Source organism: Oenanthe melanoleuca, chromosome 4 (assembly GCF_029582105.1).
Source record: "Oenanthe melanoleuca isolate GR-GAL-2019-014 chromosome 4, OMel1.0, whole genome shotgun sequence".
Classification (NCBI taxonomy): Eukaryota; Metazoa; Chordata; class Aves; order Passeriformes; family Muscicapidae; genus Oenanthe; species Oenanthe melanoleuca.
The window spans coordinates 38914508-38979873 of NC_079337.1; the positions used below are offsets into that span (position 1 = coordinate 38914508).

General features: G+C 43.2%; 1 protein-coding gene across 3 annotated transcripts; it reads right to left on the reverse strand.

The window, feature by feature from the left end:
- Positions 1-20015: 20015 nt before the first annotated feature.
- IRF2 (interferon regulatory factor 2) lies at positions 20016-60168 on the reverse strand. Of its 3 annotated transcripts, none has more exons than XM_056489712.1 (10): positions 59944-60168; positions 42475-42607; positions 41452-41559; positions 36520-36619; positions 35733-35909; positions 33714-33760; positions 30161-30272; positions 27188-27352; positions 22706-22752; positions 20016-21360 (listed from the first exon to the last, which is right to left on the reverse strand). In XM_056489712.1, exons 2-10 carry the CDS (start codon positions 42478-42480, stop codon positions 21049-21051), a joined length of 1074 nt encoding a protein of 357 aa, XP_056345687.1. In that variant the 5' UTR covers positions 42481-42607; positions 59944-60168; the 3' UTR covers positions 20016-21048. The 3 variants fall into 3 exon arrangements, with proteins under 3 accessions (XP_056345687.1, XP_056345689.1, XP_056345688.1); XM_056489714.1 differs by having other exon boundaries at positions 42479-42607; positions 59944-60151; XM_056489713.1 differs by lacking the exon at positions 59944-60168 and adding an exon at positions 58990-59248.
- Positions 60169-65366: the final 5198 nt, after the last annotated feature.

The window sequence follows — 65366 nt, forward strand, 5'->3', positions numbered from 1 at the left end:
GGGAAAGCAGCTGTGGCTGCTGCCTTGGAGGAGCTGAGGGCTCTCCTGAGCTCACAGTGAGATGGGGCACCTGGGGTTTTACAGTGGCAGGGAAACAGCACTCACCAGGGCACTTTTGCAAGTAGTTTAAAGCTCCATTGGCTTTTTTTTTCTCCTCACAGCATTGCTGTCTCAGAGTGTTTAGCTCACAGACACCAGTTACCAAGGCTAGTGTTGATTGAAAACCCTGAGAGAAAAGCAGAAATTGCCCAGTGCAAACATAGCATTTCCTCAAATTTCCACTCTGTCTGGGGACAGAGGCAATTTCCCCTTCCCTTGTTTAGAAAACAGCTTTCCTTCTTCATTTCCCTCTCGTTCTCCCAAACACACTCTGGCAGGCCAGCCTGGCAAGGGCTACAGGCTGCAGAGGTGAGATGCCCTTGTGGAATCCAGGGATTAAAGGCTGGCAGTCAATACCTGCTCCTTCATCTCTGTTCCTGCTTTTCTACCCTTTGTTTTTAAAAAAAAATGTGTGAGAGTTTCCCTGTCCAGTGCCTGTCTTTCCTTGTGTCCTGTTATGCAATGGGAGGCAGTCAGAAATCACCCAAAACCCAGCAGCTCTGTAGGGTGCAGTGTATTTCCCATATGCTTGTTTGGGACACCCTGGCCTGACAAGGGCTCACCATAGCAGAGATGAGGCTCCTGCATCTGAACTGGCTGGCACAGAAAGGGCTCAGGCCCCCCTGCATCCAGGCCTCCTTCTTCTTTAGTGAATTTGCCCCTCATGGAGACAAACCTAGAGAGACCTTCAAGCTCTGGCACTTTTAAAAACACTCCTTCTTGCAATGAAGGCATTTTCAGCAAAAAAACTCTGGGTCAAAAGAACAAATATTTAAGCTGCTCCATCCAGCCTGGTATGCTGAAGTAGGTACCCTATTCTGTTGACTTAGGTGCTTGGTAAGATGTGTTTCATTGTCTGAACCACTTCCTAGAAGACTAGATGAGTGGTGGGTACAATTTGTTCTTGATTATCACTGGGAGAAGGAAAGAGCACAGTAGCAGAAACAACCACATGCAGTGGTTTGAGCAGTGTAGTTCTTGGGTCAGCCATGGCAAGGCTGGGTTGCAGGCAGCCAGTGTGGAAAAGTGTGTGTGACGCCAGCCAGAGGGGCTGCTTGGATTTCATTGGCTTGACATCATGCTTTTCCATGCTTTGATTTTCTTTTTTTATTTTTCATTTCCTTTACAGAGCTCTGCTCCTGGCCTGGATGCTGGCAACACTTCATTACACAACAGCAGTTGCCATGGCCACTGAAGTGGAGGCAGCAAACAGTGCTGCTGCAGGGCTGGCAGGAGCTGCTGCAGCTTCCCAGGCACAGGGACTCATGGTGCATGGGAAGGTGGGTGCATGGCTGTGCAGCAGCATCAGTGCATGGGGCTGGAGTGCATGGGTGCATCCCACTGGGGGCACAGCACCCCTCTGGTCACTTGCAGGCACAAGCATCCCACAAAGGGCCACCAGCTGGGAGCAAGCCATGCCTCACAGAAAAGCATCTGATGATGATGAATGGGTTGAAATGTTTTGCCTGGGCTCAGTGTGGGCATCTGTAGCTTCATGACTGCTTTGGAAATAGGGATGAGTGCAGGAAAGGGAGGGGGTGGGTCTGCGAGGATGCTCGACACACTGCCGACTCTCTGTGCTCATGTAAATCATGGAGGTGAACAAACAAAAGCTGGTGCTCAGCAGTTCAAGGAGTGGGCTTCTCTGAAGAGGCAGCTCACCCCTCCTGTTGGTCCTCTCTCCTTGTGAAGGAGTGGGAGAGGCCATCTGATATTGTTGGGACTCACTGGTCTGTTGATGCACTGCAGGTAGTGCAGCCAAAGAGGAAAGCAGTGCCCAGCAGCTGCTGGCCTGGCAGCTGGGAGGAGCAAGTGAATTTGTGTACAGTGCACACTGGAGCTGGCAGTACTCAAAAGAGGGGTTCTGGTGTGGGGCACCAGACAAAGGTGTTTGCTTTTATTACCTCACCTCCATACAGATTTACTGAAGACCCTCACAGACAAGCTGCTGCTGGGGGTTACTCACAGCAACACGAAGCTCTTGCTGGGGTAGTTGGGGAAATTGCCAACCACTGTTTCCTCTTCATCTCTGCACTTCTGGAGATATTGCGGCAGGAACAATGGCAGCAGACCTGCACTGGCTACCCAAGCTCACCCAAGTTTGGCATGCAGTTGTAGCCTGGAAGAAGTGAGGATTTAAATCCATTATGCTGTCAGTGGAGGGGAGGCTGCACTGCCTGTGTGCTGCCCTGGTTGTAGCTGAGATGCAAGAAAAAGGACTGGTAACTTAAATCAGTGTATGAGACCAGCTAGTGTTAATTTTGCAGAGCTCTTTGTTACTCATGGTGCATTCATTTTGTTTATATTCTGTTCTGTAAAACTAAATAGCTCCTTTCCCAGTGGTTTTATACTCTCTAGCACATTTCTCATCCCATTTTACATTTGTTTGCTTGTTTCTCAAACCAGTTCTTCCAGTGTCTCCTAAATCATGTCTGCTGTTTTTTGAATCCCCTCCAGTTCTGGCCATCTGCTCAGTGCCAAAAAGAACAAAATATTAATGGTTCATAGCAATATCCACTATGACATAGAAATAGGAGTCTTGTGCATCTGAATCCCTGGACATCCCCAGTCAAGTTACATAAGGATTAATGCCTTTGTTCCTATAATGACTGTATATTTTTATGCTTTTAACTTACAGGTACATAGGATTTCCTTGGATTAGATTTTAAATCCTCCCCTCCCCTTCCCCTCCTCCTTCCCCTCTCCCTTCCCCTCCCCTTCCTTCCCACCCATTCTTTTCCCAGAATCCATGACTTGCACTTGTTTTGAGTTAAGAACCCACAAAGGCAAAACTTTAGACCTTAGCTCATTGTCTGTTCTGCCATTCCTGATCTCTGCAGGATGATCCCTTACTTGGGCAGTGGTATTGTGCTCTGAGTCTCTTAAATGTAACACTTTTTTCATGGCTTCAGCCGTAAAGTGCCCTGAAATCTATATCTGACCTCTGTGGCTCAAAATTCCATGTGGACCTTTGAGTTGTTTTGGAGTCAGATGGGGTCCTGGTTTGTTACATTTCATACTTACTTTGTTGTCAGAGTCCCAAGAGAAGCTGTGCCCCTTAGAAAATCCTGAGCAAGCCACTCTTTTTGACGCAATCACATTTTGCTCTTCTCAGATGTTCTTAACATAATGTTCATGAAAATCAACCTAGCTGATCTTACCATTCACCATTAATTTCTGGAAACTGGGAAATCACTTTTTCCTTTAACCCAAGAGTCAGAATTCTCCCCAGGATTTCTGCCTAATCACATGTCCCATTGTGTCATGAGAAACCTGCTTCAGTGCAAGACATCCTGTTGGCAGGCTCCTGATCACCAAAGCACCTTTTCTGGAAGGGTGAAACACAAGCCTTCAGATGTCACTGCTCTTACTTCAGCCAGCTAGGTCATATTCTCAGCTGCAGATGAAGCTCTTTAGCCACACCAACCTTCACAATGCAGTGTCAGCTTTTGGCACATCTTGTGGCAGGAGAGGCTGATCCATCAGAGACAGCAGCTTGGAGCAGTCCCTTCAACACACACTAAGCAAAAACCTCCAGATTTTGCTTTTCTGGTAGTTGTTGCAGGACCAGGCAGAATTCTCTGTAAATGCTACTTTTTGCTGTGTCTAATTTATTTCACAGCAAATTAAAGTGCACATGAGAGTTATCCCTTCCCTCAGAGAGTAATGTCGATTTTTAAACCTTTCCCTCACTTAGCCAAGACATTTCCCCTCCGCTGCTTTAAATGTGACATTTTTCTCTGAGGCAGGTGACTTTACAGTTCTGTTGGCTAATCTTGGTAAATACCTTTTCCCAGAAGTTTGATGATGATTTGCTGGCATTATCCAGAACACAGATTCTCCTGTTTAAGCAACTCACACAATTTCTGTCAGCAGTGTGTCTGAACACCAAAAATTGCCAAGTGATGACAAGCTGGAGAAGGGGTGGTGTTGGCAGAGCAAAGTTTTTTCCTGTCATGTTGAGGTTACAGATACTTTAGTGTGTCTGTTCTAGATGCACAGCTGTAGATCTCCTCAGGAAGCACCTTTTCTCCCCAGTAAGATCATATCAGGAAGAAGTATCAATCAGAACAACAGTGAAAATATGAAAGCTGTATTGCAGGGTGTTGAAAGAAGCCTCAAGTTGAATGCCTGTGATTATATTCAGGTCCTGCAGTCTTCTGTTCGTTTCCTCGTGTCTTCAGCTCTGCAAGTGGAAGTGAGGTTCAGTGCAAACATTAGACACTGTTCCACATATAGCTTCACATGTAGGTGGGGAAGGTGCCAAGGCTGAATTTGTTCTCTTCTGTCTCTATAAACAACTTGAACATCTTGCAGCTGTGAGAGCACAGACCATATCATCTCATAAACCATCTGCAAATCTTTATGTGATATGGAAGATAGAAAGAACAGGCAGTGTATGTGAGTTGTTCTCATTAAAACATCTAATTCGAGTCAGTCTGATGCAATATTCAGTTTTTCCAAAGTGCTTCTTGGTTTTGGTGTATGCCAGTGGGCCATGGGGTAGTCTCACACTCACATGGCAAAACAAGTACTGGCTGATAACCTTCCCACGGGGACTTGCATTGCAAGAATTCTCTTAACACTCTCAGCCTGGGAACAGTAAGACAACCTTGGGCCATGGGGCAGTAACTTGGTTTCTGCAAAAGTTTGAGCAGCACAGCCTGAAGACAGAAATGGTAAAAATGCTTCGGTGGAAAGGGGTATGGAAATAACTCAGGGCAACCATACCTGATTCTTCCTTACACCTCATCTGAGGACTCTTGGACAGTCCTCTCAGATGAGGGGACTCATCTGAGGACTCTTGCTGCTGGGGCTGTCTCTGCTCATCAGTGTCATATCCATTTCTGTGTACTCTGGTCCAGGCCATGGCACACCTACTTTGCATCCAAATCCACTTTGTCAAAGAGCTTGCAGTAGTGCAGGTCCCAGTGTTTCCTCTTCCCTCTACCCTTTAGTTAGAAATAAACTTCAGCTGCAGAACACAGGTGAAACAAATAAACAGCAATGGCTTCACTGGCACCCTTCAAAGTATCTGGAGAAACCAGCTAGGAAAATTGCTCAGTTCATGTTCTACTGAGCAAAAATTTTGCTTCCATGACCATCACAGCCAGACTCAGATACACGTGAAGGGATGGGAAGCTTGGGCTGCCACCAAGAAACCTATTTTTAAATGTCTCTGCTGCATGACATAATATGAGATTAAACTGCATGATGGTTACTCACCAATTGCTTATGGTGAGGCCCCAGGAGGCAGAGGGGTGGGACTGGGGCCTCCCCAAGGAGCTCCATCCCCTCCGAGATTTCAGAGCGTGCTGCTAGCACTCAGACTTTCAGACCCTGCCCAAGAGCAGGTTTTTCACTTTCTGAGGCATGCAGTGACTCTTCAGCAAGGTTTTCTGCATGGCTTGTACTTTCTAAGAAAGGAGCTGAAGCGAAGCCCCAGTCAAGAAGCAGCTCTGCTTACCTGCCCCAGGGACAGCAGGCGCTTTGTACGTGCCTGGAAAAAATCCCTGCAGATCAGACAGAGATGTAAAACCCCATCAAACCACTTGAGAGAGGGAGTGAGAGGTTTTTTTCATGAACACCATGGATGAGATCTCTTTTAAACTTATCTGAAATGAAAGGAGGGTGGGGAGTTTTTTTATTGCTTCTAGAAGCATTTTTCAGTCTGACCTGAAAATGATGTGAAACTCCAACCTCAATGTAGTTTATTTACAAGCTTGGGTTTAAAGAAATCTGTGTGTGAGTGGGAAAGGCTATTCCTCAGCCAGCAGGCAGAACTGGAGCTGGGGGGATGGCTGGTGGATCTGGCTCCTTAGGTATGAATTAGGTGGAATTGCTCTTGGTAAGTACAGCCAAGAGTAAATATTTGGGTGAGGGAGCCATAACTAGGCATGCCATCTAATAAATCTGTAAGCTGGGTCTGGACATCAGAAAATAGATTTGGTATCTATCTTCCCGTGAATACCTGGGGGATATAAAATGGTTTTTAAAATTAAGAGATGGTTTAACTGCTTTAAAAAATTATAAAAAGTCAATATGGCAGTGTGTTTGGTTGATGTGGCCAGAAATGTGTATTCTATCACCAGCTGTTGAAGCTGGGTGGGGCAGTGATTCCTTATCTCCGTGGCACTATTGTCTGCTAATGGTCCATCTTTAAGACAAGATGGGGCAATCACCTTTATCTTTTCCACAACCCATCCTCCCTCCAGGATGATATCATCTGCTGCTGAGCCAAGCCTTTCCTACCTAGATAAAAACTGAGATTTTGGACAGCAAGATACCTTCTTTCCACTGGATTCCAGAGGGGAAGCCAGACCTTTCTACATCATCCCTGGACTTCTGGAGGAAGGCTGCTCCTTCTACAGGAGCACTGCTCCAGCTGAACCACATCTGCCACTGCAGGGGGATGCAGCCACCATTTAATGGCACTTCTAACAACACCCTGACTGACAGGGTGTCAGGTTGTATTCTGACTCTGTCAGTGTTTTGGGATTGTTCTTTGTAATACTGTATTTCTATTTTAATTCTCCCAGTAAAGAACTGTTATTCCTAATTCCCTTATCTTTTCCTGAGAGCCCATTAATTTCAAATTTATAATAATTTGGAGGGAGGGGGTTTACATTCTCCATTTTCAAAGACAAGCTTCTGCCTTTATTGGCAGATAACTGTCGTTCAAACCAGGACAGGCAGCATGCTTGGAAATCCAAAGATGGGGTAATGCAGGGTATTATGGTGGTATTATCTTTTACAGAATAATAATAAATTTTGGGTTTTGGACTGACATACTCTAATGTCTATACCAACTAAGGAAAAAGAGTTCCAGGATAATACCTAGACCTGATGAAAACAAATCAGCACCATTTTCCACATATATTTTAATTTAAATGGAGGTAAAATTGTAAGAACAAGGCCCCAGGGCCCTCAGCTGAATGCACAGCAGATGAAGCAGGTTATATCCCATGAAGTGCTGTCCCAAAATTGTGGGGCTGGACTGACACCATGTTGAAAGAGGCACCATCATCCCTGCCATGCTTGGCTGCCTATGTCTCTCTGTGATCATGTGTTTACATTTCCATTTAAATTTACCTGCAAGTCTGATTTTTCTATAGTTTAAACATACTTTGTTTTGCTAGATAATTGCTACGGTCCTGTAATATGTTTTACTTGTAGTTTATTAATCTGCTCCAGCTATAATTCCATCTTAGCCTAGTTTTGTCTAAGAAATATGAAATGCTTTCTTATTCACAGAGCAACAGATGTGAATATTATCTTGAGGATGGGAAGCTTATCAAGTGCCCAGTACAGTACTTTTCATGATATTTCAAGAGACTCTTTATCCTGGGTCTATCTGAGAGGAGGCACAGCTTCCTGAGCTCTGGATCACACTGAAGTTTTACTTTCTGGAAGCTATTGTTTTAATTTATTTTTCCATGGAAATTGTAACTCTGTGCACCTTTCATAGATTAGTCTTATACACTATAATACAATGCTTGTAGTTATCCCATTTTTTTCTCCTTTTGCAATCTGAAAAAAAAAAAAGGTTACCTCTTTTGATCAAAATTGGTTTTGAGTGCATCTGGGACATGCAATGATGAAACAAGAGAAAATATCAGGATCCTGTGATACCTGTGAGGTCACTGGGACCTGCTAACATGTTGTTTTCCTGGAGTTTAATGGGATTTCAAGCTGTATTTGCACTAAAGTTGATGCTAAAATTTTCTTGACTTGCCATTCAACCTTACCACCCACCTACTTTTGAAAGCCCTGCTGGGTGTGAGTTCCCACTGTGCTGTTCTCAGCCATCACAAGTGAAAATTGTATGAACCATTCATCTGAAGATCAGGCCTGCACTGTGCCAGAGATTTTTGAGTGATTGCAGGCACAGAAAAATAGTCAAGGTCCTATTTCTTTTTTGGGCTAAGATAAGTATGTGATATGTCATACTAACCACAGTGGGTGTAGAAAGCTGCACCTACTTCCATCTAGTGCTTCCCTAGTAACTCAGACACCAAGACTTTAATAATTTTTTATTAAATTTCACTCTAGAGGTAGTTTGAGAAGACACTCAAGAGAATGTTTCATATAATGCCAGCTGGTAATTTAATACAAATTAGTGACAGGAAATATAGAGCAGAAACTGTTGCCCTGAGTCAAGCCATGCCTCCACAGACTGTAGATGGGAACTGCTCACTGTGAGGTTAGGAAGTTCAACAGCCTTTGCTAAAAACAGTCCCTTTTATTTAACTTTTGCTTCTTCTCTTAGTTTTGGGATGATGTGATCCCAAAGAGAAGTTCCTGTTTCTTTCCTGCCCTCCCTTCCATTCAGCAGGGCTGTGCAAAGGCTGCTGGGGGGGAAGGAGGGCGAGCACACTGTGCTGTGCCCAGGCAGCCCCTGCCTTGAGCAGCACCAGGCATGGGGTGTTGAGAGGGAGCTGAGCCCTGCTCCCCAGCCCTGGGCTGGCCCTGGATCCTGCCAGGTTTGTGGAGAAGCAGCTGGCATAGCAGTTAATAAATCCTGCTCAAAAGCTTCTCAACCCAGTAGCCACTTTCACTCAAGTAGGAAAGAAAGGGTAGCCAAAGAGAAGGACAGAGAAACAGTCAGTATTGCCTTCCTCTCCTCCCCCTTCCCATCCCTGTCAAGTCTAGGCTTTTGGCCAAAGCTTGCAAGACTTCCCAAGTACAGGGTGCCATGTAGAGCCCTTGACTGACAGTGACACTTGTTTCCAGGACTGTTTTGTCACCGTGGAAATGTCTCTTTCATCTCTGCTTTTTGTCAAGCAGTAAAACATAGAGACAGCCTGGAGCCCTTCAGCCCTTCACACTGCAGGGACAGCCTGTGTGCAGGCACACATGTACACAGGCATGAACAGTGTGCCCCTTGGGCTGCCAGGGGAAGGGGCTGCTGCTGCTGCCACCCTGGAGTGGAGGGACACTCAGCACACACAGGTCTGCTGAGCATGGGGCTTTCTCAACCAGGCAAAGGGGCCAAGCTATGGCCAAGTGTCCTGTAATTTCCCCTCACTGCAAAAACAAACCCTTTCCAAGCACCTGCTTCCTCTCTGAAGGAAAGTAACACTCCTCAGTGAAAACCAGACAGTGGTCTGAAAGAAAAGCTTTTTTAAAAACCTCAAATACATGTTTGTTGATTGCACACAATGGGCTTTTCTTCTTTGCACGCTGGAAATACAGATGTGCAAGACATTTGCACGTGCTGTCTCTGCAGAGTGCCATAGCCTGTGGCTGGGCAGGGAGCACAATGACAGGCAGCTCCAGGCTGCTTCCAGAGGCAGCAGGGATGGGTTCCACAGTGGCTCATGCTCAGCTCTCGAGTTTGGAAGCACTGCCCACACCAGCTCACTCTCCTGACCGCCCTTCTCCTGGGAGCACCACTGAGCAGTGGCAACCACTTGTGTCCATTTGGTAACCCAGTTGTAGGTCTCATTTGGGCTCCTGCAGAGGTGGCACCAGTAATGTGTGCCCAGAGAGCATCACTGAACACTGTCACTTTGCATTTGTCCAGGTAACTGAGATTTAACTTGTGCCCAAACCATGTGAATGCTGGCTCTGGGAAATGTGAACATATAGGGCATCACTTTCCTACCCTGTTTATCTGACACAATCAGAATGCTTGTTTTGTGGTTAAATTGTCAGGCAATGGCTCTGAAGCAGTTGAGGAGCAATACTTTTTTACACAACATATATCAGGATGAAGAAACTCATTGCCAGGGAATATCAGAGCACCCATTTGTGCAAGGTGTGTCCATTGGCATTAAATAATCATTCAGATACAACCTCCAGCTCAGAAAACTCTTCAAAATGCTGATTAGCAAATGGCAGGGGGATTTACCAAGGGCAAAACCACTCTGGCAAGGCAAATTCACTTGCCCTGGTTCCAATAATCTTGTCCAAATACTTATCCAAAATCTTGGAGACAGGATACCGGTCCATTCAGGCCAGCAATCTGACGCACATCCCTGTCCTCCTGTTGTGAAAACTACCTCATGGCTGTAATAATTAATCAGCTGGAAACAGCCCAAGTGCAAAGAACAATGTCATGGCACAGAGTACATATTTACTCAGTCAGGGAAAGCAATGAAAAAAGGAGTTTCCAAGCACAGCAGAAACACCTATCAGAGATACACAAAAGCAGAATGAGAGTGCAGTCTCAGTGGAAGATGTGCTTGGGCTTTTGCAAAACTGGTGCCCAATTGTGACAAAAATGGAGTTGAGCTCAGTGATGTTGCACTCATATTTGTAATAGACAGTTTGGTAGGATTTTAAATAGAAATGGGGTCAGAGAGGAATAATATTTCATTTTTTTAAAGTTTCCAAAGTATTTATACTAGTTGTTTTGTGAGCATGAAGGTAGGCAGCTGGAAACAAAGTGGGCAGGCTCTGGCCTGGATCCTGGAAAGCAGAGATGATAGACAGTGTGGGGTTCCCATTGGAGAAACAACAAGTGTGAGTTTTCAGGGCAGCACTGTGGCAAAGGCAGCCACTGGAATTTTCAGATTGTCAGCTGAAGGACATTACTGCTTGAATGAAGGACTCTCAACTTTGTGAAAGGTGCTGCTGCTACAGTAAGGAGCAGGTAAAAGATTTTCAAACGAAGCTGAAGGCCATGGACACTACTAAGAGTAAAGTCTTCATCAATTTGGCCTCTGCCAAAAATCCAGAACAGGCTTCAACCAACCCATATAAATTTTATTAAGCAGATAAAATTCTCAGCATAAATTTGGCACAAATTTTTGTTCAAGAGCATGATTTACCTTTCCAAAAGAGAGGGTCCCCATTCTTTTCAAACTGACGCATCATTCAGAAAGGTAACCTGAGCTTTGGCCAAACAGACCTGGCTTGCTGCAAGGGCAGGAAAAATGCAATTGGCTTGTGAGTTGCATCAGCTCCCACAGCCTGAGCCCTCTGGACATCAGGATGTGGCCATCCAGGCCCTGCACCCCTGAAGCAGAGGCACCCCAGCATCTGAGCTGATGTGGGGATATCCTGGAGGATATCTTTGCTGTCTCTGTCTTAACAAGGAACTTGAGGATGGTGTGAAGGGATGTACAACATGAGAGCTCTTGTAGCTCCAAGGGACAAACCATGTTCTTGTCTCCAGATGAACAAAAGCCATTGGAAAAAGCAGCAGAGGTGCTGGGCAGGATGTCCTTCCCCAGATCTCATGACAGCACTTCTCTAGAAACCCTCAAGCACACTTTTCCTCCATCCTTGGTCTCCAGCAGAGTTAAGATCCCTCTGGGGGCTTTGGAGCCATACCTGATACCTTCACCTCTTCCCCTGGGGGCAGCTGGCTCATGGCAGGCAACTTGCTCTTCTTCACACTGTTCTTTGGAGCTGAAGCCTGTCTTTGGAACAACTTACTTTGAGTTAGCACAGGAGGAAACATCCAAAGGAGGACCAAAATAACCCAGGCAGCTTCATGCCTGCTGAGACCAGGCTTTCTTTTGTAAGGCAACTGAATGGCTTGGCATTGTTGTCATGTAACACAGGAGAAAAACAAGCACCTCTTGTCCAGAGGGTGCCAGCTGCTGTGGGACAGCACATCTGGCCACAGGCACCGGCTCCTGGCGTGTGCCCAGGGATGTTTGTGCTGCTGCCAAGGGGAGGGAAGCCAGTGCCCATCCTGTTGGCTTCACCTGAAGTGACCCAGCTGGGACATTGTTCCAGCTTGACAGGACTGTGGTGACTCTGTGCACAGGCAGTGAGAGGGGTGACAATTCTGATGAAGTGGCCTCGGACACTGCTGCCCTGCACCTGAATGCTCTGAGTCCCACACAGCAGCTTCTTCACACAAGATGTACTTGGTTAATTAAAGCATCTAAATACAAATTGCATCACCCTTACTGGGATGAATGTTCCTTTAGCTAATCCCCTTTTTTTCCTTCATCAAGGCTATGTTACCTCAAATTAGCATTTGCTGCAGACAGTCAGAGTGGATCAGTGGGATGGGATAAGTTGTTCCTGCAGCTAAGCCTGCAATGAACTTGATTTAGTATCATCTGTCTGCTTTTAAAGACCTTATTCAGATGGAAACTTAAGAGATTTAAGTAAAACTATTTAGAACCCAGTTAACCAGATTTCCATGAATAAATGTGGACTTGCTATAAATGTAATTCTCCACTATTTATCACGGTGCTCTAGTTCTGCTTTTCTTCTATCCCACCTGGAACCTGAAAGTATAAAACCATAAAATGAACAAACTCAGGTGAGGATAACTTCAGCAGAGGTGGCCACTTGTCTGTGTGAAGGAAGCCCTGCTGTCACAGTGCCCTGAGCTCCCCAGCTCACATTAACCAGCTTCTGTGCCAGTTAGGAGCACATTGACTTTCCAGCTATGGCAGCAGCTGGCTGGGACATTTGGGTGCATTCCCCAAGGGAGGGTGTATTCAGCCTGACACAAGGCTTGTGGGTGCCCAGGCAGACTCCCCAGAATAGCTGAGAAGCCAGGCATGGCAGAATAGCTCTAGGTAACTGATTCTAAACTGATTTTTTTTTATTTTTTTTTCTTTCAGAAAGCTTGCACTTATATTTTAGTCATTGATTAATTTACTCCTAGATCATCAAATCCAACTATTAACCAAACACTGCCAAGCCCACACTAAACCATGTCCCCAAGTGCCATGTCTAGCCACAATTAATTTTAGAACTATTCATTCTGCCTAGAAAGGCCTTGAGGAGAAGCCTGTGAGGAGGGGCTGAGGTCACTTGGTCTGTTCAGCCTGGAGAAGAGGAGACTGAGGGGAATCCTTATCATGAATCCTTCCTTGTGAGGGAAAGCAGTCAGGCACTGATCTCTTCTCTGTGTGACAGTGACAGGACCAGTGGGAATGGCCTGCAGCTGTGTCAGGGAAGGTTTAGGTTGGATATCAGGATAAGGTTCCTTACCCAGAGGGTAGTTTGGCACTGTAACAGGCTCCCCAGAGAAGTGATCACAGCACCAAACCTGACAGAGCTCAAGAAGTGTTTGGGCAATGCTCTGAGGTACATGATGTGACTCTTGTCCTGTGCAGGGCCAGGAGTTGGATTTCAATTATTCTGGTGGGTCCCTTCAACCTCAGGAGATTCTACTATTCTATATAATTCATTTTATATAATTCATTTGAGAAGAAACCTCTGAAATGCTCATGAAGAGGTCTTGTATCGGCTTTGCTGGTGTTCATCATTTACATTTTCCCTCTAAGTTTTCCTCTCCAATAAACATCAAATGCTCACAAGGTCTCTCTGTGATACCAAAGAAACTTGTATCTCCAAACAGCAGTCACCAGAGTAGCAATTCTCTCCCAAAATGCTCTGAGCCACAGCACAGTAAAGCCTTCCAGCAAAACAGGAATTACCTCATTTTCTCCAGCAAAGTATGGCAAATGCCAAAGGAAGCTGCAAAAAGTGCCAATACAGGGATGAGTCACACAGTGTGAAATCTCCAGGACAGCAGAAACCTCCAGGGAAATGGCTTTTAGGGAAAGACACCTTGGATGGCACCATCTGCAGGGTGCTCTGCCCTCAGCCCAGCAGGGATGTGGCTGTGCTCAGTGGGGCACACAGCACCCCACGGGAAGATGCAGCACCCCAAAGGCAGCAGGGTGGGTGGGTGGGTGCAAAACCCCAACTCCTGCTCCATGAGCCACATTGGGAGGAGCAAGGCAGTGTTTTGGGGCAGGCAAAGCCCCACTCTGGTCACTCAGGGCTGCCCCATGCCATGTTTTATGTCATCCCTGTGAATTGGTCAGGGCTGGCTGCCCCATGCCATGTTTTATGTCATCCCTGTGAATTGGTCAGGGCTGGCTGCCCCATGCCATGTTTTATGTCATCCCTGTGAATTGCTTTATCATATTCCACCGTGTGGCTGTCCACTGGAGGCAAAAGGGCTTAGGCAACACAGTGGGCAATTCTGGTTCAAAATCCAAAACATAGCCCACTCCTAGTACTATGAAGAAAATCAACTCTACCCCAGCTGAAACCAGCACATTCTCCACTCCTTATCCCACACCATTTATGCCATGCTTAGGTCCTGCACTATCCAATACATCCTACCACCCCCTTTCCATCCTTTGAAAAATACACAGATATCCTTTAGGATATCTGCAAAATGTCCATAAAGTGTCCACATAATGTCCATTAAGTTCATTTAGCCCAAGACATTGGCTCCAGCCTAAACCAGCACACTGCCCCAAGGGTGGTACAGAATCAAAGTATTCCCTACAGATGCCCAGAGCACTGCTGGAGGCTACTTATGAGAGGATGAAAGCACCAAGTCATACAGCTGGGGAAAATTGGATGGTGGCATGAGGGGGCTTGGCAGGACCCTACAGACTGGTGGAGGAAGAGGGCAGAAGGCATCCAGGGAGGAGGGATAAAGGAGGACCAGACTGGAAAGGATATGAGGCAGACTCCAGCTGCAGGAGTCACACAGTGCACATGTGAAACAGCTGAAACCTGGCTAAAGGAACCAAAGATGTGAAGGGAAGCCAAATGGAAAACAAAAATGAAGGCAGGGGGAGCTGGGCTGGGATGCAGCTGCCCCACAAACACCCAGCTGGCTGAATGTGCCTACAAATGCCATGACCACCTGGAAGCTTGATGCAGTCTCCTGGGGCACTGAGACTGACCCCACCCCAGGCACTAAAGCACCCTTTAACAGCCATCAGCTCTCGAGGGCTTGCACCAGAAACCAGAGCCCACACCCCTATTTATATGTCTATATTTTATTTCCTCAAGAGAATTGTATTCAGAAAAGTATCCCAGCTGCTGGGTCTGACAGACCTGTGCTTTGTCATGGAACAAAAAAATGGCCTTTAAAATGTTACAGTGACTTGTGTGGCAGTAATTTTTTATGTTCTTTAAAAAAAATATATAAAAGGAAGGAAAAAAAAAATTGCCTGAGAGTAAAAATATTACCGAAAACTGAAACTTGACAACACTGACTGTGAGAGATAACATCTTTAAACAGGCACAGAGCACCCGCCCAACTTCCTGCTGCTCTCCCACCTCTCAGGGCAGAAGCTGTGAGGGGTTAATAATGTAGCACCTTGGCAAATCCCCATCCTGCTACCTGGGTTTGGAGACCTTAAAAGTTCACCTTCTCCTAAGAAACAGCCTGGAGAAACATATGCAAAGGCATTAAGTTGAAGGTGTATAAAGCAGCTGAGAACCCTCAGAGGAGCAGGGGGATGAAGGCAGTAGCACAGCCCCCAGCCACAGGCACTGTGCAGTGTTCTCCAGAGAGCAGCTACAGCACAGAGGTCTGAGAACTGCTCCTTACAAAATTAAAATAAAATCAGTGGCTCACATTCCTCTCCGCTGTCTCTACACCAATATGAGCCTGTATAAAACAAAGAGCTATTTCCACTGACATTTCACCTTCTGACACGAGTCCAAAATTAGCTCTGAACACAAATTCACCAGGGAGGCTGGGCAGTGCTTGGAGCTGCAGCAGTGAGAAGTTTGGCAGCACACCTTTTAGCCTCTGCTGAATTATTTAGACCATGGGTGTGTAATTGAGAGCAGAACTAGCCTGAAGAAGCTACCTATCATCAGCTACTCATCAAAAAGTAATACACCAAATTTTGATAAGGATTTCTGTGCCTTTGCTGAGTTATTTAAAGCTGCCACACGCAGAAAGGAAGCTCATTTGAAGAGCTGTAATGTGCCATAGCTGACTTTTGTGCATCCCAAGCCTTTGTGCAACTGCCTTTACCCCCTCAGAAAGTCCAGGGTCCTGGGCAGAGCATCATTTGTGGTCCCTGTGGTTTCCTTCCTCCCCACTACTATTTTCATTATTGTTGACAGAAACACTGTGCACCTGCTGCTGTTACTGCAGAGGTGGAAATCCCCCTCAAAGCACTCACCAGAAAGGTCATTGAGCTGTTTCTTCTGCTGTAGCATCAGCAGGGAGACAATACACCCAAGGCACCCTCTCTGGCTTAAAAAACACTCACACATGTGCCAGCAATCCCCTCGCTAGCCCAGTTGGCAAAAGCAATTAACTGACAAACTGCACAAGCAGCTAACCTAAGGCAGCAGGGAGGAAGCCAGCCTGGTCTGCCACCTGCACTACCAAGTGAGATGATGCCAGAAGGGGCACAGGGGCAGGGAGTGTTTCCCTGAGGCATCTAAGGGTGTGAGACTTGTGTCCCAGCCCCTGGCCCTCATCCACCTCCTTCCAAGGCCACCATCACACAGCCCCATGCCATGGCCACCTCCTGGCTCCCCTATCAGGTGTCTGACCCAAGCCAGTGACAGGAGAGGAGAGATTGGAGCAAAGGATATGTAGCAGTACCTGTTCTAAACCACCTGGGGAGAAAGGAGAAAGAAATGCATCCTCTGTGAGAGAGAAACAATTTAAAGACCCAGCTGGTTTTTGCTGTCCAAGGCAGAAACCCTTTAGCAAACCTTGATGAATTTAAGGATCCCCAAGGAAAGCCAAAGCATGCACTGGCATGGACAATTTTCACACTGCCTACAGACACCTCTTTCCCCCATTTATCCCGATGCAGAGTGAATTTATTTTGCAGTCCTGAGGGGAAGAGATATTCAGGTTATGCATGGCTACTGCCTCCCAGGAACTCCCAACAAAGGTGCAAAGCATCAGGTGGTACCCCACACTTCCCTGCCTGCCCAGATGCTGACGTGTGCAGGCAGGGGAGGGAATGGGGTGGCCACTGGTGATGTGCAAACAGGAACTGAGGCCATCCCTGCTGGGAAAAAGAATAGTAAGGGCCTGGTCCCGGGGAATTTTGAGCTGACTCACCTAGAGTCATTCTGAATGGGATTTGAATATCTTTGTGTGTGAGGATATTGTCAGGCTCCAGGAGGAGGAGCAGGAGCCTGGATTGTAATATTAAGTGACTCATAAGCACACCTGGATAAACTTATGCTTGGGAACATCTGAATTTGGGGTTTTTTTTTCATGCTCTCCCTCATTTTTCCCCTTTCTTCAGCTGAGTTATGGAAAGGGTGATCCTACCTTCACAGGAGTCCTTCAGTAGTAGCCTTGACCCCTTCCAAAACAAGACAAAAACAAATTTATAATAATTCATAAACTCTCCTACAAAAAAAAAAAAAAATTACTGGTATTAGCTTTCCTGGCAAGGGAATAGATCCAACCCAGCTTCCCTTAACTGCTTTGTCTGTAAATTCATCTCCTACATACAGGTGTATATATTCCTCCTATGGAAATACCATCTACCTTGGGGCATCAGCTACTCAGTAAACTATGTATGTATGGGATGGGAGCAGAAGAGCATGTGAAATTAACCTCATGGCTTTCAGACTTGCATCTTTTAAAACCCCAAGATCCTGTACATGACCTCTTTTTCTGCTCATGTGGTAGATAAATATTCATACTCCAGCTCCTTCTCCAAGTGAGGGTAGGCTAACTTCAGGTGATTTTGGAAAAGGTGAGAAACACAAGCTCAGATGATGGATATTGTCAATAGCTGAGGGCAAAGGCATCCAAAGTAAGAGGGGGGTGAGTCCCCTTTGGTAAATCTGCAAAGACAGGAGGAGCCTGCACTAAGATTACATTTTTGCTGAATACTGCCATTCCTCACTTTTTCTCAGGTTTCAAACCAGCTCTCTGTGGCTGCAGACCACCTCATGTAGCCAGATCCCCTGCTGATAACATGGGCAGACTTCCACTCTACAGACTAAACCTCTGATTTACAAAGGATATGAGACATCATCAGGCTGGATCCCTTTGGGCCCCTCCTTGCCTGACTCAAACTGTTCTACAACTAGACATGTCCTACCATTAAAAGTTCCTAAGAGTCTGAGAAAACAAGTGCCTGGATAGGAAAGGCAGGTCTCACTAGGGCCTCACTGAGGAAGAGGATGCTGAGTAGAGAAACCCCTCACTAGGAAGTTCATAGGGAGACTGTATAAGTGCCATAACCTAAACAGAGAAGCTTCAGAAATACCCTCATCCCAGGAAGCACCTCCAAGTACAGCCCAGATCCCAAGCAAATCTATCTTCTCTAGTTCTGCTACTCCCCTGATGACTTGTCTCCTACCTTGTGGACATCCCCTTCAAGGGGATCAGACTTTGCCAGAGACCTTGGTATCCCAGCTCCTTGCCAGCTGAGCTCCCCAAAGGGGTCTGCTTGAACTGCCAGAGCATGGGCAGTGCCTTGGCCACAAGATTTGTGGTAGCTGCACAGGGACAGCCTGTGCCCTCACCTCCCTCCCAGCCTCCCATCAGAGATTCCTGCAGGCTGAGCACATCCCAGAGTTGCACAAGATTAACTTGGTATTGCTGGTAGTGCTGATGGACAGGCACCAGGTTCCCCTTAACTGGCAGTTATGCTATTAAAGGCTGGATGGTTTTTATGACTTTGTGCAAGCACAGGTAACAAACACAACTGAACCCTGGATTTCAGAATGAAGGTCTGATGTCCCAGCCCAGAGAAATCCTCTGTTGCATTACATCACCCCACAGTGCACTCGGTCTGAGCATGTTGCAGAGGCATCACTGTCTTTGCAAGGTGCATGCTCTCTTTGATGGATCATTGTTATGGATACATACTGTAACTCCCATGCTTGGATACCTCTTGGAAACCTTTCAAACATACAAGCCCTGGGAAGAGGGGATTTTGCCAAGCATACACACTGTTCCCAAGGAGGGGGCTGTGTGTCTCCTACTGCTCAGCTACTGTTCCAGTGACCAGCTGGGGTTACAGAAGGCAAGTCAGGCAGGACACACAGAAAAGACAGCTCAGACCTCACTCTGCTCTGGCAGCCCTGCTGGGGGTCAGGCTCCATGTAGGCACCTGAATCAACCTTGGAAACTAAGAAACTGGAAAGGTAAATACACCATCAAATGAAACAGACAGAAACTAGGAAGTTTACATACATTATTTTAAGCCTTGCAAGTTTTTAGTCCCACTCCAAATACTCTTGGGCATTCCTTTTACACCCAACTCTAACCAAGATCTAACCTTGTCTTTCCAGGCCACCAGGTAGTGGGTGACAAAATTACAAGTTTCACATGGACCTGTGATGAAACTTGGAACTGTAGGATCAGATTAAGAACACAGCAAAATTCTTCTGTTTATTTTCCCTTTAAAATAGCCAGCTAGCATATCTCTCTGTAACACAGCCATGTTTGTGCATGTTATTGCTCATCAGCCCAACATACTCTGCTCTCAGCTCACACACCTGTCAGGCTGGTATGAGAATGGAAATCACATCTGAAGGGCACTCTGTCCACATATTTTACATACCTGAATCAATCTGTGTCACATCCAACAGCTAAAAAAACTGCAAAAGGGTGAGTGCTCTCAACTTCTGTCTGTGCCAGCCCAAAGTGCACAGCACTTTGCAATGGACAGAGCCTGCCCACTGCCACAACCATGCAGGTCACTGTGCACCCTTACTCAGATATTCTACAGCTTTCCAGGAATCACAACTTGCCATCATGTAGTAATGCTGAAAGCCCTGGACAATGCTAATTTGATTTCTGATTCATTCCATTAATTGGTTGAAACTGCAAAATGAGATTTTTTTCAGACGAGGAAACTACCATCAAGCCACATGGTAATCTCTGAGGAATGAGGGAAGGACAGCTGAGCTTGCATTGGGTGGGGATGGATTTTGACAAGATCCCTTCCATGAGGAAACTTGTTCAAAGCACAGCCATGGAGTAACAGCTGAAGAGGTGCCCCAGCTCCCAGCCTCTACATTTGAGACCAAACGTGAATAAATGACCTTTGAGTTCTAGTTGCTCTTTCTACCTCAAGCTGCCTCAAGCACAGCACTTCCCATCCTGTTGGATGGGTGTTCCAGAAACTGTAAAGGCAGCTTACACTAATTGCTCACTCTGAGAGGTCACATTCACCTATCAAACCCATGCCATCTGGGGCTTCTGAAAGATTAAAAATGAGAGACAAACAAGAAGATTATTAAAAATTTAACTATATACCATATTTATTATCAATCCACAGGATAATCTGATTGCTACATGAGCTCATAAAAGCTATTTCACCTTTACAAAATTAAAAAAAATGTGCCACAAGGATGTCATAACTGCTGATAACCAAGGACTGAATCTTAAAATTATAAATTTTGCTGTAGAAAAGATTAAAAAAAATTATATTCACTTTAGAATTTACTTTGAATAAAATATTCCCCTGTATAAAAAATAAAAAAGCTTGCTCTGGTTAGAATTAGAGTATTTTTCTTCTTTTTTAAATCTGGGAATTTGCATAATATCTCTGTAATAAGTTTCTTTTCTTTTTTCTATTGTACCACGCGGCATTCAAGCATAGCAGATTAGAAACAAACATGATGAAAGCAGTCTCAGAACGTATGAAATCCATATGGAAAGCTTCTGTTTCCTTTCCCTTCCTCTATCCTTTAAAGACACTTTAGCAAGAATAGCCTTGGAAAAGAACACAGGTGGAGAGGGACCTTCAATGTGCCATTAAGTAGAGCAAGGTAATAAAAGGCCTTTTGTAAGTGCTTTCTTAATAAGGTGCAGAAGCAGACTGCAACTTTGCTAGTACTGCACTATGTACAATATTCACAATAGATTTTTCTTTATTTAAAAATATTCCAGCTAGTTCACATTTTCTCTCCCATTCTGAGGCTTTCAGTTCCATCACAGCCTTGACAGCAAGAAGCGCAGCAGCACCACTTCCCTTGTGGTGGGTTGGTCCTCTTATGAAACACTGGAACCTGTGAGTGGGCCAAAGTTCTTGGGTTCTTTTCCTATGTAGCAACCTTGGAAATATGGGTTCAGGTATATACACTGACTGCTGGAGTCCTGAGTTAAAAACACTCCAGCACTGGAGTCAGACACTGCAATGTTTTATATTGCCAAGGCTTTACCTTAGGGTTTGTCTCGTGTGCGTCAAGGGATGAACCTCTCTTAGAGAAACATAAAATACAAAACCAAACAAAACAAAGCTAAAAAACCACACTGTCAAAGGCTTAGCAGCTCTTGACTCTTGACTGGGTGATGTCTGACGTTTTCTTGATGACGCTGGCCCGTGTCTCTCGGTCTGGCTGGCTGCTGCTTGTGGAGGCTGTGGACACGACTTGTGGCAGAGGGATGTCTGGGAAAGGAGGCCAGGAGCTATTGTAAGGCAGTGGGCAGCTTTCTTCTTTGACGGTGACTTGGAGGTCAGGCTTGTTGGCTACAAAAGTTGCCATGCTAGGAAGCATATGAGAAGTGTTCCTCATTCCTAGATTGCTGAGATACTGTTTGCCTTCAATGTTTTTTTTCTGCCAATGAAGTCGTCCCTAGAAATGGGGGAAGAAAGAAGGGAAGACTATAACTGAGTGCAACTTTGTGAAGTACTCCAAGTAACACAATGAAGATAGAAACATCCACAAATTGCACAGGAATTATTCCACTGCTAAGAGCCTGAGCCTGTAGCCACTGGCTTAGTATGCTTTTGCCCTCAGCCATTTCTCCTTTTCTGAAGTCATGTGCTTAAATTCAGTTGGCTCTCCAGTACTCAGGAGGCACTATGTGCTCTTCTGAATGGAAAATAAAGGCCTTATTCCCAGTATGCCAGAGAAAAAAAACAGATGCAGACATTTAGAACTCCAAATGGTAGTGTCTCCTCAGTTACTAGAGAGAACTTCTTCCTGCCAAGAGGCAGGCATAGACACCCAACACTACCCAAATTAGCAATACAGGTGAGGCTGCTGGAAACCACTGTCACTTGACAGTGCATCCCTCATCAGAGGGAAAAAATCATCAAAGCATCCAGTTGTTTGCCCACCACAGATGCTGCAATGGCTTGTTCTGTCAAAGGTCAGTGGAGTCACTACTGTCAGTCTACTGGGGTACCACCCCAGCCAAAGCACAAGAGACCAGGTGGGTTAGCCATGTTGTTATACAGATGCACAATTGTGGTCCTCCAAGGAGGAGGATTCAGAGAGCTTTTGGTGGGAGACACAGCAGGAGAGAATTTTGCAAAAGGCCTTATGCAAAAATGCAGCTGGAGAACAGGGCATCCAAGAGCCCTCAATGAGTTTCACTTGGCCTTTAAGTACACATGGAGATTGGTGGGTCTGATACCTTGATGGTAGCCCACAAAATAAAAGGCAAGTGGTGTTTTTGTGTATGTGCAGCTCAAGTTATTTTCTCCATGCATTCCTTTCACCCAGCAATACCCAACTGACTGCTCAGGAAATCTTTCTGCCACACCTACTTCAAACATTCTAGCTTCATATCAGTCATACATGTAAGCATTTCCTCCAGTTATGAGTTCAGGTGCCATTTAAGGAAAACAAAGTGAGCGAGCTTTCAACCAAGATAAAACACTCAGCAACATCAATGCATCATGTTAACATATAACTGGCACTGTTGATGGCTCTGCAGAACATCTTTTTATACTAATTAATCTTTTAGTTTGGACAGATGAGGAGAAATTAATTTGAAGAGATATTAATTCTGTGACAATCATCCAAATGTCTGTATCCCCTGAACCTTCATGGTCTGTTTTTCTCCCCCACCTATTACCAAAATGAATATTCCACTGGTAGACAGAGGTGCAATGGATAAGGGGGAAAAATATCTCAGGGTATGGATCTTGATACCTTGGTCCAAACTGCTAAAAATCCAGAAAGCACTTACCTCTGCATTTTCTTCATCGCTTGGAACGCTGTCAGTTGTTTCACTTTCTGTCAAACAAAATAGAAACAAAAATGAAACTCACACTATTCTATCTATAGTAACAAATTCCAGCTCAGGAGGCCAGATGTAGGTCCAACAAGTGGAAGCAAACAGAGTTAAGGCAAACAACTAGAAAACAATGGAGAAGCATGGAGACCTTGTCACAGCAGGTCTAGACAGCAGAGCTGCCTTGAACAACTGGGGTAAATTCACGTGGTTATCACAGTTAGCATGTCTATATTCTGGAAAAGACAGCAATAGAGAGGGAAGAAGTATATTTGTGCTTTCTGGGAAGAACCTACAGCAAGCAGGTTCTCCCTTGCCCCTCTATAGCCAGTCCAGGCCCCACAATGGACAAAGTTCTGTCCAAATTTTTATCCCCCAGCAAAATCAGTAACAACTCCACCCTAAAGGAGATAAATTTGTTTTTGTTTCATGAACTGTTATCTCAGCCTGCCACCTCAAGGGCTTGTTGTCACTTCTGGGGCTTTATTACTGTTGATATACTCTGGTACAGTTGGTATAGTTTTGCTTTTGCTACCACTCCCCAGCCTATTTCTCAACCCTTCACACATCACTTGAGCAAGTGGCAATATTACAGTCTCCAGCCTCATCACCTCCCCCCACTGCACATGGCCTCCCTCACCCTCATCACTTCAATCAGAGCACTAACACAGGTAACACAGTTCTAGTGGGACAGCCATCCTCCTGCAGCTGCATCCCTCCCTTACAGAAGAGCTTGAAATCCAGGAATTTTTACTGTATTTTTAAGCCTACATGTGCCTGAAGACACATCTCCTACTGTCTGGGGGTCAGGCTCCTGGCCCATGAGTGGCTGAGACTGCTGTGCCTCAGACACTCTAAAAAAGGGCAGAAACCCCTCTTTTCAGTCTGCAGTGATGGCTGCTGCCTTCAGCACAGCCACTGGTTCCCCAGATTAACCCAGTGGAGGCCTGGATTGCAGGCTCCCTTCAGCTAGTGTGGTTTTGAACCACTGTGTCCCGTTTCCTGGTAGGATAACCTTGGGCATCTATCAGGATACCAACACTCCAATCCCCACAGCAGGGCTGCACAGATAGGGCTCATCCACAAGGAACACAGAAATCACACAATTCAAGGAATGAGTTATCAAAGCAGGCAAGAGGGCTCTGAAGCCCCAGTTTTCACTCTCAGCTCTGTATTATGCATTTTAGTCTGTGCAAACTGCTTTGCACAGCCCCTGTAAGTCTGCCTTCCCAGAGACCAGCCTCATGCTCTGCACTGGACATAACATGAGTGTTAAGAGTGCATGGATCATGTCTCATGGCTCATGCCCCTGCACATCTTCAGAGAGATTGGCAGTACCTTGCTCTCCTCTCAAGGCTTGGCTAAGCATTAGATTTAGGCAGAAGATTGTAAACCAATGGGCTGAATCACTGTTTCAGACCCTGGGATCTAAACTATACCCAAAGTCCTTGACTCCAGCCCAGCTACTTCAGACTGCTGCTTCCAAAGCCAGCACCTCTCCTGTGCCAGTCTCCTCCACAGTGTGCAGTAAGCAGAGGAACAGTCCAAACCATTAAATCTAACTGCAGTGCCCTGAGAAGTTAATGTACTGCAGGGCTTCTCCTACACTGACCCAGGCAGAGAAAGATGTGCCAATGTGACAAAGCTGGCTAATTAAGCCATACTTAATTATGGGGAAGGAGAGGAAAAATTAATCCACACAAAGGAGAAACAGCCCTGAAGACAGAATCAATAGAAGGAATCCACACAGAGACAAGTAACAGATATTCCTTGACACGGAGAAGCAAGTCACAACAAAAACAGAGTGATGCAGCTGGAAAGGAATCCATCCTTGGTGTTTATACATAACAAAATGCTGAGCAAGAGATAGCACTATAGTTAGCAAAGCCAGGGAAGATGGCTACGCAGGCATGGAAAGTTAGAGAGGTTATTTCTATCAAGAAGGGTATTTAAATCAGTGTCAAACACAACAGGCAGTTGACAACAGCTCCAGTAATAAAAACCAAAAGGATTTCATAGACATCAGTGGATATATGAAAACACTCACATGGGCGACTCACATCATTTGCCTGAGTAACCTCAGAAAGGAACCAGAGGTGTTTTGAAATAAACCAGATTTATGTAGGACAGCTGACATATCTGGCTACTTTCTTTGGTTGTTGTTTTAGAAGAGCTCAACTAACTGTTCCTGCACAGCTGTTATGGTCATACTCTTTCCTGCCATTCAGCCAGTAGCACCTGACAGAGCAAACCCACAAGCACAGGGCCAAGGTTCCTGTGGTTTTATAGAGGTCTGTGTGGAGCAAGACAAAGCAGAAATAGTCACAAAAGCGTCCTAGAAATTTCAGGGTTCTAACACACAGCCTCCCTGTTCTTGCTCTGGCCTCAAGAGCAAATACATCCTTAAAAAAAAAAAAACCCAGCAGTTCATAGCACAGTTCAGGCTGGAAGGGACCTCAAGAGATCTACAGCGCAGCCTCTTGTTCAAAGCAGAGCCAGCTACAGAACTAGACTGGGTTCCTTGGGGCCTTATCCCTTCAGGTCTTGAAAACTTCTGAGGGTGGAGGCAGCACAATCTTTCTGGGCATCCTGCTCCACTGCCTATCCTTGTGGTGAAACAAGTGATATTTTTTCTTATATCCAGCTGGACCAAATTTTTTTGTTTCAATTTAGCCTGCTGTTTCTCACCCTCCTACTGTGCACTGCTGTGAAGAGCCTGCCTCTGCCTTCTTGGGAACATCCCTGCAGTAGAGGCAGCTGCTATGAAATCCTCAAAACCATCTCTTCTGAGATGACTAAGCCCCAGTCCCTCTATCTTCTCACAGAGAGGCCATACCCTGCATAGCCCTTCTCTGCACTTGCACCAGTTTTTTGTAAGTTTCTTGGACTGGGGAGCTCAAGACTGGATGCAGTACTTTTAAAGTAGTGCAACTAGTGCTGAGTAGAGGAGGATAATTTTCCTTATGCAGGCTGGTTGCAATGACCTTAGGGCAGGTAAGTCATGATTTGCTCATGCCAAGGTGGTCACCAGACCACCCTTCTCTATCATTCCAGTCCAAGAAACCACCATGACTTTCAGACAGAAACTTCTGTTTGCATTTCAAGAATTTACATCCTATAGCTGAAGTTAAAAGATTGCATCATTGTCATGTTCGCATAGATGGAAAAGTTTTCCAAGACACATTTATAAAGAGGAAAAATGTTTCAAAGGCCCTTGTCTCCCTGCTGCTAATAAACTTAAGCACTCTCATATCTCCCTGCCTAAAGCTTTGCCAAGGCCTTCTAAATGCTTTGGTCATTGCAGACTAAACACGTTGGGAAGCATAACCGTTCATCAACATGTGTGAGACTAACAGCAGATACAATCCAAAAGAATATCATACTATTCACTTAGTCCAAAGATAAAAATTACTAAATACATACTTTATAGAAATGTGTCTGGAAGAAATTTTAGCCTAATAAGTCAAAGGCAAAACCATGTGTAAAATAATAAAATGCATGGAGAACAATTTATACATAAATTTGCCTTAAAAGGAGACATTTGTGTTTCTACCCAGTCTCACAAATTGCACCATGTTAGGACAGAAAGGACAGGTTGGATCTGAAACTTTTTCTACTTTCAAATGTGGCTTTGTCCTGCTTCCTATGAAATAAGGCTAATATGATTGTGGGGACTCTATATAGCATGTCCATATGTACATTTGTGTCTGTTCTCCCCTACAAACTTCTGAACACACTGTCAGACTTGGATAAGGGATAAATGAGTGCCAAAGACTCTTAACTTCCCAACAGTTACATGAAAATAAAGGGCTAGATGAAAAGAGAAACCATAACCACCCTCACTGGGAGTAGGGGGAAGCCTGTTATCTCATCCTCTTTTTAGGTATCAGAGAACCCAGATGGCAGGCAGACGTTGGAAGCCAGATGTCCACAGCTCTGCTGCCTGAAAGATCACTTGTTATCAGTCCCTACATGGCTCTTCCAGCCTGCAGCAAAACAGATCCCCACCCCTCCTCCTCAGGCCCTCAGCTCCATATCTGCATATGTACCATTAGTGCAGCCTTTAGCACTGCATACAGTGCCAGACACTGAATAAACACAGAGCAAAAAAGACCTTTGATCTTTAGTAAGGCAGAGGGCATGTCATTTGTGCCACTGGAAGTCCCCCTCTAAAAGACCTCCACATTGTTCCTAAAAAAGTTGTTCTTCCATTACTCACAGGCTAAAACCTGCAGCTCACATTTCCAAACTCAGATCCGTTGTTTCCCAAGGAAATGAGCAGAAGACTGTGCATTTTTGAGTTTCATTAATAATTCAGAAGTCAGATGAGTATGCATTTCTGAATATTTGTTAGCTAGCCTGGAAGAGCCCTCTTTTCCCCAATGTCTTCCAAACATTTCCAGAAAAGGGAGTGTAAAGAAATGCCAAGTTGCTTACCTGCATAGGATGACACAGGGGAGATCTGTAGAGGGTACAGCTGGCTCATGCTGAGGGGCTGTTCATCACTTTCTGTTGTCACCTCTACCACCTGACAAACATCAGGGGGGTTGGCAACTATCACCTGCTCCTCACTGCTGCCATCAAGATGTGGCTGTCCTACAACTTGGGATTAGAAACAAAAAAATTGATTACTGATAACATCTTGACCCTTTTGGATTTCTAAGAGCCTGCTTGGTATCTGACTGACTTTTCAATAGTCTCAGCACTTTTTTCCATGTCCATCAGCTGCTTTCAGGGGATATAAGTTTCAGTGAGAGTTCTAAAGGAAATCTGTGATTCTCAACAAATAAGTTGCCAACATCCCATGGCCTCTGAATGCTCTCATGTAAACTATACAACAGAAGACCAGAATGGGCATGCAAAAACCTGGCCATGGGGTCAAGCAAAACATTGGGGGACTCTGATAAATATGATATGAATCTATGAAAAATTTCTCTTCCAATTAGATGACTATTCTCACTGACCCTTGCAATGCCATCAATGGTATGTAGAAAATAAGTTGTACCTTCAATGCCCATGGTCTGTGACAGAAAGCTACAGTTTAGTTAGTTATTAACAGAGGGGTTTCCTATTCCCCCAGGCACATGATATTTAATATCAAAAGAGCACATGAAATTTAATATCAAAGGAGTGTTACTTATTTCTACAAAGTGAAGCAACCATGGATGCTTTCCAAGTGTCCTGAAATGCTTTGCAGATATGAGTTGTTCCACACAACCTTTTGAAAAAGGTTGACAAACCAAGGTACCAAGAAGTTACTGAGCAAAGCAAAAGTACGAAGAAAGCCATAATCTCACTTGTCTGAAGCTGCTTGACAGAATTTCCTCTGTCTTGTACAATTTGGACAACTCCTTTAATCCCAGCTGTATGAACACATGACAATTGCATTAATTCAGCATGGAACTGAAAGCGAGTTAGATCAGAAGAATGCACAGGGATGGAGCAATCTCAGAGGATGGCTAACCTGAAACCATAGCTACCCAAGAGAAAGACTATAGATATCCTTTCACTGAACATAAAACTTTAAAAGGAACAAAAGGCTAAATTTGTACAAACACAATGTTGTGTTGTTCAAATAGTACACTTTTTTCTTGACCCATGAGGGGAAAAATATGTAGGCAACGAAATACAACAGATCTTGCAATTCTTCTGTTAAGTCACCTGAGTATACTAATTATTAAATTTGAAAAAGTCAGCAGATAGCATCTATTCCTGCATGAACTAAAATAAATAAACATGAATGCACATGTCTATACACACAATCCAATCCTGCATTCTATCTTTTGACAAGGCTTTTTGAAAAATAAAAGTGACAGGTGTTTTTCCCAGGGAAAAACTTAGATGTGTATTTTAAGCAACAATCCCATCATAAAGTACATTACATACATACCGGATAGACTTTTAAAGTTGAATCACTACAATTACTACAATTATGTTTCAGATATTTTGTTTTCCCATTATTTCACCTTTCCTGGATCTGAAACAACCAGCTTTTTATTGAATGTGGTGAGAGTGGTGCAAGAGCACACACAGTTAATTTTTTATCTGGGAGAGACCAATATTGCGCAACCCGCACAGGGTATAAGCAGGCCATCTGCACTGTTTTATCTTTTTCCTCAATACCTGACAAATTCTTACCCACCCTGAGAGATAAAATGCACAGCAAAAACTACTGCTCACTTGGGCAATATGCCACAGCTTCCAGTGAGCTGCACGTATGTCAGAAACTCTGCAAGTGCTGTTTGTCCTGCATTCCCTCCAGCTGATTTCCTATATTTCTGCAGAACAATTCTAATTTACTTTTCTTTCCTGTTTACATTAAAAGTCTTTCTGCAATCCTAAATAACAGCTTCTTTCTCCAGTCTGGATAAGCAGCACACCTCACATTGCAATAATTAAACAACACTGGATGGCAGTTCCCTGCCCAATCCTCAGTCAGTGAACAGGAAGCACTAAAAGCACTATGGTGCTCCTCCTTCAAGTTATAACAGTAGGAGCAACAAGCATGTTCCAATACTCTTACAAAGCAACAGCTGATTAAATGAACTGATACAAAGAGAGCAAAACTACTCACAAACTCCTCAGCCACACAAGTACTTCAGGGAAATGACTATGCAAAGCCCTGTGACTTAATATATGGGGATCAAAAACAGTCACTGCACATGATTTCTGCCATCTCTTCAAGCAGAATACTAACATGTTTGTCATATTTAAAAGTGGAATTCTAGACAAAATGGTATGTGGGTCATATTACTAGGACCTCTTGCTGCCATGATAACCTTAGCCAAAAAAGAGCTGTCAAAGCCCAGTCCAATTATTCTACAGAGGACCAATTATTCACATGCTGAGATGACAGCTAATTTTTAATGTACTAGTTTCAAAAATGTAGTCTTTGATGTTCCTTTTAGTTAGCTCAGTAATGTTAAAAACTGTCTCTGCTACTGACGTATCAATAAAAAGAACCAAGTTTCTACATTTTGCCTGCTGGTTTGAATTCCCACATAAAATGGTATTCTATACAAACCTCTGCTTTAAGCAATGGGAAACTGCCATCTGACTGCAGTTTAACTCCCACATGACATTGGCTACGTTCTCCTCATGGCTGAGAACTACCCCCAGTGGAGTAGTTCTCCATCATGAGAAGCCAGCTAAGAGTGCCTGTAAGTGCTTTACTCTCAAGGGAACCACTCCACTGGCACAGTACTGCTCACTGTATCTGCAAAGTGGTGGGGCTGACATGCAACCACAATCTTGCATGACCTAGGCTACTGCAGGGTCTACCTGACTGCAACTGTGACATTCCCTGAAGTGCAAAATGATTATGGAAAGATAAGTCTGGCAGATCACAAGGGTTTTTGAAGTCACCTGAGTGCTTAGTATGTAAAAAAAAAAAAGCATAGGAGTACTTACCTACAAAGTTCACTGTACTGTCAACTTCATTTTTTATACTGGAGGACAGGAAATAGTCAGAAGTGACATCATTTAGCCCATTCATCCCAAAAGATGATTCAACTGGCTCTTGCTAGAATGAAAGCAGTACAGTTGGGTCAGGATTGCTTTCTTTTAGGAGACAGTTCATCTCTTTGTTCTGAGATGGTAATAAATCCCATCACTTCTGCCTGCCATATACCCCCTGCTCTCTGCAAGACACTGTCTTGGAACAAATATTTCTCCGAGGAGAAACCCAAGACTAATTAATTTCCGAATCTTGTGCTTTGAAATGAAAGTTATTTGTAATTTTCAAATTTAGAGTAAGCCTTCTGAGAGCAAGAAAATAGTAAGCTATTTACTACAAGAGATTAACATTTGAAACAAACAAGGGAGAAACACTGCTTTAAAACAGTACTCTATTTAATATTCATCCTCAGTCCCTTCCAAATATGCCCTCTTTGCACTCTCTAAAAGGAAGCCTTAGTTTCTGTACAGCAATTACTAAATTCTAGTCTTAATTTTTCTCTACAGCAAGCCTGAAAGCAAACCAAAGTGTTTACACTAAATACAGCCTTTTAGATCACATCACAAACATTACCACAGGGCAACAGCATTTGGAAAACACCACCTGTTCTACACAGACTGAGCTTTCCACAAGATGCCTCTCTGTAAGCCCAATATACACGAGTGGGAATCTAAAAAATCCCTTCTCACTAGACACCAAAAAATTAATTCCATTAATTCAGGATTTCTTTAAAAGGATTATTCTACAGGTGCAACTTCCTCCCTTGTATTGACTCTCTCACAGGTTTATTGGTTACAATGTCTGAAGTCTTCTGTTCTTACTCTACCAGTCCTGCAAGGCTGCAAGTTCTCCCCTGCTTGCTGAGCCAGAGATACCCACACAGAAGTGCAGAGCTGTCCACACTGTGCTCATTTTCGCTGCTCTAAAGTATTTCATCAAAGGCAGGGCAAAGGTGAACCTCAGGACCTGGGGTGCCAGCCCATCCCAGTATTAACCATATGAACTGTTATCTTTGGGATAAAATACTGGGGGCACTGTGACTGGTTTTTTCTGGAAGCCACATGCTGTGATTGTGATCTACTCAAAAAGAATTGTCACTTCAACACAAGCACCTGCCCAGACACTAAAGCAAGGCAAACATGCACCCTGTCCCTCAGCACATCAGAAGGATGGAAAGTTAAGTGTTAATGGCAACTAGCTCTTTGATGAGATGCATCAGTTGTGCTGGCCCACAGGTCAAAGACTTGGAGAGCTGGAAAAGATAAAATTAGCTGCTATTGATCCATTGAGGGTCACAACTGCAGAGATAGGTTAGGGCTGCACACTGGAGCCCTGAATATCTGGTTTTGTGCAACACAGTAAACACAGCAGCCCCCATGGAAACACTGCAGGACTTGCTCAACTTTACTGGGACTTGATTACAGAGAAGTTTATTTGGTAGCCCCTTTCAAGCTTCAGCAACAAATATGCTTCTTAGAACTCAGGTGATGGTGCCAGATCCACAAAGAGACTTGGGTACTGGCACAGTTGGTGTTAAATCACCTAAATTTTCAGTGTTCAGATGTCTAGCCTAAGCTAAATGCATGAGGAAAGCTGTCACTAAGATTTTTAAAATGTCTCTCAATATGGAGTTGCATGGTCAAAATGACACATCTAGAGTAAGGTAGAAATTAAGCCTCAGTTCAGTCCTTTGTTTGAAAATAAACAGACCGGTTTTATCTGGGCTGCTCTCATTTCCATTTCCTTCCCATTATTGAGAATTCATTTTTAAATTATTTTAATGAATTATAATGAAAAGCCCAGGAGACCTACCCGTGGGGTGGGAGACTTGCTTGCATCTTTGCTAATGTGGAGCAGGGATTTGATAAGGTCCATGACTCTCACATGCACAGGGACAAGCAGTGACTGCCCTGAGCACCGTGCTCAAGCTCAGCCCACCTGTAATTGCTGTGGGTGCCCCAGGGTCCAGCAGTGGCAACAATGGGAAGATCACTGCAAGGCTCTTGCTATGCTGAAGCCCCTTTGCAGATCTGTGCTCAGATTCTCAGCTTCTCCCTCTGCTGCTATCATCCCATTGCAGCTACCAGGCAAATCCTGGAGTAGCCTCCCACCGGGCTCCACTAAAAGGGATGTTTCAGGGTAACTGTTTGGCGCTCAATTCAAAACATGCAACTCGGATCTCAGGAATTCACATCACCTAACAAAGCAATTATAAGCAGCTTTCATGCTCAGAAACATGCATTTGCTTTAATTCACCTATTACCCTTCTTCACTGCTACAGGCTTTAACTTTCAACAGTCAGCCTAAGAGTGGCTGAGTATGGAAAGAGCGCTTCTTTAAAAATCCAACCTAGCTATTGCACACATCTGTCAGAATGGGGGAACAGACAAGAATTCTACCTGATTCCAGCTACAAGAACTAACAGTAGGTATCACTGGTAGGTAGGAGTATGTGCTGGCACACTGCTCTGCTCTGACCAAAGCAGTTTTACTGGCTCCCTCTGAACATCAGCTACCATCAGAGTCACTTTATAACAAGCACAGGTGGCTATATGAGCCAAACAGCATAGTTAAAAAGTGGCTCCTTTAGGACAATTTAAAAGTAATAGCATTCTGACACATCACTCCACAAGTCACAACTAGTGGGGCAAAGCCTGCCTTCCAAACCCAGTTTCAGTGGAGGACTTTTTCCCAGATTTCTGGGTTTACCTGGCCAGGGGCTGCAGAGCCTGAACCCAGGCATGGGTGGCACAGCCTTTCACAAGTGAGCATTAGGGGACCAAGCTAATTGTGCACTGTAGACACAGCTGCTACACACAGCTCAAGGACACCAATTTTACTGAAAACTTAAAGAGTCTGAAATTGCTGATATTTGCTTCTTTTTTAAAAGAAATTGAAGTAAACTAGCTCCTGCTGGTGTGTAATACTGACCACCTGGCAGAGGCCCTTGGCAGAGGCCCTTGGCAGAGGTGTGAAAGCTAGGAAACACTGCCTTGCAGGGACAGCAACGTCAGTCTGGGCCCATGCTCTGAACAAGCAGAAATTTCAGGCTGTGACTGAAGAGCTTTGCAGCTGAGGCCTTCTAACTGACAAAACACAAGTAAAAGATGCAACTCTGACCCTTGCCTAAATGAAAATGAATTTCCAGTGCTTTACACACAGAAATTAATTGCTTCAAAAGGTAGCTCTATTGTTCAGAAGCATTCTTTCCCTAATTACTGTATTTCTCCTTACAGAGACAAACAAATGGCAAATGTATTGCTGAGACTGCCAGTTTTCCAACCTCCAGGCATTGTAACACAAGGGCTGTGTCCATCAATGACGTAAGTCACGGCTTCAACAGCCTTCACATTTCAAAAAAAAACCCCAAACATCCTGGGTAACTGTAGTTACTAAACCAAACCACAAGCATTCACAAGTACCCACCACAATATACTGTTGGGGCTATTAAATAATTGCAACAGATTGTATTCACAAGCTCTTGCACTGTTAAACAGACACTTCTTACCTTAATTTGTTTGAATTTGTCATCCTTCTCAGATTTCGTCTTTTTTCCTGCAACAACAGAAGGAAGATTTCATAAAGTCCTGTATGCCATGAGTTATCCAACAAATAGCCCCAAAATGAGCCTCAAAATGGCAGGACTTCCTAGTAAAGGAAGAACACATTTTGCTTAATTTTACCCTTCCCTTAACGCCTGGGCAGCAAAAAATTAACCTTCAATGCTCTGGCTTTGTGCTTCTTTTTTAAAAGGCTACAAAAGAGAACCACTATGGGACCAAGGAAAGCAACTGCAGTCAAAAAATCAAAGTGCAAAATATAGAAGAATGACAAATTAAAAACCAAGGTCTGTTAAAAAAAAAAAAAAAAAAAAAAGGAAGGCAGAGAAAAATATTCTTAAAGGGTAGAAAAATCAAAATACATGTCTCATCACATTTCTGACATTTTCTCTGCAACTACAGGAAAAGGGAGATTGTTAATTTAATATGAGAAAAGATCACAATAAACTTTGACCAATATTTTTGTATATGGTTGCAATCTGGTAGAGAAATGCATATTAAAATTCATGCAAGAGTGGTTTATGCAATCATGCTGGACTTGGGAATCCCAAAAACCACACTTCATGTGACCCTCACAAGTTGTCATGCACCTTGGCAGACCCCAGTGTTGCTGCCCCTGCTCTGACCTGATGTAGAAGCTCAGTCTTGCTGGTGCAAGCTCAGCTGTACTCCACTGTTAGCACAGACTTGTCCCAGAAATTTCTCCCACCTCTACTACATGATACCACAGAAAATTAGAAATGTTTGCAGCCGGATTCTTTTGCTCCCACCCATGTTTAGCCACATGCCACAGAAAAAGGGAATGTGAAAATATACATGAGGCCCAAACTATGACAGGGCTTTACAATAACTGGACTTTCTGCAGAATTTTCTCCTGCTACAGCCCCCATTTCCAAAATCTCAGCTTTAAAGATGAACTTTTGTAGGTCCTACATTAATCTACTGCCACAGGACATGTTATGGTCCAGGGGAATGTGCCTAAACGTACAAAATACATTATTGACAAGGGATTGGAAACAGTTTCAAAACAAATGTTCTACCTTTTGCACACTGATCTCCCTTTCACAGTATGATTCTGCCCCAAAAATGCCATGGTTCATCAATTCCACTCACACTGACCTTAAACTGAAGATCTGCCTTTCACTTCTCAATCTAAGAAAATAGCAAACTGTATCTACAGGTGAATTGAACTGGATTCTAGAGAAACACCGTGTGTTTGGTTTGCAAGTTATCTTTTCATCCAAAATTCTAGACACCACAGAATACCAGACGACTAAGGAAACCATTGTTCTACTGCATAAACCAGTAAGGAAGACATATGAAAGCTAATGAGCCCTAAATAAACTAATGTTTCTACTTCAAAAGAAACCAAATACTCATGAGATTGACCTGGTGGTTAGGTCTCCTCCTGGCAGGCAGGACATTTAATCCATAAATTTGTGGAATTGGATACTTTCCCATTTCACCATTATCATGCTCTGTGTGTTAGTTTTTCATGGTCTCTGTAACTAACAAAGTGGTTTTGTGGTTCAATGTTCTGAGCAGAGTGTACTGCTCTCACTCAGCTCAAGACAGAGCCTATTTAATTGTACCCTCGCTTGAAAATGATACCAAAATGTCTGCCACCATATTCTGAATGGCCCTACTGAGTTAAATGTGTTGAGCTCTAATACCCCCTAATCATATTCCTTGACTGAAGAAGATCTGGGACTAGATTCTGAATACTCCATCAGCTTTAACTGACAAATATCAACACCTTGGGGGTATGAGATCTCATTGATCTCTCTTCTGAATGTAGCCCATTTTTCAAACAGCTGTTCCTAAGTTCCAGTCATTTCCCAGCCAGCCAGGGTGCCATGTGCAGCTTGCACTGGTGGCTTGTTGCATACTGAGCTACCTGCAGTAGGTGTTTTTCTCAACACAATGCCCTCAGCAGCATTTCATGTTGCTAAAGCTCTCCCTTCTACCTTTTTTGGAAGGTCTTTCAGATAACGGCAGCATCCGGTACACCCTGAAGGCGTTGTTTCCTTTCTTTATACTTTTGTCCTTCACTTCTTCTATGTCAGGCAGGGAGTTCATAGCGCAACGGAAGTTTGCCTTCCATGTCTTTGGATCTGGTTTATCGACTCCTGACTGGTATTTTCCTAAGCAAGAAGAGAAAGTTAGGCCCATATGACATGTGATTGAAGATCCAAGACAAATTAATAACAGCGTAGGTTAGCTTCAAGGTATCAGCCTTTGGTTCCCATGACAAGAATTCCAACAATAGCGGAGGTTGCATGAAAGTGCTGTGATCTCATTCTCATGCACATTTCTAGAACAGATGATGAGCAGTTTGTGCTCAAGAAAGAGCCAGGGCACTGCAGATCTGATGTGACTCCATAACAACATGGAAAAGCTTGCACAGCATTTACCTTTATTGTGTCTGGCTCAAATCCATAGAAAGGCATAAAAAGCCTAAGGGCCTATGTCTACAAAGTGCTGACTGTGCTCTACTCCTGACAGTTTTGACCCAATGTTGTTAACATTTAAATCAATTAAGTTTTACTGTGTTCCTCAATGCAAATGAGTTATGGCACTTCAATTAAGCTGGAGAGTATTGTAGACCTTGAAAAAACACTTAGCGTCCCACAAATCTGGAAACTTAAGTTCATTCTCTGTGCTATTAAAAGCAAAGACAAGAAATAAGGAAAATGTAACTTTAAAAGGGAAAACAATGTGAAAATCTGTTCTGAAAAAAGAGAGTTCCAATACCTGTGTGAATTGCCCAGTTTCTAAATAAGGGAGCATCTTTTTCAACATCCCACCCATGTCTTGCGGCATGCATCCAGGGAATCTGAAAAATCTTCTTCTCCTGGAAGGGAAAACAAACAGGAAATGCCAACCCTGATAAACTTGAGGAATCTTCTGATGATTTTTAAGTCACTAATTTATTAGCATCTCCAAGTGTTTTGCTCCCTTCTAGCCCAGTGTCACTGTCACTGAAATCAACAGGAAAATATCCACTGGCGTCACTAAAAGCAGAACACAGTCCAAGTGTATGAAATACTCAGAAGCCACTTCACAGAAGATGAGCCTGGCAGCTTCCCAAGCTGACACATGGAAAAAACACGCAGTACTACACATTTCTAAGCTTTCATACAAAGGGTAGTCTTGTCAGCACAGACACTTTTATGATTAGGAAAAATATATCTGAAACTAAACCACCACAGGAACAGAGCAAAATCAAGAATTCAGCCAGTAAATTCTAGCATGGTGAAGAAGACAGACCTTGCAAATTTGTATGCCAAGCAAACAGACATAAGGATATATCAATGGTAGACATCTTTCCAGCGAGGATAAATTAAACAGACACTCATGTGAAGAAGTGCATTGTAGATACCTGAACACATTTTAGCTAAGAAACTTTAGACCAAAGAGAAGCGCACTTAAAGAAATGCAAAGGAAGGCTTTTTGTTTTTTAACACACAGCTAAATCAAGGCATGCCTTAAATGGTGTCAGCATAAACTGATTCCCCAAGAGATCATGGAAGATCCCTGGCAACTATTAAAGATAATAGTTTTAGGATGGAACTCCAGCTCTGGGGGCCCAATGGCTTTCAGAGCTTGATAGCATGTTTCCTACACTCCTTCCACAAGCACTTAGAACACAGCACACTGGGCCAGAAGGATGCTGGATCAGACGTGCTTTTATGTTATACAACATGGTAATGAATTCCTTTGTTCTGACCTAGAGGGCTGCTTCAGAATTCTTCATGCTGTTTTCTGCAAAGCCACACAAACTGAGCTTGTTCCACAACACTTGTTTTTTCTCCCCATCTGGGAAGAATACTTATCTGGCTTCACATGCAGACGTCTTGCACTATAAACTCTGCCACTGCAGGTTTAGATCCAATTAACAGTCTGTGAAAAGTACTTCCAGGGCAAAATGCACTCTCCTCCTGCAGAAGCCACCTGAGCTATGCTGCCTGATTTTCACCCTAAAATTTCATGCCTATTTCTCTCTACTGACTACATACAGCTCTAGACAGGTAGCTCTCATTTAAACAACTGCATTGTAGATATCTGGTCGGGTGAGATGAATCCTTCACCCTTTCCCCTTCCCCCAACAATCACTTTTCTTCCCTGATTGTCTGGTTAATTTTTCACTGTGCCAAGGCTAGGTTTATTTCTCTTTCTTTCCATATGGTCTTTTCTTCTTCTGAGCCTGCGTTCTGTCCTTCAACTCTTGTCTTTAATCCTTTCTGTCACATTTGCATGTTCAGAATTGCATTCTTCCCTTCTTGGCTTCATCTTTAATTTGGTGCAAGCACTGATTTACATGTTCCTCAGTCCCCTCAAGTCTGTACACTCTCACTCTTCCTCTTAATGTAGTTCCACCATTTCTGTCACGTGTCTTTTGCCTCTTTACTCTTCCCTCCACATATAAGTAAATCATCAACAGTATTACCTCTATTTGTTGTCCACAACATTACCATATTCATCAGACTTAGAATAAGCTCCCCTGCCTTTGCTCTTTCATAGACTATAATAAGCATGGGGAAAAAAAAAAATCATACTTCAATAGAAAAATGTTTCTATCAACAAGAACTTTAAGAATAGATCAGATTAAAATAGACCATATGATAATTCAAAACCTAGCAGACTGAACAAGACTCCAGACATAGATTCCTGTCATCATCAGCTGTACTCACTGCTTCAAAAGAACCTGCAAGGACACTCAACAGCAGTCTAGGTGGTCATTAGAGTGCTTCAGTTCATTACAGAAAGTTCTTCCCAAACCCAGATGTCTTGAAGCACAGGAAATATACCAAGTTATAAAACAAATAACAAAATCACAGAAACCATGTGTATTATAGTTTCATAATACATATATAAGTTTACATTCCTATACAGAAACTACAGATTTTCTCATCAACTAAGAAATATCTAATCTTCCCTGAAATCATGCAAAGACAGCTGATTATATCAATACCATGTAGTTGAGTGTTCTGCTCTCGTTTACCTGGATACTTCCTATTTAAATACTACTTCTTTTTTTCACATATTATCAAACAAAAAAATACAAACACACATTATTCTTCTTTAGTCAGTGCTGCCTAATAATGATCTTAACAGGAAAGGGATCATTAGTGCTTTCTCTCAGACTTGGAAAAACCATGTGCTGACTGGTCTAGCATTCCATCACTGGACTTTTGTGTAGGCATCTCATGTTTCTGTTAAAAATTAGCCTCACCTAAAGTCAAAAACAAAACCCACAAAAATTTCGCATTGTAACAGGAATTTTTACAAAACTCCAGTGGGAATACCAAAAGGGAAAAGCTGTGACATTCTTAGAAATAAGCATGAAAAGGAAAGTAGATCAAACTTCAGCTGGTTAGAGCAGCATGGTGCTACTAATGTCAAGGTTGTGGTTTCAATCCCTTCATGGACACCATTCACTTAAGAGTTAGACCTGATGATCCTCCTGGGTCCCTTCCAACTCAGTATGTTCTGTGATCTGTGATCACTTGGAACTCTGGCATTGCAAAATGCTGGGAGCAAGTGCTTGAGCGTGAGACCACACATGAGCTACAAAGTCATAGGACAAATCTGAAAGAGCAGCATTCATCTCCAAGATAATACTCCAAGCATCCATCAAAGCAGCAGTTTGCCTCTCTGTTACAGCCACTCAGAATGTTTCCTTTTCCAGATCTACGAAGAACACTGACCTCTCATAAACCCCCTTCCCACATCCCCTCTGCCCTCTACTGAACTATGTGCTTCATTAACACCTCCCAGTTTTGTCTCTCTGGGAAGGTAAAGTAATTCTCTTCCTCTTTCATGCCACTCAGAAGGATAACATTTTCACCAGAGAGGTACATAAGTACTTATGTTTTAAGCCCTATAGATGGGCTTGTTCTGGAGGTATAATGATGAACTGACAGTAGGAGAAAGAATTATGTATAAGCTGTACCCAATTTGTAATTTCCTACTGAGAGAAGTATAATTCTTTCTTCAGTTCAGAAAAAGTCCCCAAGAACAGACAGCCAATGACAAGCCAGAATGGCAGTAATTTCTTTCATATTTAAATCTTATTTCCTTAAAAGCTGTGCACACACATGAGTTTCATTATCTTGATAATCTGACACACCTTCTTATCTAAACTGTGAATTGTCCTTTACCAAGCCCTGATTAAAATACTACAGCCTGTGGTTGATTCTATGGCTATAGAATAGGCTGTGATACACAAGTCACTTCATTGATTCCATGCATGGTTTTGTTTATGGTCAGGATTTACAGTAAAAATAGATTAATGATTAATTTTTTTAATGAATGTGTAAACATTTTTAAACAAAAATGCCCAGGATCACAATTTTCTTGTTGAGCATAATAAAGGCAATCCAGGCTGATGCCAAATCAGAAGGTAGAAGTGGGGAATCAGAGTTTAATAAACCTCAGGGCAGAGAAATTATTTCAGGATTAGGCAGAACACCCAGCAAAGGACAGCAGATATAGACTGTCAGTAGAAAACCTAACACCAAATTAGAGATATTCAAGGAACAGGACCCAAACATGGGACTCAAATTACAAAGACAGCAGTAAAAACTGGTCTTCTCTTCAGCTGAGACCCCATTATGCAAGAACAAGGACCTACTCAAATTCACAGTGCAGCTAACCAGGGAATGGATAAAGCAATATTTATTTACCCAGCCACAACATGAGAGTCACTGATTCAGTAAGTTACTGAGAAAAAAGATTCATAGATGAAATTTAAAGCACTCCTGATAATTTCAAAGATATAAGCATTTCTAACTATGAAAGCTGAAAAAAAAAGAAGTAGTAATTTCAATTGTCATTCTTCAACTCTAAAAATGAGCACCTGAGTATCACAACTACTACTGCTGTAGGGAGGATACCAGACCACTTGTCTTAGTGACTTAACCAGACAGACAGTTCCTATGTTTCTGCACCTGCTTTTGTGCATTTCCACCCATTCTGATAATAAATTAGCTTCTGTAGCAAAAACAGCTTCATGCCTTTCAGCGTGGTGAATTAGTCTCTTGCATAGTGCAGAAAGCATGCAACACTTCCACAATTCAATACTATTCAGTCTCAAATACACTCCTAGATTTTAGTCAGCCAATCAAAATTAATTCAAATTGGGCAGTGACATTTTTTGAGCTCACAAATGTGCTCTCAAAGTGTCTTGAGCACTTAGAAAGAGCTCAGGACCAGGAATATTAGGTTTGAGTCTTGCAGGGGAAAAGTTGCCCTATTTTCTCTCAGGTTGAGAAGTATCAGAGAAGTCACACAAGTCTGAAACAGGAAAAGTTGTTTCAACTCAGAGTCTAACACAGAACATAGCCTTCTGTCTCAAATGAACACATCCCTCTGATGCTACTTGTTGAACAATATGTTCCCAGGTTAAAAATAAAGTCCAAGCAGAGTCTCCAGAAACACTCACTTCAACAACAAAGAGTTGGAAAATGCTTTTAAATGAGCCACAAATCCACCAGGCCAAAGCAGGACGCTTCAGATCTGGCAGGCGAGACCAGAGGAACTGGTTCAGCAGGAAGCATTCAGCTTTGCCCTTCCTCCCCACGTCACCCCTTTGAAAACCAGGAATGAGCTGATTTACCTATGCAGACCTCAGCCACTGCTATCAAGCTGTCCTTCAGCATGTGCATGCACACCCCCCCTTACCTTATTTAGCCATTTCAGCCCTGGTATTCTGTTAGAGTTGATTTGTTCTTCCAGCCAGGGCCGCATCCGCATCCTTTCGACAGGCATTGTCACCCACCTGGGAAGGAGCTGCAGGGAACAAGGGACAAGGTTACTTGCTTGCCAGGCAGAACTCCCAGGCAGCTCCTCCACCTCTGCACAATACACTTATTAAAGCTTTGCAGGAACTGAACAATTGTAAATATAATCATTATTTTAGATCTGTGTGTGAGCCTCCCCTAAGAGCAACTGAGGGGATAAAGTCCTCTTTATGGCAGAAAATACTCTTCTGGTACACTTGTATTAGGAAAACCTTCACCTGAAGATGACACAGGGTATCAGCAAAAGCTTTTCTGATGGTACAGGTGGGATACCAGAAGTCATAAATGAAAACACACTCTTGGAGATACCTCTTTTTGGTCCACGTACCTGCAAACATAGGTACGTGGACCAAAAAGAGGTATCTTCAAGAAAAAATATGTAATGAAAAAAATCACATGCAGGAGGCATCATTGTACTAACTAAAATGATGCTCCTGCCAACAAAAGGGCTTTCAAATGGCTAGAATTAATAAAAGTACATTTTACATCACAGCAATCCAGCAGACCACATTGGTTCTGGCTGAGTAGCTTGACCCCCTCCCTCCAGCTTTCTCTGATCAGTCCAGTCACTTATTTTTTTAGCTTTCACTTTACATTTCAATGCTGTTCAGCTATGAAGTGAGTGCCTCACACACCCCTCAGCTGCACTATGCCACCTTATAATATCCAACTAAGCCTCAAATTAAATTCTTTTTCTGCCTCTCTCTCTCACACACAGATGCACACATGACCTTGATGCCACTTCCCTGTTTAGAGCTGTAAATTATTGACATAAGAGTCCAAAGTCTTGAACCTGAGGCAGAAATTTTAAAAACATTAACCAGCTGGCACTAGATACAGATTAAAACACCACATTAAATGCCTGTTAAGCACTCTGGAACCCATCATTTCCACATTCAAGTACTTGCATTTAGGCTGCTGCTTATCCTTGCCCCTTTGCACTGGGCTCAGCTCCTTCCTCTCTCTTTTGCTCTTCACATCTGTGTTCTCTCCATCATTCTTAGCTTCTCTGCTCCACTGTTCTTGTCACCTTTGATCTTAAAAATAAAAAAGAGAAAAATTTGAAAGCACACAGCAATGGCACAAATGTAAATGGGTTTGTTCTGACTTCCTATGGGACTACAGGCATGGGACAGACTAACAATTAGGCAGTACCAAGCCCACACCCAGCACAAGAAGAAGAAAAACGTTCAAAGTTTCCTCTCATTGCTCTGAGGACATGCATTTCCTTGAAACTAATCAGGAATTAAAACCTGAATGTAACAATAAGGTTCTTTGAAGTGTTTAGAGAATTTACCAGCAGCCATGCTCACACTAACCTCTTAGCAAACATACTGGCATTTTGTTTACTACTGCACAGAGTTGGCCACTCATGTCTCAGCTGCAGCCTCTTGCACTAATTACGAATTTCTAAAATAGCTCAGAAAACGGTTGCAACTGCTCAGCTCCCTTTCAGGTTCACTTCAGATATGAAAAAACAGCTAACCCCAGGAATCCAAGAGAGGACAAGCCCTTGTGCATTTCCTCTCTCTGTGTAAGAAGGAAACTGTTTTCTGGGCAAGGGTGATGTGGGTTCAGCTTTTTTATTCCCCAGGTTGGTGGCCAACAGCCAGCCATGCCACTGCACCCTGCTCCCCTTGGCACCAACAATCCCCATCCAGGTTGCAGAATGTGTACAGGAGATCTCTACCACCTTCCCCTACTACAGTTTGAGTCAAAGCTGAAAAATGCAAATGGCAATGTACTAAAAACATGAGCAAATTTTTATTTGTCTGACAATGAAGAAACAATTATGTGCAACAGATGCATTTCTTTGTAAGGTATCTTTAAGTATGCATGCACTTTGAGACAATTCCTGGAAACACTCCATTAGATTCAACATTCAATATGAGTGTTCCCATTTAGCAGTCAGACTCCTCTTGTCTTCTGGGTAATGAGCCCCTAAGATAAATTTCAAGCCCATCTGAATGAACAACTTAGACAGAAGGCAGAAAAGTCATCTTGAAAGCAGCAGCAATGAATCCCACTTGGGACAGGCAACATGGATGAAACAGAAGCTGTCTTTGTACAAAAGCAATACATTTCAGGAAACAAGAAAGCTGCCAATAATTGCTACTACAAGGAAGCCAGTCTTGCCCAAAATGGCAGAGTTAAAGCAACCTGTCTTTTCCCTCCCACATCCCTGGGGGCTTCCCCAGCTGCTCCCCTGCAGATGCTGCAGAGAGATGCTCATCTTCTTTTTGCCACCCTGGGATTCCTCTGGGATTAGCAACTGCAGCTGTCAGCACACACCTTCCTATCCATCACCCACACCAAGACAAATTAATCCAAGGTAATCAGGAGAAAAGCTTGGCTTGTGAGAAGAGGGGAGTGGCTCCCAAGACCTGTTCATCTGAAAGTAAATTCAAACCCAGGTAAAAATAACCTTACAGTGATGTTCACTGGAGGGAAGTGTGGGAATCTTCTGTAAATATGTCCTTCACAGAGGAGTAAGCATAGCCTTGCTTCTGTTCATCAAAACACAATGCCCACCCCATGCTCCTTTAAGAGAACATGCTGCTGAAAATAAAGCTGGATGTCTTCAGAAGACATTCCCAGACCTGTCTGCCTCAGGACAGCAGTGACCACAATGGTGTTAAGATCTAGCAGGACTTTTGTCAGTTGCATGTCAACAACATCCTTTTGATGAAAATACCAAGTCAACTCTACTGAGTAATTGCCTGTGGAAATGAAGGTGCCATATTGCCACCCAGAACTGTCAAATGCATGATTTATTTGCACAGAAAGAAACATCAGCTTCTTCAGGGCCTCAAAAGTGGCTCCTATCTGTCCATAAATGGCATTACTGGGTGCACTTGAAGCCTTATTCTACTGGCTCCAGGTGGGAGACCCTGGAGTCCATCCATCAGTGAGTACAGATTCAATCACCTGACATTAAGAATCATTCTAGTTTGTCAAGACATTTGAAATGCTCCAAAATAGGTAGCAAAAGTATGTAAAGTTTCAGGGGCCACTGCCTAAGAGGACACCAGCTTCATCATCCAACAGAATATATCAATTATAAAGCAAACCTACAAAGATAGAAACTAAGGTAAGCCCTACAAAACAGCAGGTATGCCAAGTTTCTTGCCAACTCCTCCCCAGTGTTTACCCAGCTGAACAAAAAAATGCAGAAACAGTTGATCCTTTTAAGAAGAACAAAACATCAACATTTATAATCTGGAGCTGGCTGTAAAACTAAAAGCACTTACCCATCTATCTGCCACTCCTGGTCAGCTTAAATGTTGCACTTCCCCTGCACATTCACACCTCGAAGAAACTACATATAGCTATTGGTATTTTTTGTACTGAGGGCAAGTGCATGTCTAACAGTATTTTCAGAGCTGCCAAGACATCCAGTTCCCACTGGCTTCACCACTACCATGTTCTCCTGAGCTGTGGGTAAGCAAAACCCACCTAGCAAAAAATCCTCTGGCCTAAGCAAACCTCTCCAGAAGCCTGGTTACTTTTGCCTACTGAACCTTCACACTCTGGTAAACCAGGAGAAAAATGGCTTAATTCCTGCCTTGGGTTACTTGACATCATCTTCCTCCACATGGCAGAGACCATGCATGGAGCCAGGAAGAGAAGCAGAGCCACCTGGGAGAGAAGAAGGAGCAGAGGGAAGGAGCAGCACCAGCTCCACCAGCGGCAAAGAAGTACCTCGTACTCCATCACCCTTCAGTTCCATCCCAGTTCTGCTGCATGCTAATGCTACTCTTTGCATAGGCAACTTTCTGAAGAAGTGTAGGAACTTAGCAGGCTTACAAGCAGCATTTTTTTCTGCAGTCTCCTTCATCAACTTGAACCTGGACCATGGCTCCCACCCTGCTCAAAGATACATGAGACAGCACAGCCAAGAGAGGAAGGCACTCTGGCATTAGGAGTGGGAAGGAGCAGCTGGGAAGGACAGAGAGGAACCCCTTAATCCAAAACTGTTCCTCTGCTTTTAGACAGCAGCTTTAAATCTGGATAGTACTGACCCCCAGCATGTCCTTGGTGAGAACACAGGAAAATTATTAATACTCCCAGAGACCCAATGTTGAAGTCTTTCTGGCATTATGTTGAAAATAATTTCTGTTTGTTTTTTCTTCTGGTTTATTACTGTCTCATGGTGGAGGAAAGGAAGACCAATCATCAAGAAACACAGTCAGCTGCAGATGGGACCTCAGAGAACATTTTTCCACCCTATCTTGAAAGAGGAGCTCCTTTAGACATTGTAAGTAGGACTACCTGATAGGATATCACTCTATGATTCTTAGTAAGGCATTCTTAGTAAGATAGCTAGTCTTCAAAAATCACTATTTTTAACCATGCCTCCTACAAATGTATCAAGACTGGTAGCTCCAGAAATATAATTTCCCTTTTCTTGCTCTGTTTTTACCACCTTTCTTAATATTAGAGGCGGCCACAATCGGAGGCATTTGCTGTTTTGGGGGTGGGAGCTTAAATATATTGATAGACAAAGCAATAAAATTATTCCCAAACCAGCAGTGAGTGGGCAAGTCATCAGCCCCAACTCACTGATATTTGCATGGAGAGGGAGGCCACTGGGAGCCTGTGAAGAACTATTCCCACTCAAGAAGCATGGCCCATGGATGGGCTGCCTCCACAGTTTATGGAGGGATTATTTTCATCCTCTTTGAAGCTTCAATTACTGCACTATTCGTACTAGTCCTGTAGTCAGTTCAACCTATTTTTTGAAATGAGAAACTTCAAGAACATGGTGAAGGTTACTCCCCAACAAGCCATAAACTGGTTGCAATCTGCATATGCACATATTCTTACTCCACAATGATTGATAAAGAGCTTGTAGTCCCTCCCTACTCTCCACAGGAACATTCTAGTAAGTCTGACTTGTTTGTTCCTTCACAGAGATAACACTCCTGCCCTACAGAAAGTGTAACCTTTGAGAATGAAGAGCTCTTCACTAGAATTACAGCAGCTGTAGACAGAAAGTGAAAGCAATGGCATGGCAAGCACCACATCTGAGCAGTACATGATGTTCTCTTTCCTTCAGTTTCACTCTGGCAGCATCTGGATAACTGAAAAGGCACAAAGGTTATCCCAAAAAACACAAGCTAGTCTCTGCCTGTGGGTACTTTCTTAAAAGTATATTCCTATGGAACAACATCAAAAAATAGTAACAAAACAAAACAAAAAACCAGAAAAGCAGTTCTTCTTTCCCTATCACAAAGTACCTAGCTAAAAGATTTGTCAGTATATGGAAAAATTAACCATTGTGAAAAGTTAAGGTGGGATGAGATCTTAGAGGCACATTTGTGAAGTAGGTCACAGCCTTTGCTCAAAGCTGTGGAAAAACATCTGTTCCTCAGAGGACATGTGCAGAATATTGTGGTATCAATTTATCTTTTCTCTGCAAATACAGAATGGGCAATATTATTTTTTTGCAAAGTTATCTTCACTTGTGCTTTGCTGATAAACTTTTAAACTATTCCCTTTGTTTGCTAGGCCGATGCAGTTAAGAAAAGCATCAATCATGCCATGTGACCAAAGAGATATGCTGAAATGAGACCATATGCTAATTTTAGGATTCAGAGAAATGGGTTCTGTATTTGCATCTGTGCCAAGACTGTTCCAGTATACAAGGAAATCTTTTTTTAAAGAACAGTACTTGGAGCAAAATTCTGCTCTTTGCTCACAGACTGAACTCTGCCTTCATATAGGATTTTGCAATATGACCACTTTTTCCAGCTATTCTGCTGTGAATACCACTTTCAAAGATTTCACCATCTGTACTCTGACCAAAGCAAGTCAAACTTATCCAAGGGATAGAGCCTTCTCCCAGGTAAGAAAACCTGCTAGACTCATCTGCCCAGAAATACTTCAGAAATGTGAGATTGACACTGAAAGGACAACAGAAGTACACTTTACTCAGCTGCTTTGACTGTGGACACCCGAATTCCCCTGCCTGCAGTGTGTGGGGAGACAAGACCTCTGCCTGGCACATTTCCTGTCTGCCATAAGGTGGAGGAGAATCTTACCACAGGTGCTGCAGAATATGCCTTCTTTCTGATAATCCCAAATTATGCAAATATTTTTTTTTTTAAACCAAGAGCAAACTACTTCATTAAAGAGTAGTAAATGAGCAAAAGTGGGCATTACCATTCTTAGAGGTACAAGGGTTACAGGTTCAAAGTGAAATCTTTACTTGAAAAACAGATACAAAGTCAGAAAACCCAGAAAAACCAGTATCAGACTTGCTGGACTCATAGTTAAAAAGTAAAACCTACCCTCTCTGGTCTTTTAATTGCATGTACTGGTGCCTCTTTTTTCCTTACCATTATTCTGTCTGCGATGCCCTGTTGAACAGGACAGGAAGGGGGAAACATCACTGGCAGATTTACTTCTCACTAAGCACCTCTTGCTGTGAGTTCCATTAAAGTATTCATGGCTGATCTGCTCCACAGAACCAGCTCGTGTCGGCTGTAATACTTGATCCACATTGTAGCAACAGCAATATTTTTCCTGCTCTTTCAAAATGTTTTGGTGGCAGCAGAAAGGACTATGTCCTTCCTGTCCATCACCAAGAAGGAGTTCACCGCAGCCAGGAAAGAAGCAATTTTGTCAAGACAGGCCAGAAGGACAAGAATTGGAGAGCAGGCAGGGTGGGAGAGCACAGGTCTGGGCAGACTGTGTAAGAAAGGCATGGCCTGGCCATTAAGAAGAATGTATACAGGCAACCACAAGGCAATACTTCCCCTGCTTCCCCAGGTACCCAAACGAAATGTAGTAGGGCTACAACAGAACTATGGCTGCTAAGGGGAAAGCTTAGTGGGGTGGTGAAAACCTGGGAAATCAGGCTGCTGCATGACAGATTCATGCTAGCAACAGCTACCCAACTTTTCAAAGCTCTGCAATGCAGTGTTCAGGTTGTGCCCACCTCATTGCAAGGCAGATGGAGGAGGAGGGAAGCATTCAGCATGTGCTCCTATCCTGCTGCTGTACCCAGGAACGATACACAAAGTAGAATGAAGAAAAGCCCTTTTATCCTCAAGCAACAGAGGGCAAAAAACAACCAATCCAACTTTCCCTGAAAACAAAACAAAACAAAAACCAAAGAAAACGAAGGCAAAAGTAACTCAAAAGTAGTGAAATCAGCATTGCAGACTGCATGTTAAACACGCCCAGGAAAACGTACTGTGAGAACTCATACTGTATATGGAGTGTGTTTCATCAGCCCTATAGCATTTCTGTCCTACCCAAAGGGTGTTAACACGCCCTGGCTGGGATTCAGGCGTTACACATCAAAACAGACTTTTTCCTTTGGTTGCCATGCAGAGCTTATTCTCCCTCAGCAGCAAAGACATGAGTTGTTATTTTGCAGTGATCTCAGGCCTCATTAAAGTTAGCCTTTGGATTTGCAGACTAGAAGTTCACTGAAGAAAATCCATCTTATTTTAATGCAATAAACCCAAAGGTTGCTCTTTTTTTGCTTCTGGACTTAGCCATAATGAAGTAAGGCTTCAGCCTCTCAATATCCACAATGAAATTTCCCTTGTGGTGGCTCTTGTGTTGAACACTATCACAACACTAGAAGAACACAATGTCTGAAGAACACAATGTCTGTGGCTGAGCACATCCACTTCTCTGGCACTGCAGCAACCTACATCAGCTGGGAATTTGGGCCAGGTCTTTAACATATTGCTAAAGATCATCTCCACAGTACCCCTGCCACAAAGCTCATCTGCATGCACATCGATGTCTGCTAGTCTGGTGACAGTAAAAAACGATTGCTTCAGGTTCAGCTTTAAAAAAATACTTTGTTTCCTGGAGGTTTCTTTCATTTTTTACCTCAGGTCTTGCAGGGAGTGAAGATGGGAGATGCCAGATTCTGGTGGCATCAGGATGACAACACATCTGTACAAGAGACATGTATCTCTTGCCATCTCCTCCAGGAGTCTCAAAAGTGGCTATAAATTGATTATTTATAAAAAAGTCCAATATCTGATTTGTCTTCTTCTTAAGCTTTGTGTTACACCTGATGACCGACCATGATGTCCTCAGTATCTGGGATTTCTAAATATTTTTGTCTCAAATGCTGCCTAAAAGAGAGGTGGTGACTTTCCTGTACTTCACTCACACAAATTTGGGAGGGGCTTGTTTACAAGAGATTTGCTGTCATGGTTGTCAGAGAGTAATTAATTCCTTGCACTGGGGAGCAGTTATTCTCAAAATAATCAATTTTATCCTGGAAATAAGCACTCATATGCGAATCCATTCCTGAATACCTACATGTGTTTGCTGCTGCTGCTTAGCTGTGTCAGTTGGAATCCATGGAAGCCAAACTCTGTGCATTCTTTAAAGCTGCCAGGAAAGCTCAGCATTTGACATTTGATTCATAAAGAATTTTCCAGCCCGGTGAAAACTAGGTTATTAAAGCTCAAATGATTATAAACAATCACTTCACTGATACAACTCAACGTCATTCTGTTAGACCACTGTATTCTCATGAGCTCCATGACTAGCTTTACAGGAGATATCCCTACAGTTTTTAACAAGCACTTTTACTACATGGGTCCTTCTGAAAGCAGTGGGAAATTATGCATGCACATACCTGCAAGATGGGGATCTTAAACTGTAAGTGTACCTTGTAAAGCCTGGGCAGCCTTTATCTCAGTGTTCTGCCTAACATTCCTTTGCCTAATTACGGGTGAGTGCTTTATAGGGTGCTATACATTAGAAAATAGCCATTGTAAAAGTGCTTGATCTCATTGCTCCCACACTGATGGCTTGTGAAGTTCAGACAAGATTGCAAGAAGTCAATGACATTTTAGAGGCACTCAGGGATGCAGAAAAAAAATTATTCCAGATAGCAAACACTGAGAAATGTGTTCAAGGAAGAGTTTTCACATTCACTGACCATGACCTGCACCTGATGTAATCCACCTTTCTTGGATTGGGTTTGTTTCTCACAACTACCTTTGTTTGTATAACATACTGTTCTGCAACACACAGCAAGAACTATTTGCACACTACACTAAAGTGTGATTTAATATTTGCTTAAAGCTTTCATTTTATTGTCTGGGCAAGGGCAGTTTCTACCACTGAAGTTAATAGCTAACCCATAACTACACCTTTGCTACCCAAACTTCTAATTGTTAGCACAGCACCCAGATCTAGCAGCAAAAGACATAAATTGCCTCTGCCTAACTTTACCAAGAGAAGCAATCCCAGCCCTTTCAGCAAAGCAATTTCTCCTTTACTTCTAAGAAAAGGTATTCAAGAAAAGTATACACTTTTTCAGATTTGTGAAAAACACTCTAATGTTTACTTAGACACTTTCTTTACAGACAGATCATGGCAGGCACAGACTTGGGGGCTGGGATCCTCTGAATCACCCACTGTGAGATGGAAACATGTCTGTCACATGAACTTATTTACAGTTACAAAAATAGCACCATGAAAGACACAGATGTGGTGAGCACAAAAAAAATGAATTAGTTATTACAGAGATATTGCTTGGCACTGGAGAATTTAAGAAATATCTTTCTCTTGCACACACAAAGGCATGCACCTAAAGTGCACTAAGTATTAAAGTTTGTACTTATGCCTGTTGAAATTATATGGTCTAATGCTCCTTTTTCTAGAAATGCTACTCTTTCCTCTGCCACAGGAGATACAGGATATGAATAGTTAATAGGACTGGTTACAAAATGTGTTTTTAATTTCAAGTTTTTGTGTTGACCACAGACCAACAGCAATTAGCCTCACTTTGTGATCTGCAGCAGCTATTTCTGTCGCGGAAGTTTCCTAAAATACTAGTGAGCAAGAGTGAGACAACCCAACTCATCTTCATTTCTCATCTAAGCTGCATAAATATTATTAAATCAAACAAAACTAGATTTCTTTGGATTCTCTCATCAATCTCAAATCTCAGAATTGTTCTGGCATCCAAAAAACTTAGTTTTTATATGCTTGGATGCAGTGTGTTGAAATGTGTGAGAATTGGACCTCTGGAATTAAAGTTTTTCATTTCACCCCAGTACAGCTTGAGCAGAGATTGTCCAAGCTTCTCATCAACATCCAACCTTTTTTTCAATATAGCCCAGGAGCATACATCTCTAAATAGGAGAAAGACATTCGAGATTGCACAGCCATCCATTTGTCCATACTTTGACTAACTCACCAGACAGTTCTCAAGGTCACAAAGTACATTTTAGCTGTTGACTGATCTGTGGAAATTGAGTGAAACCATTCACAGTCATTCATGGCATCAGCAAAACTAATACTGGAGTTTGGTTATGATCTGCCCCTGATCTAAGTGGATGACCCCAAAGGAGGAATGGGGGGGGGAAAAAAAAAAGGAGAAAGAAAAAAAAAAAAAAAGAAAAAAAAAAAGAAAAAAAAAAAAGAAGAAAAGAAAAGAAAAAAAAAAAAGAAAAAAATAAGAAAATAAGAAAAGAAGAAAAGAAGAAAAGAAGAAAAGAAGAAAAGAAGAAAAGAAGAAAAGAAGAAAAGAAGAAAAGAAGAAAAGAAGAAAAGAAGAAAAGAAGAAAAGAAGAAAAGAAGAAAAGAAGAAAAGAAGAAAAGAAGAAAAGAAGAAAAGAAGAAAAAAGAAAAGAAGAAAAAAGAAAAGAAGAAAAAAGAAAAGAAGAAAAAAGAAAAAAGAAAAAAGAAAAAAGAAAAAAGAAAAAAGAAAAAAGAAAAAAGAAAAAAGAAAAAAGAAAAAAGAAAAAAGAAAAAAAAAGAAAAAAGAAAAAAGAAAAAAGAAAAAAGAAAAAAGAAAAAAGAAAAAAGAAAAAAGAAAAAAGAAAAAAGAAAAAAGAAAAAAGAAAAAAGAAAAAAAAAAGAAAAAAGAAAAAAGAAAAAAGAAAAAAGAAAAAAGAAAAAAGAAAAAAGAAAAAAGAAAAAAGAAAAAAGAAAAAAGAAAAAAGAAAAAAGGCTGACCATGGATTTTATACCAAATTCTATCAGCAATTCGAATCTCAACATGACTAAAACTCAAGCACTCTGGCCAGCTGAATTACTGACTCCCTTTCATCATCCTGGATGTCATCACTTCCACTGTACTTTGTGTACGTGTTTGCCACAGCATTTCAAAACAACACTTTCTGTTCTGTTGAAGAAGACGCCACTTCCCATATTGCAGGGCTTTTGCTCAGACCTCTGGCTGTGAAAAGTAGTACCTGGATAAACCAGGAGTGCAGCCCCTACCCTCTATTGTGCAGTTTGCTAAGGGGGTTCTGCCATGTAGCAGTCTAATTTAGATGACAGATTAAATAAATGGCAAAACTGAATTAATTTTTCAAGCTCTCATGCTTCTTTCCTCTGTGTTTATTCTTTCATTTTTGCCAACTGGGAAATGAAAACCAACGGAGTCAGTTTCACTTTTGTTTATATTTGGTTTCAATTTTATCCTCAAGTGTTGCTTTCATCTTTTTCATGTAACACTGCTGGGATTTCAAATGCTGCAGGCAGTCTTTCAGTAATTTTAAAACATTACTCTCCTATCCTGCCTGTTTTCCGATTGCAGAATTATTTTTATTTTAGATAAAATTTTTAAGATGCTGTCACAATTTTGGAAAGTGTTTTGGGGTGGGGCTGTTTAGTTTTGTTTCTACAGAATTATATGCCTCAACCAATTAAATTCAGTACTTCATTATTTTTCACTTGATTAATGTCTCAGTTGCATATTAAGTCCATTTACAGGATTCAAGAAAACACCTTAAAAGAGTAGCCAGTACACCAAATGCACAAAAGCCCACATCACACACCAAACGTGTTATACATATATGCATTAAATGCATATAAAGAGCTAAATGTATTGTTACCTTAATTTTTTAAACAACAAAGGCAGTATCTTGCTTAGATAAAGCTGTAAGAGCTTGCCTGGAATGCTGTCAAGTAACATCCAATATCAATAGAAATATTGCAGTGCAGGCTTTGTCTTCTGTGTACTTATCAGGCCCTTCAAGTTGCATATACCCCTCCATACATATCAAAAAGCAGAACTTAACCACAGGTCACACTTGTCCATACCAAATGCGTAAGCAACCCTTCCTTCTTTTGTGCTGCACTAATGTTAAGTATCTAAGTCTTAAAAAAGTACTTAAAATAATTTTATAACAAAAGGGAAATGGTTGGACAACATCCACTGTCACGTGCAGTTCAGAACAAAGGACAAATTTAACTAGTTTTGATGCACCTTAATGCCATTCCTAACACCAGAAATATACTGGGAGCTACAAACCAAGCCTATCAAGGTTAGCTGAAAAACCATCAAACAGCAATCTGCCCTACTCTTTAACAGACAGGAATATGAAAATTATTACTTCCAAGTATATCTTGAAAGATAGCAACCTATATAGCAACAATTGAATGTTAAAATAAGAGTTAAAATTTAAATTCTGCACCTGGAGTGAAACAATATGCCACATGCAGGCACATTTGCTCCTGGAAGTGTGTCCAAGCTGCAGCAAGATAAAATGTTTGCCCTGTCCTAAAGACTGCTGTGCTTGATTTAATGCAATCTGCTCCCAAGCAAACAAAGGGTCAGAAGATTTCCAGCATACAGGAAGCTGGGCTTGCAATACATTACAAATTAAGAAGCCAAACATTACAGTGGTACTGCTTACCATTTTTCTTTCTTTCTTCTCTAGGTCATTCAGAAAACCAGAAAATTTTCATGAGCTCCCAAGAAATTAAAAACATATCCAGTACTAACTGTAAGAGCAAGTTTTAAAAACCTTTTCAGTTATCAATATTATGTATGCTATACACAAAATATCTTAATTTTATGTATTTACATATGTGTAGATGCACAGATATGTATATATGTGCATATAGATATTTACATACACATAGGCTGACATTAAACTGTAAACTGTTAATATGGATTTCCTTGCACTAACTGTTAATTGTTTATTTCAGTTTTTTTTCAGTGGCTATTTTCATCTTAACACAAGAGTTTACACATAGTCAATACAAAGAAGAACCTTCTTATAGTTCCAATAAAACTTCTGAAATAAACTGAACCAAAACAAAACCAAAAAGCCCCAAGAGGAAATTAACTTAATTATACCAAATGATATTTTACATAATGCTATTCCTACATGAGGAATATGTAACTTAACAAATCTGTTCCTCTAATTTACCCTATCCAGAATCTTTTCAGCTTACTTATTTGTTGTTTTGTTTTGCACTTGAGATCTCAAAGGACAAACCGGAAAATGTTTTGCACTAATCACAGTTTGTAGCAGCACAAGCTACAATAAAACTTCTGTAAACACTGCCTCATGGTTTATGCCCTCAATATCACAATCATTGGAGGCCTTTGAAGAATCAGGTTTCAAAAGAGCAGTCTTTACAAATGAGACACAGAGATAAGCAAGAGCAACATGCGATTAGTTTTGTATCTTTACCTAGAAACGAACCACGACTTTTAACACATGATGCATAAAATACAAGCTGAGGTTCTAATCCTGCAAATGTCAGAGGACTTTTGGAGGAGTACTGCCCTAATGCAATGTTGGATGCATACAGGATACACTTAACCTGACTGTAACTGGTGTCAGGTTAACAATGGCCGGGGTAGCAAGTCCAAATTAAACAGGATCATCATAGACTTTCTATTTCCTGGGAGTTTGATAAAATCTTATGCTACAAGTTTCACATAACAAAGGGCAATATGTGGCCTTGCTTCTCTCTGCTATCCGCAAATGGACTGTGGCTTACACTTCTCAGTGGAAATTTCTATTAGCAGTTTTCAGCAATGATTCTTGATCAGCGTCTGAAGTAATTCTCTGTCAGCAGTCAGTGCTCAAAATTTGATACTGAACTGTCCTGACTGCTAAGTTGCACAGCAAGTTTCTCTCCAAAAGACTGCCAAATCACTCATGAACTCGAGTAGACTCCTGACATACATGCAGTGGCTGTGAGCACCACAATTTATGAAGTGCAGGACAAACTTCTGTTTTTTTGAAGTTGCCTCCAATTGTCTTATTTGGGTGTCATTTATCTCACCTCTTCACTTTCTTCATGACACTAATGATTTTAAAGAATATCTGCACAGTCCCTTCAGACACTTCTTTTCCAAGCTCCTTACTCTTTCACAAAAGCTCCTTCCTACCCTTCATCATCTTTGACATATTCCTCTGTAGCTCAGCAACTTTCACTACTTCCTGAATCAGGAGAGAGGAGCAACATGGATTTGTAGTGGCACAGTGGTGTTTTCTACTTTTTTTCACTCCTTCCTAATAATTCCTAACCTGTCCTGTCCTTTATTAGCCACATCTTGGCACAGAGTTTATTTTTTCATTGGATTATACAAGTTGTATGACTTCTTCCCGAGTAGTAAGCCAGTCCACTCTCCATTTTTGTGTACAGAAAATTAGGATTGCATGTGCATTACACTGAAATTGGTCTGTACTGAACTTCATCTGCAAACTTACATCCACATTTTCAAAATAAGATTCTGCTGCAGACTTTGTGGTTCAGCCTTTGGGATTTCCATATTCCAAATGAGTTAATACAATCAGCAAACTTGTCGCATTCCCACCTATCCCTTCCTCCTTCCCTTGAATGGCACGGCCCTGGGCAGACTGGGGGAGAGGGGTACAACCTCTTTCCACTTAGCAAACTGGCCATGACTGCACAGCCTGAAGCAAACTGATCCCACCTTGAAATTGGCCCTGCTTTAGTAGACTGCATCACCCAGACAACACCCCAGCAATATCTTTAGAGAACCCTAGAAGAGTCATGGCACTCAAGTCCTTGGCAACCAAAGTCAGGCCTAGTCTTTGTCACTTTGTTTCACATTTATACCCACGTTCACTGGTCCCATTCCCTAATACTTGGCAACCAACCAACCAACCAAAAATGCCCATCCTCAAGTTCTGAGTCTCCACAGAAACCCTGAAAAACTGACAGCTCATTGTTTACATCCTATTTCTGGAGGACCAAAGGCCTACTCAAGGAGTTATGTACAAGAGGCAACACATCAGCAACTTTCCATTTAGGCTGTTCCAAAACTCTGCTACAAGTATCACCTCCTGCCTTCTACTTCATCCTTCCCAGTGGTTTGTTCTCACACCATCTCTCACAGACACTTCACTTTGAAAAATTCCCAGACATGTTCACTCCTTAAAAAAATAGAAAGCCTCTGGCAAAAGAATCTCTTTAAACTCTTTCTTGGTGAAGCAAGGCTCAGAGAATTTGTTTCACTCTTCCACTGACTTTATCTTCCTTGGGCACTCCTTCTACCCATGGATAACTTATCAGCAAGCTTCCTGGGTTTGATGTGCTTCAAAGAGTATACTGTATATTCTAATTGTTCTCATGCCTTTTAGCAGCATGGCTCTTCAGCTTACCTTATTCGACACAGATTTATGTTCTTTTCCCCCTTTCCCATTTGAAGACAAAACCTTAACATTTGAAAGTGGTCTTTTTACTTGTACTGAGCTGCTTTTCATTGCTTGTTGGTCTGCTCAGTTTTTTTGGTATTTTTGACAGATGACATACAGTTGCTCTGGGCCTTTACTATTAATGTCTTTGAAGAAGTACATGCCACTTGCAACTATTTTACACTTTTGGCTGCCCTTTACCACTTGATTAATTTCTTTCCTTGCTATTTGAAGCTCTACTTCAGAAGAGTAAACACTGCCACAACAGCTCTTGCTGCTCCTGAAACATCGAGTTTAAGGACATTATGACCAGTGTCATGTTGGAATTGGCTGGGATTTTGAATGCAAAATCCTGAACTTAATTCTTGCTGGTCACTACCTTGTCCAGAGTTGTTACCACCAGTGTCTGTACAAGCTACACCCAGAAAGTAGGGGTTTTTGGCACTTGGGCAAATTTCACTTTGGGCCATAATCTACATGGAGGCAACTGAGGCCTCTCATTAACAATCCCATTTCCTACTCTTAAAGCTTCTCTATGCTCCCTTAATATAGGACAGTTATTGCCAACATCTAGGTTGGGCAGTCAGTCATATAGCCCTAATCTCTCTACTCTTCCTACACAGGCCTAGAACATTAAGCCATGGCACACTGTGTTACTTCCCCAAACAGTTATTTCCTCTTTAACAAAATGTTTCCCACATCATGCACAAGCAAGCAACTCAGTCCTCTCTATGCATCCACAAAGTTTTTGATAATTCAAGTATTCTATCATGGAGATGTTTTAACACCATGGAGGTGATGCATCACTTCGAGAGAGTGAGTGTCATGACAAACTTTACAATCCTTATCCACCAGCTTTTCCCCACTGTTTGGTTTTTAAACATAAATAAATAGATATGGTGTATATAAGCACGTTTTCATTGAAGGCATACATAGCCTGGCTGCAAATTTATTTACATAAAGCCTATTCTTCTAATGTAGACTCTATTTATTCAAAAAAATATATTTGTTTTCTCTTTAATCTTAGCACCCTTTTTTCTTCATCATTTTCTAAACTCTGTATTAAAACTGCCTCTAAATTCACTTGGTCCCACACATCAAAGACCTTCTCTCAATGGAGAAAGGGCCTTTAACCCCCCTTCCTAATAGCCTGCATGTTACTTCTCATACCTCTTTAGCCATTTTCACACAGCATGGCCTGTGATGAACAGCTCTTCTCTAGAGACTGACTTGACATCTCCTAGAATCTGTCACTTCTGTCATCAGCAAGTAACTGGCTAGCAGTGCTAATATATGTGCCAAACAATAATAATGACTGACTGCTCTACCTGCATCTGCCAACCTGCTGGGACCTCCAGCCTCAGAGGATAACACAGGGCTCAGCAGGCTGACACCTTGCCATGCCTGTATCTCACTGAAGAGCTGCAGTGTGGCACATGACCACAATGAAGTGATACTGTGCCTCACACCTTTCATCGTGGTTTACCAGCAACAAGAAAGGGACACATGAATAATTCCCTGGCAGCATGTTACCAACAGGGGCCAAAGAAGGACACTGATGCATCTGAAGGGGCTGGGGGTAAGGAAAGACTGCAATTCAGACAGAGACCATCTGCCTCCCAGATCAATTCTGCTACTTTCGTGTGACTGTCTCTATATTAGGGTGAATTTAAATGTTGCTGCTCTACTCAAGTCTCTTTTTAGGGTACTAGCACAGGCATTCTGCAAAGGTTGTTAAAACTCGCATAAAACAACCGAAAACTTAAACATGTTGTATTTCATCTCCAGAAACGGAGGTCTTCATATACAACAGCTCGTACCTTCAAGAGAATGCGGTCTGCAAGACCTTAGCACGGTGTGGTGGGCTATAAATTACAACTGTACGCTCACCGGAAGGAGAGCTCTGCCCTCCGGAATTCCTTTATCTGAGCTCTGTGTCTAAACAAGTAAGGTTAAGACACAGACTCTGCTGTTTAGCTCACACTAATCAAAACGGGAGTTAAAGACCTAAGTACCTCTGGGAATCTGTGCCGAGGGGTCCTGCCCTTCAGGTACTCGCAACTTTCATCCCAGCCATGGCAAGACGCTTGAAACGTGACCCCGCGTGCTGCGCACAAAGAAATCCCTGGTTCGCAGCTTCCCTCTGGGGTCAGCCGTGCAGCCCTCGGCCCGCTGCTCGCTGGCGTGGGGCAGGACGGCGCCTGCAAAGGCGGCCGTGCCCGCCCGGGAGGCCGCTCCTGCGGGAACCCAGGGCCGCGCCACTTCCTCCTTCCGCCGCTGCGGCAGAGCCCGCCCCCAGCCCGCTCCATCTGCCGCTCCGCACCGCCGCCGTGCCCTCACGGGGGCGGGATCCCGGGCTGCCCCGGCTCCCTCCTCGGCCGGCCAGGCCCGGCGGGCGGCGGCGCTCGGGCCCGGGGGCGGCGGCCCCGCCCCGCCGCTTGTGTAACGGGCCCTCCGTGAGGCGGCGGCCCCGCCCCTTCCCGCCCCGGCCCCGGGGGCAGCGCCAGCGCCCCCCCGCCTCAGCGACCCCCGCCCGCGGCCCCTCCGCCCGCGCCGCCGCCGCTGCCCTGCCCTGATCGCAGCCGCCGCAGCCGCCAGCCCCGCAACAAGTGCGGCCCCCCGGCCCGGCCCGGCCCGGCCCGCGGCCCTCCCCACCCAACGCCCCCGCCTTTGTCTGCGCGCCCCAGCTCGCTCCCCACCCGGGGAGCGGCGGTGCCCCCCGTCCGCTCCATCCGCGCCGCAGCCGCGTCCTCCCTTTCCCCGCGCCCCTTCTCAAACGGAGCGGCGGAATCGGGCTCGGCCCCGGCCGCTGCAGCCCGACCTTTTGTTTTTAAAACCGATGCGCATCTGCCCGGGTGCCCCCGCTCCCCTGCACACGGAAACGGCGGCAATGCGGAAAAATAAAATGAAAATTAGATAAGAGAAAATAATAAATAGGAAAAAAAAAATAGAAAACTATTAAAAATTACCTTGCCGGCCCGTTTTCGCGGCCCTTATATAATTCCTCAAGGTTACCGCCGTTGCCAGGGGACACGAAATGGAAATGAAAACAGGCGCTGAATAATCGCGGGAGCAAAACTAAAAGTTCAGTGCCTCCGCCCGGGCGGAGAGAGGGCCAGATCGAAAGCAAAACAAGGAGAGGAAGCGGCGAGGCCGCCGGCGCTTGGAAATCCCCCCGCCTCTCCGCCAGGCCGGGCCGGCCGCGCAGGCGGCGGGGGCAGGGCTGCGGCGGCGGGCGCGGAAGCGCTGAGCCCGTCACCGCCGCGCCGGGGCACGGCACAGCACGGCACTGCACAGCAAGGCACAGCGCCGGAGCACGGCACGGCACTGCACAGCAAGGCACAGCGCCGGGGCACGGCACGGCACGGCACAGCACAGCAAGGTACAGAGCCGGAGCACGGCACAGTACAGCACAGCAAGGCACAGCGCAGGGGTACGGCACAGCACAGCACGGCACAGCACAGCGCGGGGGCACGGCACGGCACAGTTCCGGAAAAACAGTGCAGAGCTCCGCCACCGACCCCCGCCCGGCACCGGCTCCCGCTGATCCCCGGCCTCCCCAACACGCAGAGAACCAGAGCCGGCCCCGGGGATCGAGGGAGCGCTGTTCTGGGACGCGCAAACGCAGGACTCAAAGCGGGTTTTCGCGGAGACCAGAGAGGAATCCCTGCCGCTCAGCTCCACCAGCACCGACTGAATGGCTCCTTGCGTCTCTAGCCCCTCTGCTGACTGGGAGTCTTGGTTTCGGTCTGGTACACGCGCATGCTAGGGCTGTCATTGCCTTTGGAAAAGGACAGTGTAGTTCCACAAGGACAGTCACCGATCAGATCCTTTGAACACAGCGAGGCTCAAGCGGCAGGCTAACTTCAACACAGAGCTCTTGGATTTCAACAGATTTTACAAACTGCCGTCAGTTATGGAGTCAATGTGGAGACCAAAGCTTTCTACAGGATTTTGATAATCCCAATTCAAACTACAGTAAATAAAATTGACTCGGGTTGCAATGCACCATTCCTAGCCCTAGCCAGAAATTATAAAGGAAAAGAGTACTTGGAGGCTGGAGGAGATATGAAATGTAGTAATTTCAAAAGGCTTTGTATGGAGACAGGTGTATGCTCTCTCTCACATGCACACATATCTATACATGTGCTGTATGCACATACATGCCGTGTATTCAGGTGCAGCTCCCTGTGTGGATACATAATACACGGGCAGCAGCGATGGGAGAAGTGCCAGGACACCGGGGTAGTGCAGGGGGTGGCACAGGGGTGTGGTTAAGGAGCTGTGTGCTCTCCAGCTGTACAGCAAATGGAGGGGGAGCTGTACTCCAGGTGCTGTGTGCTCTGAGGATCCTTTGTGGCAGTATCCCTGGATGTGCAGAGGACGCCGAGCTAGCAGAGAAATAGAGAGTCCACCCTTGTGGGTGACAAGACCTCCTGTTGTGAAAAGGCTTTCCTTGCACTGAGAACATAATCCCAAAACAATTTTGATTGGCAGAGACCATGAATGTGAGCCATCTACCACCTCCCAAAGCCCACTGCGGCCTAGAAGGTGGCTGTGGTCCACATATGCCCCAATGAAGTAGGAAAGGTCAAGGAAGGTTTGGGAAGCAAGGTAGGACAGTAAAATCAAGCAACTCCTTCTAAACTTCCCTAGAAACATTCCTAGAAGTAAGTAGAGGTCCACACTCATGCAGAGAGACATAGGTTCCCTGAGCACCTGCACAAGAGAAGCAAGGGAGGTCCTACTCACTTGGCTGATACTCCCAGATACTTCTAGAAGAGACTGATTTCCATGAAGCCACAGCAGAATGAGAATGAGGGATATGGGACACCTGCTTCAAATTGGCATGTTGACTGAAATGTGCAGGGAAAGGAAATAATCAGCAAGACATGCTAGTGACAGACCACAGCTTATCTAGGAGGGTCAGATGAGGCTGTGACTACAGGGAAAGGGGCTATGAATTCCATGACAAAAGAAGCAGCAAAATCAGCAGACTCCAATAGCTAAAGTCAAATTTTCACAGACTTAAGGTCTGACTCGGATAACAGTAGGGTATTAGTGCTCTCTGACCAGGTTGGATTAGAGAGGAGTAAACTGATTGAAAGTGAGAAATTTCTAACTAACTTGTTCCCACTCAGAAATAAGATCTAACAGTTGCAAAAACTCATGGTAGAATTGTTTCAGCACTCAAAAACTGTCCCAAAGCTGGTGGAAGATGGCAGGATGAAATGCAAGTAATACAATGGGGAGGGCTGCAACACGCCTCCTGCCAATCACTCTGGCCCATGTGTAACAGAAACAGCAAAGATCCAGAGAAGAGAAAAATATGGAGCCACTCTGATGTTAGAGTGATTCAAGGATTTAAGTGACCAAGATTATAGAGGATGAGGAAGTGATAAACAACAGAAAACAGCCAGACCAGAGAGAATAATGAGTAGAGAAGAGTAGGGGTGGATTATTTGCTTTTTTTTGGATACAGGAACTAGAGAGCATCGAGTAAAGCTAGCAGGTGGCCCAGCAATTTAAAGCAAATTGGAGGTGGATCTTCATGCAGCAGGTAATTAAACAGTAGTACATCCTCCTTTGAGGTGCCAGTAGTTCACAGGGGATCCTAAAAACACACCTATACACATTCACAGAAGGAAAAAATTCCATGAGGTTTATTAACTGTAAAGACACCTGTTCTGCCTCAAGCAGCCCCCAAAGCCATAAACTTCTAGGGGCTAGAAGCTCTTTGGTACTGTGAGGTTAAGACCTCCAGTGCTCTAGGCACCAACTTCATCACGTTATCTTAAACAAGCAAAGCAGCTAATAGTTGCTAAAAGGTTATTTATTGCAGAAGCACATCAGTCTCAAAAGGCACAGTCACAGATATCAAAGTCCATGCTAATTTTTGGTATAAAGTCCCAAACAGAAGTAGAAGCTGCTCTTGTCAAAGGCCCCGGGAAGCTGATGTTGCTGCAGCAGCTCCTATCTTCTTCTCAGGTGTCGACTGATGACAGTGAGCAAAAGCAAAAAGACAAGCAATGGCAGAAAAAGCACTAACTCTCCCCAGCACAAACTCTTATATAGGATCTTCCCAACAAGCTAAGACACAAACTTGGACCACCACTCCTTAACCTATTAGAATTCTAGTTTCTTAGCACGCCAGGTTACGTATAGACTTCGCATACGACCTATCTTGTTCTGTCTGAAAAATGTAAGCAATATTCTTACTATAGCTCCATTATGTCTGAGCACTGTCTACAACTACAGTCCTGGAGCTTCTATTGAAAACACTAGTATGTTTTCCAGCCTTCACTAGAACTTGCACTTCTACTTTGGCATCTAAACCTTTTACTTACTAAAAGCATTTAGAGCTCATACTAAAACTTACCGATTTACTTACTTATCCTAAAACTTAAACTACACCTCTCCCTTATGTGTGAGTTGCTTCAATGCATCCAAAGGCTTTAATTCAATTCCTGAACTCTGATTTCTCTCTTAAGAATTCAGAGACCCTTGACTCACTGACTCCAACATGGTACCTTTCAAAAAGTCCTAAGTAGAAATGCCTGCAAATAGTTCAGGGCAGGAATGCTACTCCAGCACCTCCCTCCAAGCAAAGAGTAGAGTGACTTGGGCTGGCTTTTGCAATACTCATAGCTATTATTTTTTCTAGTATGTGCTTTTCATTTGTTTGCAGAATGGCCCAGCTTTGAAAAATACTGCAGTTTCTGTATCAGTAAACATTGTGTAGGAAAAATACCATCATTTTAATTATTTAATGTCTCATTCAGAGGACACTATTCACAAAGTGGTATTGCTATGAGTTATGTTAGTTGGTTTTGGTCAAAGGAAACAGTCAGCTTCCCTGAGAAACACTAGCCAAGCCATTGGGCAGAATTTGCAGCTCACTCTTGCCATTTCCTTCTACCACCTTCACCTGATCTCAGTGGCACATTCAAGTATCTTGATGCATTCTGTGCATTGACAAAGGCCTTTCCCTCCATGTCTCCTTGCACCACAAAGTCAGAAGTTATACCAGAAGTTAAATCTTCTGTTGTGATTCCTTTTTTTAACCCTGAAAGTTAATGGGAATGGGCAGCTTTTGTTTTCTAAACTTACCTTTCAGGAATGACTCATTCCCTCCAAAAAGGTACTTTAAACTCTTGTGATTTTGCTGTTTCAGTAGAATGTGGCAGCTTTAAAATCAGATAATTTAACACAGTAGCATCACATATCCACTGCCTTTCCTCTGCAGAACTGCCAAAGTTTGCAACTTACTGTTTTGACCACCTTCTTTAGGAATCTGGCTACTGGAATCTGTTGTTTCCATTAGCATCCTGCCTTTCCTTCACAAATGAGTCTCTTTTCTAGCCTGGAGTTCATTTCTGTGAGAAAAAAAACTTCAAACTGGGGATTTCTTAAGTTCCAGAAAGTAAAGAAATATGCAATAGGCCAGCCATTTTTGTGGGGTTTTTTTGTTGCTTTTTGTGGGGGTGTTTGGGGGTGTTTGTTTGTTTTGGGTTTTTTCTTTTGGGGGGGTTTCTTGGTGTTTTTGTTTTTGTTCTAAGTTTAATAATATTCTTGAAAAGTTAAATAACATTTATGACATCTTCCCTTCTTGCTTCTTTTATTGAGTTTTTTACGCTGTCTTAATGTGAAGCTGACTATACCATCATTTTGGTTCTAAAATCACTGTCACAGGCATTGGGACTATTCATATGTTGAACTGGAGAAGGCAACTTTTCTCATGGACTCAAGCTTCCCTACTCACCTACAGCTGGCCTGTTAATTTTTCTGATACATTAAAATAGGAAAGCTAATTTATGTTACAGGCCAGTATCAAGAAAATAAATCAATAGCAACAGTATTACCCACATCTTCCTGAGTGCCTACGCTCATTTTTAAAAATGACACATAGTTAAATTCATTTTCAGTTTTAATTTGTTCTGTGAAGAACATTCTGATGCTGATGTAATTTTTGCACTGGTATATTTAGATACTAGATATAATGACACCTTTCTTATTAAAAAAAGCAAAAAACAAAAAATTCATGAGATTTTTAGGGCTAAGAATTTAAAGTATTTGCATATTACTGTAACACAAATAATTGCCCAAAGTATAATGGAAAAGTGCTGACTAACCTTTTAAGAAGTCCTCTGAAATCAGTTCCATTCGTTGGAGGGTCAGTTGTTGGGGGGTTTTTATTCATTTACTTTGTGTTTATACTATTTTAAATAAAAGGAATGCTTGGGCTTTGGTGTTTCTGCAGTGTTCTAAAAGTAGTAATGCTCATGTTAGAATTCATGAAAGCTAAAGCTTGTTGCTAGAACCCTGGAGATATAGCTGGGTCTCTTCTTCCTTACCCAGCCTCTGGAGAGAAAAAAATTAACTCACTTAAGTC

Bases quoted from the DNA above. Each gene is read 5' to 3' on its own strand.
- IRF2 (XM_056489712.1), bottom strand. The intron at 36,620-41,451 runs GTAAGGGGGGGT...TTTCCCTTCCAG, and splicing joins GGCTGAAATGGCTAAATAAG to GAGAAGAAGATTTTTCAGAT. The intron at 21,361-22,705 runs GTAAGTGCTTTC...CCCCATTTCTAG, and splicing joins GCGATGAAGAAAATGCAGAG to GGACGACTTCATTGGCAGAA.